Genomic DNA, 72,089 nt, shown 5'->3' with positions numbered 1-72,089 from the left:
GGGGTGCTGCTATCCTTTTTTGGTGTCTCTGCCTGAAGGGAGGAGACACTCTTTGGAATTTGGAAAGTATTAATTTGCTTGTGACTTGGCTCCTGGTCATTTTTAAGTCCTACGGCGCATTTATGGCTATAGGAGCGGTTACGACTCGATATGCATAATTAACTGATACTATCATATGGTTAGTTGAATTTTCTTTTGTTCTACATAGTTTTTGCCAGAGTGAAGCAATGGGGCCTATGGCATGGTCTGAATTCCACTCTCACAGGGAAACTAACCTCCCGAGGTGATCTAGTCTCCCTCAAATTGATCGTTATCAACTTTTTACCAAATACAGGGTACAAGGGTTTTACCAAATACAGGGTACAGGGTTGCTGTGCTACAATATCAAGCCTGGTGTCTGTTAGGTGTTAAAGCGAGTGATTTTTGCTTTGATGTGCGTTGGTTCTGAATGCAGAGGGGCTTGGGCCATAAAAAGGGTCAAAGGAACAGAGGGGGAGGAAGAGAGGGTCAGGGAGAGAGAGAGAAACAGGGAGACATGGGGGGAGTCTGTACAATGTTAAATCTCCGAATCACTGAAACATTTATTAGCCCACGCATTGAAATATAAAAAGTCTCCCCTGCAGTTGCCACCCGACAGGATGTTGGAAGCCGATGGTATAGGTTCTTCTTTGACAGAGATGAGAAGAATTACGAGCTTTAGGAGATTAAGTTTTTGGGCTGTCTGCATCTGCTGGGGCTGAAGAAGGCCATACTAAACAGGTGTTACCACAGGCTTCCGGTTTCCGGTTCGTACCTGTGCAAGCCTGCTGCCACTGTTGTGCTGATTATTCGTCACTGCTCTACGGTCTGTCTCTAACATTTACGTTGTGCTGCACTTCTAATCTTGTAATATTGTGTGCTTGTTTTAATCTCGCTCTGTGTCTGCTTCGTTAACGTTACCTATCAACACATTCTTTCTACTGTTTGGCTGCTAGCGTGTTAACACCAGCCTAGCATTCTTGCTAACCTTATTTACACAGCAATAGTGTGTTGATAGTTCACGTTTACGTTACCTCTCTTTATCTGCCACTATGTCTTGCTCTCTCTGCCTCGCTCTCGTAGAGAAGTTGTCTCTCCTAGAGAGACGTGTCCGTCAGCTAGAACAAGGCAGCGCTAGCCCTAGTTTTATTACTGTAGATTGTTGGAAAATTATTACTCTCCTTTAAGCTAACCATAGTAACCATGATAAACAATGTAACCACAATGTATTCATTATTATAGGGGTGAATCAATGTAATCATTTATATTAAAAGTTATAACTATACAATCTTTTGTATTACAAGAAATATCACGTTCTCTGTGTTCAAAAAGAAGAGGTCAGTGAGGCTCTTAAGGACTGCCTGTGAGATAAGGAAGGAGCCTCTGCCAGAGTGTTGTTGTCATCAACAACGCAGGCAGATGGCGAAATGTTCAAGGTCTCATGGTACGTCTTAGCAGGGCAGTAACTATTGGTGACAACTTATGTTAGGAGTAAAAGGAACTAGAAAATAATGATGATAAGAGGAGTCTTTGAAGACGGGCTGGCCGAGGTGCCCTACATACAAAGAGACTAAGGAATGTGTATTTTTTTTTAAGAAAAGGCCGGTGCTTTGTGAGATGGAGTCAGTCACTCCCCGGGACCTGACTCAGTTTGTTGTATGCCTTTTGAACTATACAATAAACTTACACTGCATCTGACTCATTGTTAGACTCCTGTTGTTTTGTCACAGAACAGGTATCGTGTGGCGTTGGGTCTCAGTCTCATTTGGCCCAGGCTGAGAATTTCACCCACAAGATACGACGGGCACCCCAGATAGCATTAGTTTAGCCTCTGAGCCGATTAGCGGCTCAGTCTCTCCCTTTAGTGCAGTTTCGCCGGCGGAAAAGGAGTTTGTTACGGTCGTGAGTGGCAGGAGGTCTCGCCGACGCCGACACCAGCCGTCATCCATACGGCCCGACTCACACAGACACTAGCTATGACAATATCGTTATTCATGTCGGCACCAACGATATTAGAATGAGGCAATCTGAAGTCACAAAAGTCAACATAGCTAGGACTTGTGACTTCGCCAGAAAGACGTGTCGGCATCGATTAATTGTCTCTGGCCCTCTACCAGCTAGGGGTAACGACGAAAGATATAGTAGATTATTGCAACTGAATCGCTGGCTTTCGCAGTTTTGTTTAGATCAGGGATTTGATTTTGTAGATAACTGGCCCTCTTTCTGGGGTCGACCTGACTTGCTAAAAGCGGACGGCCTGCACCCTAATGGGCATGGCGCTGCTGTTTTATCAGGTAACATAGATAGATGTCTGAGTCAGCTATGACATCTTCCACTAGAGCGGGCCAGGTCGCAGGTGATTACAGAACCTGCTAATGAAATCCCCTCAGAGGCTGCTGAGTTCCATGAACCGATGACTCCTCTCCTCCAACATAAGGCAAAGATTAATTTGACTAGTTATTCATTTAGTGGAGGGGCTTCAGCAGAGACTAGCTCCCTCTGTGAGCCTGGTCCTCATTCTGCCTTAGTTGCTCAACATAACTCGCTCTATGGTCATCCGTCTGTCAGCAGCAATTTGGCTTTCGCTATTAGCGTACTCTCACGCCCTCGCAGACCACTTCGGCCTAGATTTAGACAGCCTATTTCCCACAATAACTTAATTCCTATTCAACTGACCCCCTCTTCCGATTCGATCGTTGTAAGCCCAATAACCCTGAAGTTCGGTTTTATTAATATTAGATCACTCTCCCACAAGGCCTTGCTGGTCAGCGATCTTATCACTGATCTTAGCCTTGAAATGATGGGTTTGTGTGAAACTTGGTTGAAGCCAGATGTTTATTTTTCTTTAAATGAAGCCTCACCCCCCAATTATTCCTTTTCACATGCTGCTCGAGCAGCGAAGAAAGGGGGGGGTGTAGCCTTAATTTATAACACTGAATTCTCGCCTAGCATCTTTAATGCACCAAATTTTACCTCCTTTGAGCTGCTCTCTCTGAAACAATCCTGCTCTACCTCACCCTTCCTCATAGTAGTGATCTGTCGGCCCCCTGGGCCCTATAGTCAATTTCTCGATGATTTCACTGAATTGATCTCTAGCATTATAACTACGGTGGATAAAATCCTTATAATGGGGGATTTTAATATCCACATCAATGATAGCTCTGATTCTCTTAATAAAGCATTTACTTCTATTTTAGACACTTTTGGCTTCAACCAATACGTCTGCGAGCCCACTCATTCCAATTTCAACACCTTAGATCTTATTCTAGCTCGCGGCCTAACCGTCTCTCATGTGGTTGTTTCTCCCTATTCCACTGCCTTATCTGACCATTTTCTTGTCACCTTCCAGGTCACGCTCCCCTCTCCTCCTGTAGTCTCCACCGTGGTTCGTCGCTGCCGCCGCATTAATGCTTCCACCACTGCCGCACTTGCTAACTTACTTCCTGCTGCCCTCAGCTCTCTCGAAGATCAACAAGGGTCTTTGAACGATCTGACAGACAGTATAAACTGTACCCTCCGCAATGCTTTAGATACGGTAGCACCATTAACGCTAAAAAATGGGCGTAAACATATAACACCCTAGTTTAATAACGATACACGTGTATTGAAGCAAGCATGCAGAAGATTTGAACGGAACTGGCGCGCCACTAAGCTGGAGGTCTTCCGCCTCGCCTGGCATGATAGCTTAATAGCCTATAAATGCGCCCTCTCCACGGCCAAATCCGCCTATTACTCAAGAATAATTAATCTCAATAAAAACAACCCGAGATTTCTATTTGATACAGTATCAAAATTGATCCAGAATCACTCCCCTCAATCCAGTTCTATTACCGCATGCGACTTTGTCGACTTTTTCTCACAAAAAATAGACTTAATCCGTTGTGATATTAAAAACAGTCAACAAAATCAATGCGCCGGTATACTCCCCATCGCTGCCCCAGAGCCTAATCAGGTTGTGCACTCTTTAACCCAATTTGAGCCTATCTCCCTAGACGCGCTCTCCAAACTGGTGCACTCCGCTAAACCAGCCTCTTCCCTGCTTGATCCCCTACCTCCTAAACTTTACGTAGAACTTTTCTCGATCCTCGGCCCTACAATCCTCAACCTTTTAAATTTGTCAATTAATGTCAGGCGCTCTACCCTCTGCTTTCAAAACAGCCGTGATTAGCCCCCTACTTAAAAGACCTAACCTCGACCCAGAAAGCTTGAATAATTATAGACCAATCTCTAACCTCCCATTTCTTTCTAAAATACTCGAAAAAATTGTCGCTGCGCAACTCATCGCATATATGTCCTCCAACAGCCTCTTTGAAGTGTTTCAGTCAGGCTTTAGGCGTTTTCATTCCACTGAAACCGCATTAACTAAAGTGACTAATGATGTTTTACTAGCCATGGATGCTGGTGATACCTCAATACTTATTCTTCTCAATCTGAGTGCAGCATTCGACACAGTCGATCACACCATATTGTTAAAGCGCCTGGAAAATCAAATTGGCATCCGTGGCCTGGCGCTCTCCTGGTTAAAATCTTATCTCTCAGAGAGAAAGCAGTGTGTCCACTACAATAATGTGACATCTGAGTATCGAGAGCTTAACTGTGGTGTCCCTCAGGGGGCGGTCCTTGGCCCTCTCCTTTTCTCTATCTACATGCTCCCTCTTGGAGACATTATTCGTAGCTATCACATTAACTTCCACTGTTATGCTGATGATACTCAGGTCTACTTACCAATCAAGCACAGTGACCGCTCTGAATTGGCTAACCTTGAGGCATGTCTCTGTGCCATTAAAAATTGGATGTCCTCAAACTTCCTGATGCTTAACGCAGGTAAGACAGAAATGCTAGTCATCGGACCCCCTGTGCATAAGCATCTTTTTAACAATCTTAAATTAAAATTTGACAACTGCATTCTCTCGCAAAATTCTACTGCTAAAAACCTTGGTGTGATTTTTGACTCTAGTCTCTCGCTTGTCACTCATATCAAGAACACTACCAAAATGGCCTTTTATCATCTCCGCAATATCACCAAAATTAGGCCCCTACTATGTTTAGCTGATGCAGAAACCATTGTCCATGCATTTGTCACGTCTCGCCTCGACTACTGTAATGTTCTGTACTCTGGCTTGCCCGCCTCTAGCACCAGAAGTCTTCAGCTTGTCCAGAATGCTGCTGCCAGAATCCTGACCCGAACTAGGAAGTTCGATCACATCACTCCCGTCCTGGCTTCCCTTCACTGGCTCCCAGTTCACATGAGGGCTGATTTTAGTCCTCCTATTAACATTTAAAATTCTCCATGGGCTTGCACTGGCCTATCTTTCTGATTTAATTACACTCTACGCCCCCCCCCCCCGCACCCTGCGCTCTCAGGCTGCTAAATTATTAGTTGTTCCAAAAGTTAAAAAGAAGTCTGCTGGCCATCGCGCCTTTGCCTACCGCGCACCCTTTCTCTGGAACAGCCTACCTATAGATATTAAAGAGGCAAACTGTCTTGCTACCTTTAAAACCAAACTTAAGACTCATTTATTCTCCGTGTCGTATGATAGCATAGTCTCAAACTAATCTTCCGGTATTGCTCAGTCTCTGCTGTAGTCTCTCCTGGCATAGTTTAGCTTAGTAGCTGCCGGCTTAGATACCTCTCACCTTCTCTCTCTCCTCCCTCTCCTCTGCTCTTATCTTAACCTGACCAGTTTCTGTCATTAACCTGCTCTCTTCTCTTTGTGTGAGTGGTCGATGTCTGCGCCTCCTTCCTGGATGTGGCACCTTCCCCTGACCGGCTGAATGACTTTGTGCCCTGCTGTCCCTGGCCCTGCTCCCCCACGTGGCCCTGCTCCTCCTGCGCCCTCCTCAGCTACTACTCTTGCAACTTTCAATACAAAATTACCTATAAAATTATTTTCTTATTTCATCTGTTAAGTGCCGCTACTCCAATTGCTCTCCTTCCCTCCCTCATCTCCTGCATGGCTGTGGCTCATCTGTTTGAGCATGAGTGTCTGGTTTGAATGTGGCTACTTTCTCTTAGGTGTCCCCCACCCCCCCCACCCTCCATGCCATCCCTCTTCACCGTCATCCCGATGGCTGCTGCGGCTCGTGTCCTCCTGCGCTGCTACAGCTGTGCCGTCCACCCCAACTGAGCCCCATGCTGTCTTGTCATTCCTCATACTACCTACTAGTTGTGTTCTCATTTATTATCACTCTGTTGCTTTGTAAATTGCCCTCTGGGCTGGCACCTACTGCACGCCTGGCTGGCCTAGAAGGGGTCTCCTCTCTTTGTGGTCCTTCTCAAGATTTCTCCTATTTTTCCCTAACGTCTGGGTTTTTTGAGGAGTTTTTTTCTTGCCCGCTATGAGGATCAAGTCAGGGGGTGCCACCCTGCTCTGTTTTGTTGTAATCCTGTGGGCATGTAAAGCCCTTCGAGACTGTAAACAGTGATATTGGGCTCTAAATAAACTTAAACTTGAACTTGAACTTACTAAATGAGCCCGCAACTGAAGGAGTGAGAGAGGAGGACACCAAGAAAGATGAAGAAGCATATGGTGAATTGATTCATTTTTTGGGTGACAAAAGCCTGTCCCTAGTTTTGAGAGAAGCAACAGATAACAGAAGAGAAGCTGTTCAGATATTAAGGGACTATTATGCAGGTAACCCTGGGTGATTAGCCTGTACACAGAGCTAACGTCCTTGCAGAAAACTGCAAATGAAAATGTCACAGGCTTGTGAAGTTTGTTTAAAAGAGTGTGGTTGAACATGAAAGCAAGAAAGACCTAACGACATCAGTTGTTGATTTCCATGGGAAGAGATATGTGCCCCCCCATGTCAAGTGCAGATGTAACTGATCAGAGTCAAGGGAAGACAGAGGTGTCTCAGATAGGAACTTTAGATATCAGGAATACTACTCAGATAGAGAGAAAAGGCCAAGAGCTACCCCAAAAGAGATAGTCCCTCAGTACCTCTCTGATTACATATCTGATGTTGGATCTAATGACCCTCACTTCGGGAGCCCGGCAGCCGTTCCTCCCAACCACTCCTCTTCCGCCATTGCCCCACGGTGGTGGAACGACCTCCCTCATGTTAGGACTGCGGAATCTCTGGCCATCTTCTGCAGGAAACTGAAAACCCACCTCTTCAGAACCCACCTGTCCCCCACTGCCTAACCTTCCTTTCTTTACATAAAAAAAACACACCTTGTCTTGTATCTATGTTTGTCATTTACTGTCAAAGTATTCCAGGGGTGCAATACGAAGGGGTAAATTAACGCTCAGTCTTATTGTGATCTCTGCTTATAAGGTAACAGGATCTGACTGATGCACTTATTGTAAGTCGCTTTGGCTAAAAGCGTCTGCCAAAATACCAAATTGTAAACTGACCAGGTGTTGACAAACATTGACTGCAAATGTTGACTGCAAAATTTAAGAAGGATCTTGGAAAACTGAAACATTTCTTAGGCATTTATTTTGATCAGGATGAAAAGGTTGTGAAGATGAATCAGAGAAAGTACATCTCAAAGGTTCTGGAAAGATTTGGCATGTCAGACTGTAGTCCAAGGTCAGCCCCATGTGAACAGAACATGTGATGAGATACCTGAAAGGCACAATTGATCATGAGTTGTGTTATAGGAAAAGTGACACAAATCTAAAACTTGTGGCATAGAGTGATTCTGACTGGGCATCTGATTTTAGGGACAGATGAAGCACCACAGGATACTGTTTTAGCCTAACTGAAAACTTGTTTCTTAGAAATCAAAGAAACAGGTCACAGTTGCTTTAGCAACATGTGAGACTGAATACATGGCATTGGCTGCGACCAAGAAAGTCTGTATCTTGTAAGGTTACTGAATGGGATGGAGAGTGAGTGCCAGTATGCACCAGTGAAAATTTTTGAGATTTGCTATGTCCAAAGACCCGGTGTGTCGCCAGAGGTACAAACATTTTCATATTAGATATCATTTCATTCGCAATAACAACTGAATATTTTCCTACAGTGAATATGATTGCATATGTTATGACGAAACTAATGACAAAGTTCAAGATGGAGAGATTTATGTGTTTTATGTTTGGTGTTTAAGCTCCATCAAGACATGTGATTGTAAGTGCCATAAGTTGCTGGTTACAGTATAAGTTGTATGATAATAATAATAAGAATAATAATAATAATACAAGTTTATTTAGAGCCCAATATCACTATTCATAGTCTCAAAGGGCTTTACATGTCTATAACAGTCAAACAAAATTATATTATTGTCACAACCTGCACCGCCATTTTGGACTTTTGGTTTGCCATGTCTTTGTGCTCCTGTTCTTTGTCTCCGCCCCTCACCTGTTCCTGTTTTGTCTCATTATTACCTTGTTAATTTTATCCAATCCTGTGTTGCCCTGTTCAGTTCTCCTTCTATTTAAGTCCTAGTGTTTGCCTTGTACTTTGTCTATTGTTGTTTGTGTTTTAGTGCACACTGTCTTGCTGCACCTTTTTGTTAATGGCTTTTGTTATTAGTTTACACCTGTATTTGGATCTTCGTTTTAAGTAAAGTCTTCCGTTCTTTCACCCACATCATCGTGTCTTTGCACTTGGGTCCTGCACCACACCGCCAGCGTGACAATTATCCATAAGTTAGAGAAAATAGATGAGTCTTTAGTCTGGTTTTAAAAATATGGAGTTTGCCTCCCTAATTTCCATAGATAAACCACTCCAGAGGAAGGGAGAGCGGTAGGAAAAGGCTTGCTTGCCAGTGGACTTATTTTTAACTCTTGAAACGACTAATAGTCCAGAATCTTGAGAGTGCAGGGTGCAAAGGGGGTGTAATTAAGTCAGATAGGTAGGCCGGCGCAAACCCATGTAAAATTTTATTTGTTAATAAGAGGACCATAAAATCTTCCCTTGCATGAATTGGGAGCCAATGAAGGGAAGCCAGGACAAGTGTAATGTGGTCAAGCTTCCTTGTTCTGGTCAGAATTCTGGCAGCAGCATTCCAGACTAGCTGAAGACTATTGTTAATAGAGGCAGGCAGGCCAGAGTAAAGAACATTGCAGTAATCGAGGTGAGACATGACGAATGCGTGAACAATGATTTCTGCATCAGCCATACTTAGAAAGGGCCTAATTTTAGCAATGTTACGGAGGTGATAAAAGGCAGTTTAGGTTGTGTTTTTGATATGAGTGACTCACGAGAGACTAGAATCAAAAAAGGTTTTTATCTGTAGAGTTTTGAGAGATGACGCAGTTGTCAAAATTAGGGTAAGATCACTAAAAACATGCTCATGCATAGGGGGATGAATGACCGGCATTTCAGTCTTGCCTGTGTTAAGCATCAGGAAATTTGAAGACATCCAACCCTTAAGAGCACAAAGACACACCTCAAGGTTAGCCAAATCAGAGAGTTCATTGTGCTGGATGGGTAAGAAAATCTGAGTATCGTCAGCATGACAATGGAAGCAAATGTTATAAATACAAATAATGTCACCCAAAGGGAGCATGTAAATAGAGAATAGAAGAAGGCCAGGGACTGACCCCTGAGGAACACCATAGTTAAGCTCACGGTATTCAGGCTCACAGACTCTTATCCAACATCGCTGAAACCGGAGACTGCCACCGTAATTGATTGGACGCCTACAAGTGAACCTTTGAAGGGCCGCAACCATGTTTTAACGTTTGATTCGGAGTGAGTGTGTGCAGCATTGAGTAGCTGCATTGTTCCTGAGTTCCTTTCCCTCTTCTCTATTATCATATGTACTGGGGAGATGGCCAAGCTCTCCTCAGTTGCTGCAGTGATGAGAGGACGCTGGTGACATGAATTGGCTGATACACATTCCTCCATTTTGAGATTTCAGTAGGGATGGGACACTCGATACTGACGCTTCGACGCTGTGTCAAAGCGCTGATGTTTCGAAACATCGCTCTGAAGTGTGGTTGTCACGTGACAAGGGCTAAGAGAAGGTTCAGTGCATTTCACCCCATTTCAAAACTCTGTTTCGACAGGTGGCGTACCTGCCGCTCCTATGATTGACAGTATCAGGACCTTTTACCTTATTGATCTTCATTTCCCATAAGCATAATTAGCTACATTCTCTCAAATGTGGCCTCTGGAGAGCTGGAAACAAATGGGACCTAGACCTCATCTTTATATCTATCATTAATTTCCGCCTGTTCCCATTAATCAGCCTTGATTTACAATAAAATTAATGACCCACAGAATGATCAACACCAGTCAAGTAAACAAATGATTATCAGTGTCATTGGCCGTGGAGCTTAGCGAAGGAAATATTAAAATACCTGGACAAAGCAGATGCAGCCACACTTCGCTCCTGTCTGCTACTGTATGTATAATGTATTGAACCATTAAAGCAGGAGCAGAAGTGAAGGCTCAAGATACTTGTTGATTTTTAGAACATAACTCAGAATTACAAGAAATAAAGTGAAGGGGGAAAATTAGAATTGCAAGAAATAAAGTCAGAATTCTGAGAAATAAAGTTGCAAACTTTTCAGCATTAAAAATGAATTACATTAAAAATTCAGCAAACTTTTTTTAAAGTGGAGGAAACGAGCTTCCTCCACTTTAAAAAAAGGTTTGTGTGAAAGAGAGAGAAAGCAAAACTGCTATTGAGAGAGAAGAAAGTGCACCATATACGTGTCAGACAACATGTTTGCGTCTGACTTTGAAACAGTGGTTGCGTGTGCATCTGCGCATAGTACAGCCCACATGGCTAAAAAGCACATTACAGAGAAGCAGAGGAAGCTTTGAGGCTGCTTGCAAAAACTGCTCAGGTCAACAGACAAATGCAACCTTGTCAGGACTGTTTCAGAGAACAGAGAAGAGCAAGAAAGAATGAACTCGCACCTTACAATTTTGTCTTGCAGTTCTTATCAGGTCTGCAACACATGCAAAGGCAGATCGATTTTCTCTGCACTATTTCAAATAATAGCAGATTCCTTAAAGATCACTTTCCACTCTGGATATGTAACGGTGAAATTAATAGTGTAACCTGAATATCACATGTTGCTGACGTTGTGTTCTGTTGCAAAATCATCTGCATATTCACAAATACATAAAATGCTGAAACACTAGGAACACAGAGTGATATCAGAGGGGACCATCTACATGTTGTTTGTAAACTTAATTTTTGTTGGAAGTGTCTCGTAAATGTTATTCAGGGGCTGTGTCAGGGACAGCTTTCATGTGAGTATGAAGCTTAGAATGGCTGAAGGATTTTCAAATCATTTTGTACATGAACAATAAGCCAGTGTAGTTTTATCAGCATACAGTGGATACGTTGGTGCAGAGATCTTGCTTGTTAATATCCCAGATGAGATCCTGTTCTCCCATGCCCCAGAAGCTTCTGGTGGTGGACTTCTCGCTGTTCATCTTGACTTCCCTACTGTCGTTTCCAGTGGGAGTTCAAAGGTGGCATGGAGCTGGGAGATGAACTTGTAAGAGGCCTTATGGGAAGTGTATTGTGAGTAAACCATTATGCCTCCCTCTCTCTGCCACCAGTCAGCACCCCATATCAGTGCCTCTCCCTTTAAGAGGTTCATAAACACTGAACATGAACACAACATGTCAGCTTTCTGACTTGACTGACAGGTGCAGAGTCCATCTCTCCCTTTTATTTCCAGAATTCCACTATCCATTGGCTATTGGTAGCTGTCAATCATCATTAGCAGTTAAAACAAGTAAACCTTTGAGTCTGTCCTCAATGTGGACACAAATCTAATGACTGGGGTTTTCTGTTTATTATAACTGATAATCAGAGAACTGACTGATTAAGTAATACAAGGAAAAGCAGGTGGCAGAATAAGAGCTGAAATGCTTAAGTGGGAAATTTGAGGACATCAACAGAATTAAGGAGCTCATAGATTGCAAAGATCTTAAGGAACTGGGGGAAAAGGATGTGAATGGAAGTCAAGCCTCACTTTACAGACAGTGGGATAGAGAATGCAATGTAAAAGCTGTTATGACAATCAGGTGTGGTCTGTCATTCCATTTGCTGGATGACAAATGGATAAGAAATGTCCTGCATGCTTCCTACAGAGGTAAAACTCATTCAGAGGTCTTGTTTTAAAGAATGTATCTTTTTACATTTCCAAAAGGTATAACACAGTATTACTGCTACTGCTGCTACTACCAATAAACAACTATTTTTATAACAACAACAACAAAAACAACAATAATAATACTAATACTAATACTACTACTAATAATAATTATTATTATTATTATTATCATTATTAGTATTATTAGTAGTAGTAGTAGTATTTCATTTTTTAATGCATCCATAATTGAGGATCAATCAAAAATGGCAAAATTGCTAACTCAGATCCTGTTACAACTTGTGGAGAAAGTGGCAGAGAATCTGTAAGATGTAGTTAAATTTGTGGAGAGATCCATGTAAATGATTAATGTTAACAAATGTAAAGACTCTGAGGAGTCTAAAAGTGGCCTTGAGGCCAAAACTCTAACTGTTGGCCCACTACCACTTGAACATTTTAACAGGTATCAGGTTATTGAGTCACCAGTTCAAGGATGAGAAGTAATAATGATTAACACTCTGTTACATGAATAACTCTGTGACATAGACTCAAGTACTATTATGAAACTGTGTTAACTTAGCTACAGGCCTGAGTTATGTATTGCTATCAATCAAGTCTGTTCTTGATGGAATGGAGAGTTGCTGATGTCTCAGGGACCTCTCAGAGCAAAGCGACTCACTGCTTCTCCCCCTTTTCGGTTTCTGCTGCATTAATTAGGGTCGCCAAAAAACAAGCACTGCTCTTAAATATTAAAACCAAAATCATTTGAAAACATTTTAAAGAACTTCATCAGAGGTGCGCTTATTCACACAGTTATTTGTCTGTGCTGTATATTTGTGGACATCATCACTCTTCAAAATGAAAACTCCTGCCCTGTGTCTCTAAGAGAGTCATCATAACTACCCATCATCCAGTGCACACTCTGGTTGCCCTGCTCCTCACCAGAGAGAAGAGAAAACAACTAATATTTTGTGACTGACACTGCAAGTACTCTTCACCCCTCACATCCTGATCCTCACCAGGACAGGAACACCTTATGCTTTGATGGGCCTACCACTTCAAACCAAGTTGAGATCACAACAAGGTTTCATAAACAGAATACAAAGACGTGTGTGTGCATATGTACGTGTTCGTGCGTGTGTGTATTTATGTGAGACGGGGTTTGTGTGAAAGAGAGAGAAAGCAAAACTGCTATTGAGAGAGAAGAAAGTGCACCATATACGTGTCAGCCAACATGTTTGCGTCTGACTTTGAAACAGTGGTTGCGTGTGCATCTGCGCATAGTACAGCCCACATGGCTAAAAAGCACATTACAGAGAAGCAGAGGAAGCTTTGAGGCTGCTTGCAAAAACTGCTCAGGTCAACAGACAAATGCAACCTTGTCAGGACTGTTTCAGAGAACAGAGAAGAGCAAGAAAGAATGAACTCGCACCTTACAATTTTGTCTTGCAGTTCTTATCAGGTCTGCAACACATGCAAAGGCAGATCGATTTTCTCTGCACTATTTCAAATAATAGCAGATTCCTTAAAGATCACTTTCCACTCTGGATATGTAACGGTGAAATTAATAGTGTAACCTGAATATCACATGTTGCTGACGTTGTGTTCTGTTGCAAAATCATCTGCATATTCACAAATACATAAAATGCTGAAACACTAGGAACACAGAGTGATATCAGAGGGGACCATCTACATGTTGTTTGTAAACTTAATTTTTGTTGGAAGTGTCTCGTAAATGTTATTCAGGGGCTGTGTCAGGGACAGCTTTCATGTGAGTATGAAGCTTAGAATGGCTGAAGGATTTTCAAATCATTTTGTACATGAACAATAAGCCAGTGTAGTTTTATCAGCATACAGTGGATACGTTGGTGCAGAGATCTTGCTTGTTAATATCCCAGATGAGATCCTGTTCTCCCATGCCCCAGAAGCTTCTGGTGGTGGACTTCTCGCTGTTCATCTTGACTTCCCTACTGTCGTTTCCAGTGGGAGTTCAAAGGTGGCATGGAGCTGGGAGATGAACTTGTAAGAGGCCTTATGGGAAGTGTATTGTGAGTAAACCATTATGCCTCCCTCTCTCTGCCACCAGTCAGCACCCCATATCAGTGCCTCTCCCTTTAAGAGGTTCATAAACACTGAACATGAACACAACATGTCAGCTTTCTGACTTGACTGACAGGTGCAGAGTCCATCTCTCCCTTTTATTTCCAGAATTCCACTATCCATTGGCTATTGGTAGCTGTCAATCATCATTAGCAGTTAAAACAAGTAAACCTTTGAGTCTGTCCTCAATGTGGACACAAATCTAATGACTGGGGTTTTCTGTTTATTATAACTGATAATCAGAGAACTGACTGATTAAGTAATACAAGGAAAAGCAGGTGGCAGAATAAGAGCTGAAATGCTTAAGTGGGAAATTTGAGGACATCAACAGAATTAAGGAGCTCATAGATTGCAAAGATCTTAAGGAACTGGGGGAAAAGGATGTGAATGGAAGTCAAGCCTCACTTTACAGACAGTGGGATAGAGAATGCAATGTAAAAGCTGTTATGACAATCAGGTGTGGTCTGTCATTCCATTTGCTGGATGACAAATGGATAAGAAATGTCCTGCATGCTTCCTACAGAGGTAAAACTCATTCAGAGGTCTTGTTTTAAAGAATGTATCTTTTTACATTTCCAAAAGGTATAACACAGTATTACTGCTACTGCTGCTACTACCAATAAACAACTATTTTTATAACAACAACAACAAAAACAACAATAATAATACTAATACTAATACTACTACTAATAATAATTATTATTATTATTATTATCATTATTAGTATTATTAGTAGTAGTAGTAGTATTTCATTTTTTAATGCATCCATAATTGAGGATCAATCAAAAATGGCAAAATTGCTAACTCAGATCCTGTTACAACTTGTGGAGAAAGTGGCAGAGAATCTGTAAGATGTAGTTAAATTTGTGGAGAGATCCATGTAAATGATTAATGTTAACAAATGTAAAGACTCTGAGGAGTCTAAAAGTGGCCTTGAGGCCAAAACTCTAACTGTTGGCCCACTACCACTTGAACATTTTAACAGGTATCAGGTTATTGAGTCACCAGTTCAAGGATGAGAAGTAATAATGATTAACACTCTGTTACATGAATAACTCTGTGACATAGACTCAAGTACTATTATGAAACTGTGTTAACTTAGCTACAGGCCTGAGTTATGTATTGCTATCAATCAAGTCTGTTCTTGATGGAATGGAGAGTTGCTGATGTCTCAGGGACCTCTCAGAGCAAAGCGACTCACTGCTTCTCCCCCTTTTCGGTTTCTGCTGCATTAATTAGGGTCGCCAAAAAACAAGCACTGCTCTTAAATATTAAAACCAAAATCATTTGAAAACATTTTAAAGAACTTCATCAGAGGTGCGCTTATTCACACAGTTATTTGTCTGTGCTGTATATTTGTGGACATCATCACTCTTCAAAATGAAAACTCCTGCCCTGTGTCTCTAAGAGAGTCATCATAACTACCCATCATCCAGTGCACACTCTGGTTGCCCTGCTCCTCACCAGAGAGAAGAGAAAACAACTAATATTTTGTGACTGACACTGCAAGTACTCTTCACCCCTCACATCCTGATCCTCACCAGGACAGGAACACCTTATGCTTTGATGGGCCTACCACTTCAAACCAAGTTGAGATCACAACAAGGTTTCATAAACAGAATACAAAGACGTGTGTGTGCATATGTACGTGTTCGTGCGTGTGTGTATTTATGTGAGACGGGGTTTGTGTGAAAGAGAGAAAGCAAAACTGCTATTGAGAGAGAAGAAAGTGCACCATATACGTGTCAGCCAACATGTTTGCGTCTGACTTTGAAACAGTGGTTGCGTGTGCATCTGCGCATAGTACAGCCCACATGGCTAAAAAGCACATTACAGAGAAGCAGAGGAAGCTTTGAGGCTGCTTGCAAAAACTGCTCAGGTCAACAGACAAATGCAACCTTGTCAGGACTGTTTCAGAGAACAGAGAAGAGCAAGAAAGAATGAACTCGCACCTTACAATTTTGTCTTGCAGTTCTTATCAGGTCTGCAACACATGCAAAGGCAGATCGATTTTCTCTGCACTATTTCAAATAATAGCAGATTCCTTAAAGATCACTTTCCACTCTGGATATGTAACGGTGAAATTAATAGTGTAACCTGAATATCACATGTTGCTGACGTTGTGTTCTGTTGCAAAATCATCTGCATATTCACAAATACATAAAATGCTGAAACACTAGGAACACAGAGTGATATCAGAGGGGACCATCTACATGTTGTTTGTAAACTTAATTTTTGTTGGAAGTGTCTCGTAAGTGTTATTCAGGGGCTGTGTCAGGGACAGCTTTCATGTGAGTATGAAGCTTAGAATGGCTGAAGGATTTTCAAATCATTTTGTACATGAACAATAAGCCAGTGTAGTTTTATCAGCATACAGTGGATACGTTGGTGCAGAGATCTTGCTTGTTAATATCCCAGATGAGATCCTGTTCTCCCATGCCCCAGAAGCTTCTGGTGGTGGACTTCTCGCTGTTCATCTTGACTTCCCTACTGTCGTTTCCAGTGGGAGTTCAAAGGTGGCATGGAGCTGGGAGATGAACTTGTAAGAGGCCTTATGGGAAGTGTATTGTGAGTAAACCATTATGCCTCCCTCTCTCTGCCACCAGTCAGCACCCCATATCAGTGCCTCTCCCTTTAAGAGGTTCATAAACACTGAACATGAACACAACATGTCAGCTTTCTGACTTGACTGACAGGTGCAGAGTCCATCTCTCCCTTTTATTTCCAGAATTCCACTATCCATTGGCTATTGGTAGCTGTCAATCATCATTAGCAGTTAAAACAAGTAAACCTTTGAGTCTGTCCTCAATGTGGACACAAATCTAATGACTGGGGTTTTCTGTTTATTATAACTGATAATCAGAGAACTGACTGATTAAGTAATACAAGGAAAAGCAGGTGGCAGAATAAGAGCTGAAATGCTTAAGTGGGAAATTTGAGGACATCAACAGAATTAAGGAGCTCATAGATTGCAAAGATCTTAAGGAACTGGGGGAAAAGGATGTGAATGGAAGTCAAGCCTCACTTTACAGACAGTGGGATAGAGAATGCAATGTAAAAGCTGTTATGACAATCAGGTGTGGTCTGTCATTCCATTTGCTGGATGACAAATGGATAAGAAATGTCCTGCATGCTTCCTACAGAGGTAAAACTCATTCAGAGGTCTTGTTTTAAAGAATGTATCTTTTTACATTTCCAAAAGGTATAACACAGTATTACTGCTACTGCTGCTACTACCAATAAACAACTATTTTTATAACAACAACAACAAAAACAACAATAATAATACTAATACTAATACTACTACTAATAATTATTATTATTATTATTATTATTATTATTATCATTATTAGTATTATTAGTAGTAGTAGTAGTATTTCATTTTTTAATGCATCCATAATTGAGGATCAATCAAAAATGGCAAAATTGCTAACTCAGATCCTGTTACAACTTGTGGAGAAAGTGACAGAGAATCTGTAAGATGTAGTTAAATTTGTGGAGAGATCCATGTAAATGATTAATGTTAACAAATGTAAAGACTCTGAGGAGTCTAAAAGTGGCCTTGAGGCCAAAACTCTAACTGTTGGCCCACTACCACTTGAACATTTTAACAGGTATCAGGTTATTGAGTCACCAGTTCAAGGATGAGAAGTAATAATGATTAACACTCTGTTACATGAATAACTCTGTGACATAGACTCAAGTACTATTATGAAACTGTGTTAACTTAGCTACAGGCCTGAGTTATGTATTGCTATCAATCAAGTCTGTTCTTGATGGAATGGAGAGTTGCTGATGATTTATGTGGGAAGTGTCTCATAAATGTTGCTCAGGGGCTGTGAATGGCTGAAGGATTTTCAAATCGTTTTGTCCATGAACAATAAGCCAGTGTGTTTTTATCAGCATACAGTGGATAATTTCAATTTATTGTCATTTACCAGACAATAATGTGGACATCACTATCAGTAATGAAATTCTTGGGCTCACGGCCAGCTCAACTTGCATAGTAGAAAGGTAGAGTAGATAATCAATAGAAAGGAATAGATAAGATGTTGTGTCTCTGGAAGGACTAACTAGTAGTGATTAAGGTACCCTGTAGTTGCCGGTGATACAGAATTCCATTCCTTGACTCCATCTTCTTCCACTCACATCAAACCAGTGGAAATTCAGGAAGTTCTGTCCTCACCGAAAGTTTGCCCTGACTCCAACTGGAGGAAAGTGACTTCATGAATGGCCAGAACAGATCTCTGTTTATACTTTAAATCCTTCCCAGAGAGGGTTGGAATTACTGATATCGCTTTAAGGAACTTGTGCTGCTCAAAACTATCTGGGATCTCTTCAGCATGCATAGCAAGAGATTCAAGAAGTGGCAATGGAAAACTATTAATGTAATGGTATGTCACCTGGTGGGTCAGATATTTTTCGCAGATGGCCTGGACGACATCCAAAGCAACTACTGTCGGGGTCTCAGTGTCATGTAAGTGATGGACAGTGAACTGACGAATTTCGCTCCTGCTCTTTCTGGGATATGGGATCATCTGTCAGCCCACCATGAGGAGATCTGGTAAGACCATCCACATCCATGTTTTGTTTTCCTGCTCTGTACTGCCGCTGAAAAGAAAATATTGAAAGGGCAGACAACCACCTGTAACTAGTTGCATCTAACTTAGCTGAAGTTAGTATGTAAGTTAAGAGGTTGCTATCAGTAACAACTGTGAAGTGGCTCCCATATAAATAATCACTAAATTTTTCTGTGATAGCTCACTTAAGCGCTAAGAACTCCAGCTTATGAGCTGGATAGTGAGTTTCACTGCATGTAAGGCCTCAAAGGCAATAACTCTCATATGCCCTTCCTGCTCATAGTATAATGCAGCCCCCAGACCCAGGGTGCTTGCATCCGTGTGTAATACATACCCCAACTTAGGGTCTGCAAAACCAAGAATTGGGGCCATGGTGAGTTTTTCAATAATAGGGTCAAATGCCTTCTGACAGCAGGCAGACCAGTGATTTCCAAAGGGCTCTTTAGGGTTATGATAGCTACTCCTTTCTTTGAGTGTGCAATTCTTGTGGAGGGGTGGTTACCTAGCAGTCAGACTGTTCAAGGGCTTCACAATTTTGGCATAATCCTGGATAAACCTCCAGTAGTCCCCAGAGAAACCCAAAAATCTCTGAGATTTCTTGGACGTTGCCAGATTTTAAAGGCTTCTATTTTCTCAGGGTCTGTCTCAGCATCATGTTGGGGAACAAGTGAGAGCTTTAACCCTTTCAGACAGCTCAGCACACACAATAACCTGCACTTCCGGTGTATCTGAGAATACTGTAAGGTCATCAAGAAAGACAATGACTTCCTCTAGGTTGATGTCACTCATACACCTCTTCATCAATCGTTGAATGGTACTGGGAGCATTAGTGATACCCTGCAGCATCCTATTGAACTCCCAGAAACCTAAGGGAAATTCAGAAGTTTTCTTATGTATATCGGACACCTCTACTTCAGTCTGGTAATAAAAAGACTTGAGGTTGAGCACCGTAAACCACTTGGAACCTGTGAGTGCTGAGAAGGTTTCTTCTAGGTTAGGTACAGCGTGCACATGCTTTATTGTTTGCAGGTTTAGTTTAGTTTAGTTTTCCATTTTTCTTTCTCACAATAACAATAGAAGTATGACTCTGACTCTTTAATCACACGCATCAAGCAGCTCATGCAGATACCACTGGACAGCATCGAGGTCTTGCAGGTGTTCTGAACAGGCTCTATGCTTGAAGGGGGTTTTGTATGAAGTAAATATGCTACAAAATGCAATAGCTTGAAGATTTGATTTTGAGAACTTGTAGAATATGATGTTAGAACGTGTAGAACAAAAATCTGAAATTCACTTGTAGAAAAAAATTCAGCTGTATGTTGAAAGTTTCACTCATAGAAAATATTCACACACCCATGTTCTGAATGTGAAGTCACTGAAAAAATACTACACAAATGTGTAGACTGATATGTGCATAAATACAATGACAATTGGTGGTTGCATTGTTGATGTTGGCGACTTGATTTTGGTCTTGCGCTTGAGAATTAAACACAGTATTTTCGATCGTTCAGAACCTTGGAATAGATATGTCTGTCAGTACAATACTTACCGTCTCTACAATGTTATCAACTGTACAAAGAAACCTGTAGTAAGTTAAGTTGCATGTTATACAGAGATATTCATTGAGGTAGCACTAATGTTGTTAGTTTATCTGAGCTAGTTTATCTGTTCAGTTTATTTATTGCTACATTTACCATGTTGTCTGAGGGACTCCCAGGTCTGGGCCAGATATGACCGAGTCCCTCTCCACACTGAATGCTGTACTTCTTATGCTAAGTTTAAAATGAATTCCAAATTTTCAAAGAACAAAGTCTTCAGGAGTCCAATGCAGTGTAAGTTTATTGCATTCAGCAGTGAACAAAATACAACAAACTGAGTCAGGTCCCAGGGAATGACTGAATATAATACAGAAAATCATGCACTTATATCTAAAATTTTACCTGCATGCTAAACCTATGTATCCAATAAGCGCATAACACGGTTGTATGGTAACACCCCTTACATCATCTGTGTTTTGCATGATCCAACCCATTCGCTTCCAGAAATTTCCCCAGATTTTCCCAGAATTCATTATTCCATACAGCATTATTTCCGAAGTGTCCTTGTTTGGTTAAATAAAAAAATTAATATTCAACCGTGTCCTCATCCTCCCTTGGATACTCAACCATGTACCCAATCTCACCTCAGATACTTTACCCTTAATGCAGGTGTTAACTATCAAGCGTTGGGCTAGTCCATGCAAGGTGGACTACATCCCGACCATTACTTATGCTTCCTTGTCACTATAACCTAGATTTTACCCTTTTTATGTTGCCTTCATGTTTTGCTGACCTTGCATTTTCCCTTTTTGATATACCGAGGCCCTCTTCCATTGACTTCAACTTACAGAGGCCTTCCATTTCTCCAACGATGTCATGAACTGAAAAGTGGTGTATCTGGAAATATCCGGACAAAGTAAACTTCCACCAAACCTGCTGTTTTCCAGAGGTATTTGGATATCTACAGAACCTGCAAACGACCGCAAATGTCCGAATACAGCTGTTACATGGAGGTTTTCAGGAATCCGCCAGACCAAAGTCGTTAACTGATGGCTTGGCCTTTCAAATGCTAATAACAGTCAGTGGTCCAGGTGGAACTGGGTACAGAAGTCTGCCCCCCTTCCCCGCTGTAACTTTCTATCGGATAGCGTAATATTAAGCCTATAATTTAATAACCACTCAAATCTGTAAGGTGTTGCATGGTGTATAATACAGCAGTGGTGGGCCCATATAGCCTTTGATGTCATTGCACTGTCATACAACTGAATTAAGATGGACTCTTCAAATGGAGTATGCAGAAACATTGACAACAGTAAAAAAAAAAAGAAGTCTAAGAGGCTCATTATTTACATATTTGATGGTTATGCAACTGTCCTCTACTTAGGATCAAAGTATAGGATGACCAGATGCAAACAGACCAAATGTGGGATGAGTAGTAAGTTTGTGTGAGACAATGGGGCTGTACTTCAAAGCAAGGTAACTTGCTTATCCTAATAACTTCTGGTTAAGTTAACTCAAAGTAGTAAAACTCCCTATAGAAGAGCTCTATGGCTTTGTTTTGCCAGGAGAATGAGGCCATAGGGCTTTTCAGTTAGGTTTACTACATACTCTGACTTAACCAGAAGTTATCTTTACCTCGCTTCATAGTACAGGCCCAATGTCGGACATGTTACCAACGATTGAATGATATACAACATTTGTGTTCTGGCTCGTTGTCACACATGGAGTGTTGCAGGACCCAAGCACAAGACACAATGATGATGGTGACAAAAAGGAGGACTTTACTTACGAAAAGAAGATAAATAAACAGGTGCAAACAGGAACAATACCAGTAACAAAAGGGTGCAGCCTGACAGTGTGTCCAAAACAAAAACAACAATAGACAAAGGACAAGACAAACACAAGGGCTTAAATACAGAGGGAGAACTAAACAGGGCAAAACAGGAATGGTTCAAATTAACGAGGTTAATAAATGGGACAAACAGGGACAGGTGAGGGGCGAAGACAGACACAGAACAGGAGCACAAAGACATATCAAAACAAGAGTCCAAAATGAGGTGCAGGCTGTGACACTCGTAAACACCTATGCTTTGTCCCCTAGTCGATTCCACAGCACACCAGTTAGGCCATGAAAGATACAGGCTACAGCTTTTGCTATATGAAAGATATGATGAGCACAGTGCTGTTTGTCATCCCAGAGGCATATTAATTTTGCAGCATGACTTTATTGATAGACATCCAACGTGAATTGGCCATTACAGGCCCATCAAAGGCAACTGTTCTTGAGCAAAGCAGCAGGCATCATGCAGCTCAAGCCTTTAAAGTTATAATCCTGACCAAATCCAACTAAAACATAAATAAGGCACGAAATAAAGTATTATATAAAATAAAACAATTTCAATGCAAATCTTTATATTTAACCAAAATCTCTACTGGATGAGTAGCATGGTGAGAAGGGATAAAAGATCTTTCTTTTCTTTGTGAATATGATGTCAGTTGATAGCTTTTACCTTCATGTTTGCAAAGTTTTTCTAAGTTTGTTTTAGCAGAGGAGTTTGTCGGCCCCACAGCTGCACAGTTTGATTGACGGCCGCCACAGCCTCTTCATGACCACCCTCAATGCTCTCCTCTCAGCCATTGGAGGAAAGCCAAGCTTTTAGAAAAACTTGGCTATGTTGCATTTTTGCTGCTTTTGATGTAGTGCTATTAAATAGAGTAAAAACTATGCTGGAACGACATAAGCGGCTCATGTGCTGGGCAGGTAAAACAACGCAACCATATGTCCTTATTTCTGACAATTAAAGACAAAACGATCATCGAAAATGCGGTACATTATCTCAATATGTGGGATGTGGGACAAAGGGTCAAAATGCTGTGTAGTACAAAGTACGATAAAAGTTTACAGGGCACAGGAGTTTGTTGTTGTTGTTGTTGTTGTTGTTGTTCCTTGCTTGTTTGTTTGGAATGTTTCTCCTCAGTACCATGATGCGCCCCGTTTTCTAACCACCCACTCAGAATCTAAGGTTGAGTCCTGTCCAGTCAGTTTTCTTTGCGTGCAAGGCGTAGAGTGACAGTAACCAATAGCATTGTGAGCAACTGCAGCGCGAAATTTGCTTTGGGGAGGGGGTTACCAGTATGTAGGAGAAGCAAGTCACAGAAGGATTACAGAAGTTGTACTCTGTTGATACTGCACATTTAAAAGATGACTTACAAAAAACACTTGAGTTTTCTAACGGACAGCGGTGTGGGGAGGCTACTCGTGCGCTGGGAATATCCAATTATTCCAACGCCACGTCAAACACCTTGTGTCCGTGTTAAATGCATTTTTTAAGAAAATGTCTGAACAGCAGTAAACGTTCATGGAGAATGTTATTCGGCGGTTGGACAGGATGGAGTCCCATCGAAGAGGCGCAAGAGGAGTCTGCCCAAAAAGTTTCAAGTTTCAAGTTTCAAGTTTAAGTTTATTTAGAGCCCAATATCACTGTTTACAGTCTCAAAGGGCTTTACATGCCCACAGGATTACAACAAAACAGAGCAGGGTGGCACCCCCTGACTTGATCCTCATAGCGGGCAAGAAAAAACTCCTCAAAAAACCCAGACGTTAGGGAAAAATAGGAGAAATCTTGAGAAGGACCACAAAGAGAGGAGACCCCTTCTAGGCCAGCCAGGCGTGCAGTAGGTGCCAGCCCAGAGGGCAATTTACAAAACAACAGAGTGATAATAAATGAGAACACAACTGGTAGGTAGTATGAGGAATGACACAGCAGCATGGGGCTCAGTTGGGGTGGACGGCACAGCTGTAGCAGCGCAGGAGGACACGAAGCCGCAGCAGCCATCGGGATGACGGTGAAGAGGGATGGCATGGAGGGTGGGGGGGGGGGGGGGGGGGGGGGGGGGGGGGGGGAGACACCTAAGAGAAAGTAGCCACATTCACACCAGACACTCATGCTCAAAACAGATGAGCCACAGCCATGCAGGAGATGAGGGAGGGAAGGAGAGCAATTGGAGTAGCGGCACTTAACAGATGAAATAAGAAAAGTAATTTTATAGATAATTTTGTATTGAAAGTTGCAAGAGTAGTAGCTGAGGAGGGCGCAGGAGGAGCAGGGCCACGTGGGGGAGCAGGGCCAGGGACAGCAGGGCACAGTCATTCAGCCGGTCAGGGGAAGGTGCCACATCCAGGAAGCAGGCGCAGACATCGACCACTCACACAAAGAGAAGAGAGCAGGTTAATGACAGCAACTGATCAGGTTAAGATAAGAGCAGAGGAGAGGAGAGGGAGGAGAGAGAGAAGATGAGAGGTATCTAAGCCGGCAGCTACTAAGCTAAACTATGCCAGGAGAGACTACAGCAGAGACTGAGCTATACCGGAAGATTAGTTTGAGACTATGCTATCATACGACACGGAGAATAAATGAGTCTTAAGTTTGGTTTTAAAGAAGACGAGTGGGAAATAACTCTGTTTCGGTAAGTTTATTTCTGTAGCCTTCTGGCTTTCGTCTTTGACTGCCGCGCATTCTGATACGTTCACATTTCTTTATCTGCTTTATCTCTTAATGTGGTTGAATTTAACTCTTGTACTAATTTTGCTTCTACAGGAAGCTGTGCGGAGAGTGCATAATGCTGAAAACAGCACGTACAGATATGATCCACAGACAAGATAAGACAACGTGTTTTGTTGGTAGGCTACATCATCGCGATTGTTTCATAACAGTTCAAGGAATTCTAAATTAACTTTTAATCCTTGCTTCTCCACTTTTTTTCTCTCTCTAACATCCTGTAAGACCTATTGAGACTACTAGAAAGAGTTACAGGATGAACCAAGATGGGAATCTAGAGAACAAATAGCTCTTTTCCACTGGGACTGTGCTGGTGCCCTTGCCAGTGCGGAAGCAGTGCTGCCTTGGTACCTTTTGAGATCCAGCCCACATTTCCACAGGTTTGAGAACCGAACGCTACTTAGCGAAAGTTTGGGTAATAATAATGTGTGACAGAACGCACCTGCTTGCTTTTTACATTTACCCTATGCTTCCACACAGCGGAACACCCTAAAACTTTTCACTCTGGGGGCGAAATTCATGAAAATAGTAAGCCTGTCACCGAGCTCAAAAGTTTAAATGAATGTTCAAATGATGGTCTGCAGTGGTCTGTTTGCACCAGCCAGAGCCGAGAGAGAGAGAGAGTTTTTTCTACCACTCTGGGTCCGACTACGTTCATTTAACATGTAAACAACAGCCTGTGTTGATGTAGACACAAATTGTTGCCCATACATCTTTTAATCATATTCATATTTTCATGCTAGATATAGCCTTTAGCCTACCGCTATCTTGGTCAAACTTTTTTTTGGTACTCCCGCCTCTCTGGAGAACATCACGTACAAAACACATCAAATGCTGAACGGATTGATCCTTGCGTGGTTTTTTATTTGCATAGCCAGAGCTACTGTTGGAAGTGAGGAAGAGGCTGCCATATGGGAGACCATAACAGTAGATATGATTTCTGAAGAGGAGGACGCCATATTGGATGGGATATGAGGCAGGCTCAGTGGACAGTTCTAAACAGCAACTAAAAACATACCTTTTTAGTCTAGCGTACTATTAGCAATTTTCTCTTTTGTTTTTCTCTTTTTTTTTGTTTTAATGGTTTTTATTCATTTTATCCATTCCTCATTTTTTAGATTCTTTTTTAAATTTCACTTAATCTATTCTTTTAATTATTTTACTCTAAACCGTTTTATTTATTAATTTTGACAATCTCTCCTGTTTTATGTCCCTTGAAATATGTGGTTTATCCTTGCTTTTTTTATTGTGTGGTCTATTTACTACCATTTTATTTATTTTATTTATTTTATTACTTTTTATTATTATCATTATTATTTTTATTTTCTTTCTACTGATATGTAAAAGCACTTTGAGCTACATTTTTTATATGAAAAGTGCTATACAAATAAAGTACTATTATTATTAGTAGTAGTAGTAGTATTACAGAATAGACTGGAGAAAGACCAAAAATATGTTGTGAATCACCATGCACGAGCTGGTGCGGATAGATTCACAATGGAGACCACAGAAGCCAGGTTGTTCTTGGGAATGCTCAACATTTAGTGTCTCATTTGTGTTCCCAAAAAGCATTTATGCTCTAATGTATTCTATTCTGTGATATGTTGTACTATATATATATATATATATATATATATATATAATACATTGTCAATTTATATGCCTAATAATTTATATCATACTGTATTTTCTTTATTTTTAATAAAAGTATTTGTGTAATTCATTTTTGTTTGTGAAACTATCTATATAATCTTCCTAAGAACACAAACAACAACACCAATACTAAATAATAATAATATAAAAATAATAATCATAATATTCACAATAATCATAATAATAATCATAATATACACCACATGAAATCATGTCTGAGGACACATTTTGGACCAGTGGGGGTGGGTTTTAGAGTAGGGGCAAGACACTGGGCTACCAATCCAAGGTAAGACTTTTAACCAATTGCAGGATACCTAGTGGCCCAAGGTGTGAAGTGTTCCCAAGCAAATGTTCCCTTGCAAGCACCCCCAAGGGATTATTCCCCATGGCAACTAAAGGCTCTAGTTAGACCCCCAAACCTGGTACATATCCAGGAGGATTCCAGTCCTTGTAACAGGACTGAAAACTCCCGAACCTTTGCATTTGACCCATCCAAGGTGGTGATGATGAACATGCAAGCACACACACACACACACACACACACACACATACACAGTGAGCAGTCACAGTGCAGCACCTGGGGAGTGGTAGGGGGTTAGGTGCCTTGCTCAAGGGCACCTCAGCTGTGCATATTGCGGGAAAGCGTTGTTAATTCACAACTCCGTCCGCCCACCTGCCTGCCAAACCAGCAACCTTTTAGTGCCAACCTTGCCTCTCTAACCTTTAGGCCACGGCTTGTTGAATTAGTAATGTAATAAATTATCAGATCATTAGCTAACACAATAGTTTGGCGTTTGAAGTCTTTTGAAAGGCACATTCATTATAGCTCTCCAAGTTATGTGCCTCTTCAACTGATAAGTTCTGCAGTAGCAGACAGTGAGTTTGAAACACTGAAACTAGAATATACAGAAGTCTCCATAAACTAAACTCCTTCCACCCCAAAATACCATTTCCTTTTTGGGAGGAGAGAAGAGTTTAGTGCCACTATAATAAACCTTCTGTCTTACAAACAGAGGAGAAGAAATCGTTTTCAGCAGAGCACCTCACATCAACTGCCAAACGGTAGGCTATAATAATAAGTTATCTTTCTGGTAGTAATGGAATTTATATGAGCAGGAACTCATTAGTGGGCATCAAGTGTATTTTGATGTGTCTTCAGACATATGACAAATTATTTTCCATGTGCAAAAAGGTGTACCACTAAAAAGGTTTGTTTTAGGATTTGTTAGAGGAAACACAATTTTCTTGAAATATCAGAATTATTATTAAAACTTATATAAATAAACTGATTATAATTATTTTATCTGAAAAAATGTGCAGCAGAGACATTGTGAATTTTAATACTTGTAATTCAGGCTTGCTGTATTTTTTTGCTAACGGGTGTATGTGAAGCTGTAATATTTTCGTCCAAATTCAAACAAACTGTTTAAAAATGACCAGTGAATAAAAAAATATCCTGTCATTAAATACAGCATGGGATAAAAACCTCTCACACCACCACATGTGATGACTTCAACATTCACAAAAAGGGGAGAATTTTCTGAATGCAACATTGGTGCATTTTGATTGTAACAAGAATGTTTGTTTGAAGCCATAATATGTCTTGTTGTTCAGATCAGATAACATGTGTTTGGGAAACTGTGTCACACCAGTTTCTCATTGCCTTATTCAGTCTGCTTCTTTCTTTACTAGATGGTAATTTTAAGATTCTTGTTCTCCAGGGTGCAGGTTTTGCTTTGAAAGTTTTAAAAGTCTATACCCACATGATTTGTTTGTTTCTGATATCAGTTCAGGAATTTCAGTTGTGAACAAAAGTATGTGACTTCAGCACAGCTATTTTCCTCACAGACATGAATACAAATAAAGGGATTATTTTTTTTAATTAATAGTGTTAACAATGTTCTTTTGCAGCTAACAGATTGAACCCAAATGCAGAAAACAGATTCTAAACGTTTTGACAGGGTTTTACTGAGACAATGGGGAAAGTGACAGGCAGATGAGAACACATGGAAATTGCAGCAGAAGAGATGATTTATGACAGGTGTTATGCCCAGCCTAGGGGTTACCGAGCATAACAAAAGTGACCCCACCTTTCCCTATTCCCAGTGATGACCCGTGCCAGCAAATACAATCCAAAAAGTGATTTATGTACAAAAGCGGTAGTAAGAAGCTTCGGGGGTGAGCGTGGCTAAACAATCTATAATTTTCAAACTAAATAAACTACTTCCCAAAAATAAAAGAAAATACAGAAATCTTCCCTAACTCCCTAACGAAAAACAGGAGAAAAGAAGAACGAACAAAAATGGCTTCACACCCCCTACAACTACCCGAATTGTTCATACAAAAATTATTCACAATATTTACAACGCACATCTACCAAAACCTAACACCACGAAAATCACAAACACACAAATAAAGATTTACAAACTACCACGAATATCTCTTAACAATACACACAACGAGTTATCGAACCACACACAAAAAGACACGGTCAAATTGGCCAGGACAAACGGGGGGGCAACCAGCATTTGGATGTCGCATCTTTTTAAAACCGCCGCCGTCAAGCTGTGGGCCCCGATTGCCACCTGCAAAGCAACACATTAAAGAGACAGAGAGACGTACGGGGAAACACACCAGACAGGGGGGGAAACAGCACCACACACAGGGGAGAAAAACAACAGCACACAAAATAATGCTCATTTATGACTCAGGGTCATAACACAGGTGACTGGGTCAGGACGCGTAGCGGATGAGTAGCCGGGAATGACAGACGAGAGGCAGGCAAGAGCTGAACATGCGGCACAGGGAGATAACCTGTTTACCAAAAGAAGAATATTAACACAATCGACAAATCAGACTTATTCTAATACATAAACAAACGATAACTCTACCAAGCGAACTGAGGCAACCAACTGACGGTGAGTGGTGGGAGAACCCGGGGGCTGATTCTGTTCTGTCCTTTGTGGTAAGCAATGCCATAGAAGTTTGTGTTTGACGGATAGAGCTTTACATTTCGATTTGAAATATACTACAGCTGTTTACATAATAATGTTAGCAATGAGAAGACCACCCCTTTCTCTTAGGTTTCAGTCCCCTGATGCTTAAATGTAATGTTCAGTCAAATACAGTGATCACCTGCAGTATTGCAAACAGACTCAGTCATTAAATGAGAGGGAATACATGCATGTTATATTGTGCTGTTACTTAGATAGATGAGAATCAAGTTTTGGTGCAAAAATTCCAACAAACCATTTTCACTTTTTTTTTCTTCAAAAATTAAAGGTCACTTCTGTCACATCTCAACTTGTTTTACCACAAGAACTGCAAAGCAATGGCTTCTGAACTTGTGAAGAAGACTCAGAGTATCACCTCAGCAGAGAGCATGAGAGAATCCACCCAGCTCATAATGAAACCTTATGCCAACTGGGAGGAGTACCTGACACCAGCACCACTCTCCATAGCCATACTGGGGGAACTGACTTTCATTTCCTCAAAAACCGATTTCTCCATCAACAAAAACCCACCCAAAGATGGCTACAAGTACATCAGATACCCAGAGTCATTCCGTGCCTGCCTCATGCAAGTGTGTAACTCTGGCTGGTGGGCTTTTAATGAAGCCCATAAGAGTATGGATCAGATCCGCCTTCACACTTCCACTGTACCAGACTATATGAAGACTGCAGTGAAGATCCTGTTTCAGGGAAGTGATGAGGTCATCCAGGCCCACCTGCCTAACCAGCTGGAGAACATTCGGGCTATTGCAGATGACTGTGTGGACCTGGCGAATGCAGCAGAACAAAAGTTTGCTGACGTCATCAATGTGGTTCAAGAGCTGGTGGAGGCGTGTGTGAATGCAGAACATTGTTACGGACTGGAGCTGGAGGAAATAAAAAAGAGACTGGAAGAGGCCAAAATGAGGGAGCAAACATCACGAGAAGCCAATGAAAGATCTGCGAAGGCAATGGAGACAATGGAGAAGGAATTGGAAGAGGCTCAAGAGAACTACAAGAAAGCAATAACTTCACTTCCTAGTGGATGGGACATGATTGGCATGGATTTAGTTGGAGGATTAACAGAAAGCATCACAGGGCTAGTAAATGGAATAACATCCATTGTTACATGCTCTTTTACACAAATGTGTGAGGCATCAACAAAAATTAAGTTTTCATATCATTGTATAAGAAGTAAGGATGATGCAGCAGATGAAATTACTAAAATAAACATCTACAGCAGGTCTGGAGAAATTCTTAAGATATCAGAATTTATTGGACAATACATTCAAGAGAAAACTATTGATTGGAAGAAACTGTATGATCAGAAGAAAAAATACACAAACACAGACTTCGCAGCAAACCAGTTTAAAAGGATTAAAAACAGCTTGGATCAGTTCCCGGACTGTAAACCAAAACGAAAAGCTATTCTCTTATGTGAAACTGGAATCAACATCTGTCAGCGGCTCGCACTGTGTGCACCTGAAGGCAGCTGTAGCAAGGAGAAAGAACAGAAGATCATCTCTAATTGGCAGGAGCTCATTAAATCAGCTCGTGCTTTTGACAGCAAAAGCAAGAGTGTCACAAAGTCTCCGTCCATGACACCAAAACCACCAATGATGTACCAACAGGAGAATAAGAGTGAAGGGTCTAGTAAAATGTCTGCAGGACAAAGGGCGACAGAGAATGCTCACTTCCGTATTGAGCAGACCAGAGCACAACTGGACAAGACAAAAGAGACGTATGAGAAGTGTGTGGAGAACATGGAGAAGAACCAGAAGGAGCTGACTGACATTTTGGTCACCATGAGAAACTGTGAACTCAAGGAAATCGACTTCAATACCACCATAAAAATGCTGATCAAAGGTATGGATGCCATGGGTAGAGTGAAGGAACAGTGGGAGAAGATGGTACGTTTCTTTCAGATGGTGTCCAACATTGTGAAGGTCAATATGAGCAAAACTCTCCACAATTTTGTCACAACAGCCAAGCAGACACAGAAACTCTCTTACAATGCCAAACTCTTCTCAAAAGACCTGCTCTACAACCAGGCCTTCCAGGCATCCAACATAGCCAGTCTTGTCCATATGATCTCAGAGACCTACACTGAGGTGTCCAACAAATACCTGATGGACAGAGTCAGTAGTCTGGGCAAACTCATGGCCATGGATAAGAGTAAGCCAGAGTTTGAACTCGAGCGTCTACAGCTACAGAGTGGCTGTGATGATGCTCAGAAAGGTATTCTACACCTGGTCATCAAGAACAAAAAAGCCTTTGAGAGAAGCGCTGATGCAAGACTGGAGAAGATTGAAGGAGAATTGTTGGCCATTCTACCACCTGCAGCACCTGAAGAAACCAAGGCCATTAAAGAAGCTGTTCAAACAGGATTCAGCGAGGAAGAGGAAGCGAACTATTACTGAGGTAAAATTTAATTGTGGCCTCACACATTTTTATTCATTGACTTTACTTTTTCACTGAGTGGTCTTCCAATTAATTGTTTAGTTCTTAATCTAACTCTTTTACTGCCTTACACAAACACACACACACAATAAATATATATATATTAGGAGTGGCTCGATACCGCTTTTTCATGTCCGATACCGATACTGATAGCTGCAGCCTTGAGTATCTGCTGATACCGATACCAATCTGATCGTTTTCCCTCTCTTAAAGAACTAAGCTGTTATTAATACAGTTGTCTGGATGCCCTTTGCTTAACCTAGCAATCTAAGACACATCATGCTCAAACTATGAAACAAATATTCTACTCCCCTAAAGGAAGAAATACATAGCCCACAACATGATTCAGTTATGCAATACTGCGGCTTTTTATTTAAACGTTTTCTCACATAATGAATTCAGCAACTTCCAGGACATTCTAAAACGCTTAATGTGAAAATGCTTAACGTGGCTTAATGTTCCAATCACCAGTTTCTCTTAGACGCCTCTTGTCACAGGGAACAGTACATTTTGTGTGTTATTTCTAGGTGGTGGTGCGTAAAGTCAGCTGATCATTTTAGTCATTGCAAACTACCACAAATGTCTTGCTGATTCAAGCTGAATCAGTAAATGTGAAATTTTGGCTCGGAATGAACACTTTGCAACACATACTATGTGGGTTGAGAGGACATGAGATATTTGGTGATTGCTGTTCACTGTTTTGGGACATTAAGCCACAATTATGCTTCTTCCTTGTAATGGAGAGGAAAACGCTTCACGTGAGATAACGACCATACTTCTAGGATTTCAGTCGTGGTTTTTATTGACAGGAGGAAGTGTTTATGACAAGACATTTCCGAGAGACATTTGGTGATCATTGGACACTACTCCAAGCCCTGTTAAGCCTTTTTACATTAAGCGTTTTAAAATGTTGTGTCTCTTTTTACGGCATGTCGCTCGCAGTTTAGATAAGCGTTTACGTGATAGCTTAGGCTAACGGATTGTATCGGATTATAGTCTACATTTTTCCGATATCCGATCCAGTGATTTTGGCCAGTATCAGACCAATATATATATATGTATATGTGTGTGTGTGTGTGTGTGTGTGTGTGTGTGTGTATACATACATACATACATACACACACACTCTCTTTGTCTTATAATGTCAAAACTGACTACTGCAACTATCACTTGGCAAGTCTACTGGTATGTGCTACCAAAGCCCTCCAGATTATTCAAAATATTGCTACATGACTGGTCTTTAATCAAAGCAGTCACCTGTCACACCCTCCTCACCTCCCTCCACTAACTCCCTGTTTCTGCCCACACCGAGTTTAATTCCCCTTATGCTGCTTTCAGATCAACCAGTGGAACCGTGTCTCCATACATCAGGTCACCCATTAGGACCCGTATTGTATCCTGCCCCACTATCACCATCACACATCAGAAAGTCACAAACTGGACGCTTTGTCCATTTCCACCCAGTCTGCCGACTGTAATTTTCAAGAGGCGCCTAAATGCTCACCTTTCTGATGAAACCCTCATCTCCACAGCCACAAACCAGCCCACCCCTCTCTATGTGTCCCCTACCTACCGTCCTCATGGCCCAAACGTCCCAAATGTATTACTCATATTTCTATGACGTATATTTCACTGCGATTCCTCGTAAATACTGTAGATCTGTGCTGACACTTCTACTGTCCTGTTTGTACTTACTTTTCTTATGTCTTATACTTGTATTACTTTTATTCATATTCTTTAATTCAATGCTTTTTAAAGAGCTGAACTTTTTTTTTTTTCTATGTGGTGGTGTTTTTTATAAGGAAAATTTGGAGTCCGTTGTAATGAGAGTTTCTCATTCCAAGAGATAACATACTTCAAATGCCGATGAATCATGTTCCTTTTATTTCAGGCGCATGGGAGAAGCACACCTCAGAGGTGAAGCGCAGTTCACACTGAGGTTAAGGAATGCAGAGTGTCATGTGTTAAGACAGAAGTCTAAGGACATGTGGGGGAGTTTCAAGATGACCTTTCACCCTTCAGAGAGCTCCTCGAGTGGTACGGACAGTCAGTTCACCTTTCCCAGAGTGGTACAGACTAAACACTCAGGCCTCGTCTTCTACCTGACACATGCTCTCCGTTCTCCTGCACAGAAACCTTCCCGTGGCATATAGTAATTGCTCTAACATACAGATATGTTCTTATAGCATATAGTAAATAAGCAAGCACTGATCCCCATCATATTAATACTTCATCATAATGACAGTCATGAGGCCCTTTTTCTCTTAAAGCTACCACGCAAAGCGATGTATCTTTCCCACATTTTAAAGAGACAAACATGTTTTTCCTGTTGCCCTTAAAGTGCGATACAGGTGAAAACACTGAAGCCTGACATACTGCATGTTCTGCCAAAAAAAAAAAAAAACAATGGCAGGAAAATGCCTCGGTGAATTCAGGGAGGAAACCTTTCCACTTGAACTACTTTTAGTGCTGTTCTGATATCCAGCACTGCGTTGTTGTTGTTGTTGTTGCTCTTGTTGTTGTTTTCATTTAAAATCACTGACGTACTTATGTCATGAGTCGGTTCATCAGCGAGACTTCGTTCCTTGGTGGGACCTTCTGCTGTAGTTTAAGTTTGAACGTGACTCTCTTGGAGGTCTGAGTACACCACGTAACGAAGCAAGTACCAAAAAAAGAACGTTAAACAAACAAACAAACAAACAAACAAAAACCTTCTGCTTTTCTTTTCTTTTTCTTTTGTTGTTGGTTCATCCAAATGTTCCCTTTCAAATGATTAATGTTGGTTTTTATTGTGTTGAAATTCTTGTAAAAATGTATCAGATCTTGATGCTTTATCATGTATAATACACACTGTTCTCAGTCAAGTGTTTTGTTTGATGTAAATCAATAAATTAACACAGAGAAAGAAAGAAAGAAAGAAAGAAAGAAAGAAAGAAAGAAAGAAAGAAAGAAAGAAAGAAAGAAAGAAAGAAAGAAAGAAAGACCAGTGGGTGAGGTTTGGGCCAAAAGCTGTTGGTGAATGTCATGTTGGTTTTTCAGGCTGTTGTCATCATAACTGTTACAGATGTTGCCATATATCAAATTATTAGACCATGTATCACTGCACATTCAGAATGTAATCAGTCTGACTTTGATCACTTTCATTAATAAACATATCCTCAATAAAATGATATATCCTCTGAAAATCCTTACCTGCTTCGCTCTTTCTGCAACAATGACTTTTTGGATCCCGCTCCCAGTTACCCATATTAAACACATGTTTCCACAAGTGTCAAAAAGAAAATTAGATGCTACAAAGTACAGGGGAACTCTGCTGAATGAATGAATGAATGAATGTTTGAATGTATGAATGTATAATTGAATGAATGAATGAATGAATGAACGAATGAATGCATGAATGAATGAATGTATAATTGAATGAATGAATGAATGAATGAACGAATGAATGCATGAATGAATGAATGTATAATTGAATGAATGAATGAATGAAAGTAAAGTCTCAAGGGGGCATGACATATGCCGTGGCAATTTTAATTTGTGGTCAGTAAACCAGGAAGATCTTGGCTTTGTCGCCATCTGCTGGCCACTTATTCACCATGTGGTAACAAACCCCTCCACGCGTTACAATGAACATTCAACCTTGTAACCTAAGCCATCAGAAGGACTTTAAGCAGGCCCTGTTTTGTTTGGACTGAATATATTCAACATGACAGGAGAATAAAAGACAGTGTATCAGTGAGGATGGAAATGTGGTCTTGCACTTGTCTCTGAGGCGTGGAGTGGGTACACAGCCCGGCTTCCTGGACATAAACATAACTGACAACACAAAAACACCACCATTTGTCTGGTCCTGTGTCACTTCCTCTCCATCACGGAGAGGGGCCTCAAAGGGCACAGTGTAGAAGCAGTTATTTACACAGATGTACGTCACTCTGGGCGACGCAGTGGGTAGCGCTGTCACCACACAACAAGAGGGCCTCAGGTTCAAATGCTCTAGCATTCTTGCATTATTCAGCAGTAGCCTAAACGGCAAAAACATATGATGAATATTTGTTATTGGGTTCTTATAGTTCCTGTCAACTGACAAAAAGAACATACATCGGCCATCGGCATAAATTCAGAATCGCGAACGCCATCTTGAACATGTGACTAGCACGTGTTTAAGACGACTGAGGGGCAGGACGCGGCGGGCGGCATCGAAGCGAAGCGTTGCGGCCTCCGGTGGTAATGTTTCAATCCTCTACAATGCGATTCTCGCACCTATAAAATGATAAGCGCTTTGTTCCGTTCACGCGCCACGGGGGGTAGTACTCACTGAGCGTCGTGTAGTGCTCTGGGCAAACAACTCATGATGACTCTGTGTATATGTGTCCACACTGCCTCTACCGTATTAGTATTATAAGTATTATAAGAAACGACCAAATAAAAAAAAACACACGTGCACTCACTCTCAGATAGACTAGGATGTGGTCTCCTCTCAAACTGCTCTATTTACTTGGAATATCCAGAACGAATCTCAGGGTTTTATGATGTCAGAGGTCACCTCTGGAGGAAATTTGGGAACTCTTACCTTACTTGCGGAGAGCAATCTAGCTCAAAAATGTAACTTGTTCTGTTTTTGTGTCCTTTAAAGCTAAAAAACACCTATAGGTTCTGTTGAGAGAAAATTGGAACTTTTTTTTAATTCATGTATAGTGAACTTTTCATTTAAAACTCAAGTATCTTTTCATTCTTTTCATGGTCTTTCATTAACTGACTTTTCATTTCAAATTATTTCTCTCACCAAAATCTTACTAAACTCGAGTCTATGAATTATTCGCAAGCGGCATAGTTCTTCGACTGTAACTGTCATGAACTATATTGAGAAACACACAAAGGATCCCATTCTACGCCCCCTTACTGCAACATCCAAACTGTCGTGGGCAGGTATTCTGCTCAGCCCAATGTGAACGTTTTCACACCGTCTGACGAATCCGCTGATTTATACTCCGCCCCTCTAAAGTTTTCATTGGTGAACAGTTCGGAAGCCCATCCTCGTTCGATTGCTCTATCCTATAACGACTGCCTATGTCATATGAAGCTTTCATGTCCCCGCCTCTACAGACCACTCTCAAGGGCTTATGGTACTTAGAGTGAAAAGCGTGGCTTGACAGCATTTTATTTCGACCACTGTAGAACTACAATTTCCATGGCGCACTTCATAATGTGGGCAGTACCGCTGTTTTGTCAACTGCAGGTAAATTAACACCACCGTACTGTGCAATGACAGTGGCAGTACTACCTATAACGGCAAGGACAAGCAAATAATGGTAAGTCATAACGCCATGAATTGTCATATCTCACAAATGTCATTCATCTTTGAGAAATTTAAGCCTTTTACCTTGCGTATAAATTCCATAGAGACTCACACATGGGGCTTGCTAGCAAGAAAGCTAACGTTAACTGCCGGGTTTGTACTTCATCTGAGTATGCGAAGCACCCTGTCGAATCGAGCTACTTTTGCTACCGACCCGAAAAGTATATGTTTTGTTTTATTTAGCATAGCACACAATCGTTATATTTGCTCTATGATAACAGTTGTTCGTGCTCGCTTCTACAACACGTCTTACGGGGATTCTTTAGAACTCTTGTAACGTTGCCAATAAGTCATCTTAAATGTCATTAACTTAGCATTCACTTGTCATTACACCTTTCAGTAGACCTTCGGTTCACGTCAGCCTGCCAACCACAGACTTAGTAGTGCTTATTGATTCCAGTTTTGCAAATGAACTTTAAAGTGATCATTGCTAATGATCATTTTTCAGTCGACTGAATCACCGTATTGATAGGATACGTTGCTTTAAGTGAAACCCTGAAAGAGCTCAGATTCATCCTAAACTGCCTTACCTACTTATTCTAAAATTGTTAGTCTTTGATACCACTGATCAGAGGTGTCATCTCTAGGCTGAATGACAAGTGTCTGGAAATGATTACTTAGGTTGTTATTTTTTTCATTCTTTTTAAAACTCTTTCTCTCTTCTCTCTCTCGTAGGGTGACAGCAGGAGTAGTAATGGTCTCCACCAGAAGGGGGCGCAGTCAGATGTGCAGCTCTTTGACAGGTACTTCGATGAGCTGGTGTCTGAGTTAACAGAGCGGGACTTCACCGACCCAGTCCTCAGTGATGCCCTCAACAGACTCAGAGAGGTAGGGGAACGGTTACGAGATTCGGGTGGACAGGGAGAGTGGAAGACAGAGACAGAGAGAGAGAGAAACAGAGAGAGGGGGAAAGTGTGGCAGGATGAAATGAGAGAGGGGAAAGAAAGAGACGGAAATGGAGAGAAGTGGAGGATATGGTTGCCATGACAGCAAGCAGGGTAAACCAAAGAGTGTGAAGAAAGAGGTTGGGAGAAAAAGTGGTGACGCTCCATCGAACAAAATGTGGTCGTATCCAGTGTAAATGCTTGTGTTTACATGTTTGTGTATTTATGTAACCTGTGTGTATACATGTTTATGTGTTTATGTAACCTGCGTGTTTATGTGTTTGTGTATTTATGTATCCTGTGTGTTTACGTGTTTGTGTATTTATGTATCCCATGTGTTTACGTGTTTGTGTATTTATGTATCCCGTGTGTTTACATGTTTGTGTATTTATGTGTCCTGTGTGTTTACGTGTTTGTGTATTTATGTATCCTGTGTGTTTACGTGTTTGTGTATTTATGTATCCTGTGTGTTTACGTGTTTGTGTATTTATGTATCCCGTGTGTTTACGTGTTTGTGTATTTATGTATCCCGTGTGTTTACGTGTTTGTGTATTTATGTATCCCGTGTGTTTACGTGTTTGTGTATTTATGTATCCTGTGTGTTTACGTGTTTGTGTATTTATGTATCCCGTGTGTTTACGTGTTTGTGTATTTATGTATCCCGTGTGTTTACGTGTTTGTGTATTTATGTATCCTGTGTGTTTACGTGTTTGTGTATTTATGTATCCCATGTGTTTACATGAGGCCCTGTACAGACTGTGGCAACACATTTCCATGAAAAAAAGGACAAAAAAGAATCTATCTATCTTAAACCAATGTATGTTATGGCAGATTAAAAAAGGGTGCATGGATGGATGGATGGATGGATGGATGGAACAGTTAATGATACATAAAGGAGTCTCCTAAGTTTCACTGAAAAGAGAGAGAAAGATAGAGGGAGGGAGAAAGGAAGGGAGAGAGAGATTGTGAGGGAAAGTGTTGAATCCGTTCGGGTGGAAAAAAGAAGGAGGGGGAGAGAGAAAAAGAGAGAGAGGGAAGTAGCGTATGTTGAAGCAAAGCTGACATATAAGAACAGAAGGGTTTTGTATGTTTGTGACTGTTTCCCTCTTGAATGACAGGTCTGTGTCTCTCTCCGGTTGCTAGGTGCTACGCTACAATGCTCTAGGTGGGAAGAGAAACCGTGGTCTTTCTGTGATTGGCTCCTTGAGGGAGCTTGTCCCGCCTTCCAAGCTGTCAGGCGATGAAGTAGAGCGCGCCCTGCTGGTTGGATGGTGCATTGAACTGGTGAGTGAGTACGGGATCCTTTAACAGAGGAGTCGTAGTAATGAATGGCTTTAATTAGCTGGGATAGTAATAGCTATTTCAATGTGTGATCTCCATAGCAGTTAACACTAAGCTAGAGTGTGACACTCTCTCTCTCTCTCTCTCTCTTGCTCTCTGTCGCTCTCGTAGCTTCAAGCATTTTTCTTGGTTGCTGATGATATTATGGATGCGTCGTTGACTCGTAGGGGACAACCTTGCTGGTACAAACGGGTGAGATAAACAGGATTTCTGCTCTGTTGTAAAATGCCTAATCTGTGGTAATCTGATTAATCCAGTTTTGTGTCGTTAATTTCACTCAGGAGGGAATAGGTCTGGATGCCATTAACGACGCTTTCCTTCTGGAGGGAGCGATCTACCGTCTCCTGCGCAGACACTGCCGAGAGCAGACGTACTACGTTCATCTACTGGAGCTCTTTACTGAGGTGAATCACACGCACACACACACACACCACACGCACGCATGCACACGCACCACACGCACACGCGCGCGCACACGCACACACACACACATTATCACTGCAGAGAGCAGACGTACTACGTTCATCTACTGGAGCTCTTTACTGAGGTGAAACACACGCGCACACACGCATACACACACACACCACACGCACGCATGCACACGCACCACACGCACACGCGCGCACACACGTTATCACTGCAGAGAGCAGACGTACTACGTTCATCTACTGGAGCTCTTTACTGAAGTGAAACACACGCACACACGCACACACACACACACACACACACACACGCGCGCACGCACGCACTATGCAGACACTGCCGAGAGCAGACATACTACATTCATCTACTGGAGCTCTTTACTGAGGTGAAACTCTCACACACGCACACACGCACACACACACGCACACACACATACACATTATGCATACACTGCAGGGAGCAGTAATCATCTACTGGAGCTCTTTACTGAGGTGAAACACACGCACACACACACACACACATATGCACACACACACAGATAAATATCAGCACTGCAGGAGTGCATACAGATGCACATGCACAGGTATAAAGCAGATACGTTAATAGAAGAGTGATGAATTTATGTCATTGCCCGTTGGAGAAGGTTACAGTGTTAATTGTGTTCTGATTGGTTAGTGTGCTGTATTTCTCCATAGACATCTTTCCAAACCGAACTGGGCCAGACCTTGGACCTGATAACCGCCCCACCCCACAAAGTCGACCTCAATCGTTTCACCATGGAGAGGTGAGAGAGAGAGAGAGAGAGAGAGAGAGAGATGTTGAAAGGACAGGACTGATAATTATCCTAAAGCATAATGTTTCTACCAAGAGGTTGTCAATTACAACACAGTACTCACTCACTCATTATCTAAGCCACTTATCCTAATCACAGTTTCAGGGGGGTGCTGAAGCCTATCCCAGCGGTCATAGGGCGAAAGGCAGGGAAACACCCTGGACAGGTCACCAGTCCATAGCAGGGCTCAGTTATAACAGATATTCACAGTGAAAGAGAAAGAAGGAGAGTGAGAGATGAGAAGTGTGAGGGGTGATGGAAGTGAAGGAGAGTGAGAGATGAGAAGTGTGAGGGGTGATGGAAGTGAAGGAGAGTGAGAGATGAGAAGTGTGAGGGGTGATGGAAGTGAAGGAGAGTGAGAGATGAGAAGTATGAGGAGTGATGGAAGTGAAGGAGAGTGAGAGATGAGAAGTGTGAGGAGTGATGGAAGTGAAGGAAAGTGAGAAATGAGAAGTGTGAGGAGTGATGGAAGTGAAGGAAAGTGAGAGATGAGAAGTGTGAGGAGTGATGGAAGTGAATGAGAGTGAGAGATTAGAAGTGTGAGGAGTGATGGAAGGAAGGAGAGTGAGAGATGAGAAGTGAGAGGGGTGATGGAAGTGAAGGAGAGTGAGAGATGAGAAGTGTGAGGAGTGATGGAAGTGAAGGAGAGTGAGAGTTGAGAAGTGTGAGGAGTGATGGAAGTGAAGGAGAGTGAGAGATGAGAAGTGTGAGGGGTGATGGAAGTGAAGGAGAGTGAGAGATGAGAAGTGTGAGGGGTGATGGAAGTGAAGGAGAGTGAGAGATGAGAAGTGTGAGGGGTGATGGAAGTGAAGGAGAGTGAGAGATGAGAAGTGTGAGGGGTGATGGAAGTGAAGGAGAGTGAGAGATGAGAAGTGTGAGGGGTGATGGAAGTGAAGGAGAGTGAGAGATGAGAAGTGTGAGGGGTGATGGAAGGAAGGAGAGTGAGAGATGAGAAGTGTGAGGAGTGATGGAAGTGAAGGAGAGTGAGAGATGAGAAGTGTGAGTGATGGAAGTGAAGGAGAGTGAGAGATGAGAAGTGTGAGGAGTGATGGAAGGAAGGAGAGTGAGAGATGAGAGGTGAGGGGGGTGATGGAAGTGAAGGAGAGTGAGAGATGAGAAGTGTGAGGAGTGATGGAAGTGAAGGAAAGTGAGAGATGAGAAGTGTGAGGAGTGATGGAAGTGAAGGAGAGTGAGAGATGAGAAGTGTGAGGAGTGATGGAAGGAAGGAGAGTGAGAGATAAGAAGTGTGAGGGGTGATGGAAGGGAAGGAGAGTGAGAGATGAGAAGTGTGAGGGGTGATGGAAGGGAAGTGATGGGGGCGGGGTTCAGAAAAGCACGTGCACGTGCGTGTGTGCACGTACGTGCTTGCCTGTGTTCTGCATATCAGTGTACGCTCCTGTCATCTGAGAATAATGGGAAGGACCAGAGCTGATCCTGAATCAGTTGGACGGTTGAGAAACTCACAGTGAGTGCTGTGTGGCTGTGATTTCAGAAGTAAAGGACAGGTTTAGTACTGATCCTGAATCAGTCTGACAGTTGAGAAACTCACAGTGAGTGCTGTGTGACTGTGATTTCAGAAGTAAAGGACAGGTTTAGTACTGATCCTGAATCAGTTGGACAGTTGAGAAACTCACACTGCTTTGTTGCTGTGATTTTCTGTGTCAGGTATAAGGCCATCGTGAAATACAAGACTGCCTTCTACTCATTCTATCTGCCTGTCGCTGCAGCCATGTACATGGTAAGTTTGTACAAAGTGTTCAGTTGTATGTAGTGGTGTGTGTGTGTCTGTGTCTGTATCTGTATCTATGTTTGTTTATTTGCATGTCTGTTGTTGTCTGTCTGCGTATATGTGTTTGTATGTTGATTTTGTGTATTTTTGCAACTGACTTTGTGTGTGTGTGTGTGTGTGTCTCTACAGGCAGGAATTGAGAATGAAACAGAGCACAACAACGCTAAAACAATCTTACTGGAGATGGGAGAGTTTTTCCAAATTCAGGTACCGAATCTTCATTATTTACAGAACACTCAGTTCACGCCTGTCTGAACACTCTGACATTTTTCTCTTCCCCCAAGGACGTCCTACACGTAACCATCGCTGTATACAAAACAACACATGTTCAAATCTTAAACCTTTCATTTGATGTCACTGCGGTAGCGTTCTGTATGTCAGTTACACACACACACACACACACACACTCTGAAAGGACCATTTATATGGCTTCTGTTCAAGTCCTGTTCGAGGGTAGTTTTCCAACAGCATTATCAAAATTATGATTGTGGACTGACAAATGTTTGTGGTTTCCAGGACGATTATTTGGATTGCTATGGTGACCCCGCGGTCACAGGAAAGATCGGCACTGATATTCAGGACAACAAATGCAGCTGGTTGGTGGTGACGGCTCTCGGGGTTATGACCCCTGAACAGAGGGCGGAGCTAGAGGTGAGAGATGGAAGAGGGCCAATCACAATTTAGATTAAGTCATGACCTCACGTGTCTATAAAAACAAACAAACAAACAAAAAAAGACTACATTTCTGACAGAGAGAGAAAGAACATTTTCTCAGAAAGGAAGAAAAGAAATTAATCTTTTGTATGAAGCTTACAGATGACATTCAAAACAATTTCGTTTTGGTTTGGGTTTTTTGTTTGTTTTTTTGTTCTTTTTGAGAAAAATCTTAACTACTATAAGGGAGTATGAACTTGAGTATAATTCCTCAGAAGAATTACACTCCCTCACACGCTCTCTCTCCCTCCCTCTCTCAGTCCTGTTATGGGCGTAGCGACGCGGAGAGCGTGGAGCGGGTCAAGGCGCTGTACGACGCGCTGGACATGCCCATGCGTTACCACCAGCACGAGGAAGAGAGTTACGCGCGCCTGCAGAAGCTAATCCAGCGCCACGCGCAAAACCTTCCCCACGCCGTTTTCCTCAACTTCGCCAAGAAGATCTACAAGAGAAACAAGTGAGGGAGAGAAGTCAACCTCGCGGCACGCGGAGACCTCACACGTCACACATGAGGCCCGAAAATTTCAGTGAAGGACAGATGCTAGTTTAAAATAATGGCAGCACACACACACACACACAAACATAAATAAATAAATATATAAGTATGTATGATATTGATTAAAGAAAGCAATGTACATACTGTTAAAACAATTTACCGCTGTAGATAAAACATATCAAAAACTGTACATTTTTGTATGCCCTCAACACAGTAGATCGATGCAAAACGAATGCAGATGAGGAATGAATACTTGTGTGACACGCGTTTGAGCGTGCGTACACCCGGAACTGTCTGAGAGTTTCAGACGGAGTGTCAGTCAGAAATGAAAAATCACCGGAGAGAGAAAACAAGAGGGAAGAATAATAATGTCTGTTGATATTTTTGTTAGCGTTACCCCTGCGAGCTCTTAAGTAGAGATTTGTGAATATATTTTTAAGTTTGAAAAAAAAAAAGAACTCATTTCTTTTGCAAGAGGATCCGTCAGTGTCGAAATATGTACCTTTATCCTTCGGCGTCGACGAAACGGGCCAGAGTGCGCGACGCTATGATTCGACCGCTGACCGCGAAGAGCAGCTCGTGCTTCGTTACTCCACACACTGAGAAAACGCCAGAAATACGAACTGTTGGGCGAAAACTCCACGTGAGAATTAAAACAGTCCTTTAAAGGGCAGCCGACAGCTGGCCATAAAAACAGACACAGTTATGTGTGTGTGTTTTTTTTAATGATGTAATTGCAGGCACATAATGGATGGTACTGTGTATGGATGCAGGCAAACGCCTTAATCATGTCTGTGGATTTGATTGGTCAATTTCGTCTAAGCAGCCTGTTTTCCTGCTCATGTATGGTTGTCTGTAAGTGCCTCAGTCTACGCTGCTGTAAAGTCCAACTACTGTTCCGCTGACTGGGATACTGTGTTTCCATTAAAGAAATGGGATGAATGAAATAGTTTTGTGTGTGTCCGTGTACTTGTGTGCAGATGTTTCATGATTTGCAATGTCCTAAAACGTGGGACTGGAATCCACCCATGATTAATCATCTTTAAGTTAAGCTCTCTGTCCGTTTGTCATTTCTTGCTTGATATCTCATGCTTTCCTCTTTCGCCTAAATTACTCTCTTACTAACATATACTCTGACACAACAACACATTACTTTTGTTCTGTGGAATGTCACACACACCTCTCTCTCTCTCTCTCTCTCTCTCTCTCTCTCTCTCTCTCTCTCTCTCTCTCTCTCTCTCTCTCTCTGAGTATCAGTATTTGTATACAGCTATGTTATGTGCGATACTGCACGCCAAGTCAACACATGACGTGATTTGGGTACATTTGTCCTTTTAATTCCCTTTAATGAATCATTTCGTGCGGGGGGGAAAAGGAGCGAATATGGGGAGGAGGTGTGATGAGTCGACAAAACCGGACGAGTTAACGGGAAGAAGAGGTGATGGGGATGCTGCTGCTGAGGGGTGTGGTATGTAGGAGAGCGTAGGGAGGGGTGAGTGACGGAGAGCGATAAGGAGGGAGGCGCAGGAAGCCAGCATTTTCGCCGTGTCCCTAACAGGAGGCTCGCGGGGTCACAGGCGTTTTGCATCTGCCGTTTGGAAGGAACGTAAGGACAGTTCTTCGCCGTCATGCCATAACGGTAAGTTGTTTTTCGTCTATTTGCTTGGTTTTTGTCTGTTCGTATTTACCCTAATGTTGGTTTCTCTATATATCCGGGACATTGAATTTCTCAGCTACGAAAAATAGCCTATAGCCTTCTTTTTTTCGTTTTTCTTTTAGATTGATGATACATTTTTCATTTAAGGTCTGCTCGTTCAGCAAAAATGCAATCATATTATTCAAATATTTTGTTTACGATTCCATGGAGCCTAATATCGGCATGAGAAAAAAATTGAAATAGCGGCATCTTTATAGTCGGAGTCATGACAGCATCTTTATGGAGCTGAGGAGGAGACGATGGGTTTGTGTTTCAAGGCCTCGCTCCGCGCACCTCCTCCGCTCCTCCTTCATTAGCCAGCTCACATCGTTAAGTCTACTTGCAAATGTCGAGAATCTCGCTATTCAAAGACGGCGATATCACGTGCGTTTAGGTTATTTATCGGCTCGATCGGCGTGTAAATTCATTGGGGTTTTTTTTTTGGTTGTTTGTTATTATTTTATTTTTTTTACGATAAACACTCTCGGCCCTGCGTTTTATTTTTCTCTCCTGCTCATCCAAGGACATCGGGCGGGTGCGCGCAGCGCATACCCTGAGGTATATGTGCATAAAACCGAGAAGCACAGCGTAGACAGTGCGATGATTTTTCTGCTTCATAAAATTCTGTTCCCGCGGATGTGAGGCTTTGCGACAAATCAGAGAGCGAGGAGATATATTGATGTGAAGTCTGCTGTAATTTTATAGCAGAAAAACCGAATGTTTACAAACCCTCATACTCTCATTCTAGCAGTACAGCCAATTTATTCTTCTGCTGGAAAAATAAAGGGGAGGAATAAGAGATAAAAAGAAAAAAGAGAAGGATATCTTTTCCAACAGCCTTCATGTTTGTTACTTGATGGTGTTAAATAGCTGGGGTGGCCGAGATTCGGGGATATGACTAATTTTTCATTAGAACCCAGCTGTTCAGAGGTTCTCTCTCTCTCTCTCTCTCTCTCTCTCAGATATTGAATTGAACCACCTGTGCTGTTTCTGGTGTGTGTGTGTGTGTGTGTGTGTGTGTGTGTATGTGTGTGTGTTTGTGTGTGAAAGAGAAAGGGAGCAAACTGAATATATTTTGCTCTTTCATACACTGGAGACTGGAGAATGCAATTTATGTGCAGTTTATGTGTGTGTGTGTGTGTGTGTGTGCTTATGTTCATACATACATACACACACACACACACACACACGCACATAGAAACGCCCAGGAGCCACTGTAAACTACTTAATTTCTAAGGGCTGATTATGTGCTTGCTTAAAAGCAAAGTCTGAAAACCACAGCATAATATGTGCCAGCTGACAGGCTCTGATGTTCCTAAATGATCTCCACATCTCTCTCTCGACATTACAGGACCTGTGCACAACCAAGATGTGAAGAGCGCTGAGGTGTGTGCATCTAGATCTTCCTCACCCATACACACAAAAACAGTAGGATTGCAATATCAGGTCACTACCCTTAAAAAAAAAAAAAAAAAAGACAATGCACTCCTCCGCCCGTCCGTCCATACCCCCACGGCCGCGCCGCTTTGATAGTAACAGGCGTGCGGAGTCAAAACTACCAAGCAACGGGGCGAGGAGGGAAGACAAAATCACAAACAGCACAGTAAACACCGCTTCGTCCTCCCCTCGGAGAGTCACGCGAGGACCTCCCGAGTCTTCCAGGTTAAAATTCGGAGGCCCGAGCGGTCGTCCCCCTCCGACTCAGCCCAAACTGGTCCGGCAACAAAGGAACAACGCCGCTCACCCGGGCCCGGTGAAAGCGAAACCGAAAAGCAGACAATTGGCGTCGAATTTGGCTCCTGCCGCTGTCGACCCAAACTGTAACGAGCCGAGCTTGCCTTGCCTGTGTTGTGATGGGCACTCGCCCCAGGACGGCAACAGCCTTTTCAACCACAACCACAACAACAACAACACTGTAACCATCAGGCAGCAACTGCGACTACAGCCGCCGCCCCCGCCGCGCAAAGACACGGAGCCCGAGCAGAAACCAGAGGAAGCCCAGGAAGACGCACGCGGCTCGGAGAAGGAAGAATTCGAAGCCCGTCCCGCTGACAGCCCAGAGGTGGAGAGAGACGAGGAAAACGGCAACGTGGACGACAAAAGCAGAGGGGCCGGGGAGGAGGTGATTGAGGAGAACGGGAAGAAGGGCGATTTGGACAAGGCTTTACCTGTGAACGTTGACGAAAACGGCAACGGTAAAGAGGATAGTGATAACAACAACAGCATTGAAAATGGCATTGGAGAAGAGCAGGAGGAAGAGGAGGAGGATGATGACGATGACGACGACGATGAAGACGACGATACGCTTGTTCCCTCCTGCTGCGATTGCCAGGGCTCTATGCTGGATTTCTCCCTCACCTCCTCTACCTCCTCTTCATCCACATCCATAAGTAGCTGCTCGGATCTGGAATGCGACTGCACGGACATATTGTCCTCTCAAGATCAAGAGGTTCCTGAGCAGTATCCATCATCCCGTTCCCCTGCTTCTAGTTGCCCTGCCTCTCAGCCTAACCTTATACCACTGGATCTTGATGCTTCATCTAGGCCTCCTCTGCCCCCTTGCTCACCAGATGAAGGCTACCCTTCCGCCCCATCTTCTCCATCTTCTGACTTCCTGGACAGAAAAAGGTCAGAGGATGAAACGACAACCAAGGTGGACCTTTTGAACTTTCTAGATTCCATGGATGAATTGGGAAAAGTAGATCACCTCTATCGAATGGTTCAGGTGGCACGCTGGGAGCTGGAAGGTGACCTGGCATTTAGAGATCGACTGGATCACCTGACGAAGCTTGAGAAGGTTCACAAGCAGGTGAAATTAGCTCATCTAGCAAGGCTTCAAGAGTCAGGGTTGGATTTGGATGAAGAGGATCTCTCAGATATGTTGGATGAAATGGGAAACATCGACATTCCCTGGAAGTTGTACAAAGCTGAGCAATTGTCTGAATCCCAGGAATTCTCAGATGCTGGAGTGGATCTAACTGCCCCGTCTGACATAGATGATCTCCTTGCCCCAGATTCTCTTGCTCCATCACCTTTGGAGCCTCCTCCGTGTCCCCCAAAACCCCCAACCAGACACGTCAGTGCTGAGACTGATACACACACGTATATGAACATCACTGGAAACACACCCTCTGTGTCCTCTGCCTCCTCTCCTACTCCCTCCTTCAGCCTCTCAACCTGTCCGCCTGTGACATCACCACCTTCTTCATCACATCATTTGGAAAAGACTGTCTCAGATCCTCCTACATTTCCTCCTCCTCCTCCTCCTCCAACACAGCCCCTCCCCTATTTCACTCTCTACACAGCCAGTTCCTCTGTTGCCTCACCCACCCCACCCATCCCTCCCCCCAGGAGGCGACGCAAAGCTCACCTGGAGGCGCAGAGGTGTGCAGAACTCAACAGAGAAAAATCTCCCGTGTCTCTTCCTCCTCCAACCTCCAAACCTCCTCCCCTTCCACCTCCTCCTGCATCAACTTCGTCTTCGCCCCCTGCCATCCCTCCACCTCCCTCATTGCCACCTCCTCCATCTTTTCACGCTCTGGACGTGGAGATCCGAAAGCTACTGGTTCTGGCTGGTTTGACACAGGCGGAGCTGCTGAAGCTTAGCCCCGAGCTGGGCGTATGTGTGGACGGAGTTGTGGATGATGGCATGGTCGAGATACCTGAAGTCACTCAGATGGATGATGTCCAAAAAAACAAGGCTGGCAGCAACCAGAAAGACAATATAAGAAAGGAGGTTGAAGTGGTAGGGAGGGAGGAATGGAGAACAGGAGATAAGGTTTTAGGGAAGAAGGGAATTGTAGAAGTGAAAGAATTAGAGATTCAAAGTGATGAAGAAACGTCCATACATGAACAAAAAGGGACCAACAGGGATACTTTCAGGACGACCTCTTTCACAGAGATGGCAAGGAGACGCAAACGTAATGGTGTAAGCACTGATACAGGCTGTAGCTGCGGCTATGGATCTAACGTTAGCTTGACTGCAGACTCATATTACAGCACTAATGTTGGTGGCGGTGGTGGCGACACCTCTAATGCTAGCTTTGAAAGTTTTAATTACGCCCCTGTGATCTCTGATACACCCCCTCCACCACCTCCAAGACCTTTACCACCACCTCCCAAGATATTAACCGAACCACCAGAGCTCCCACCTTTGAAGCCATGTACTTTACCTGCCAACGCTTCACGGCCAGACAGATTTGACTGGCTGATAGCCTTCACCCCAGATTCAGAAAGTCCACCCCTGGAGAGTAAGAAATCATCCAATAATGGCACGCCACAGAGGTCAACATTGGGCTCAAGGGTCACAACCTTTAAGGAGCTACGTTACAGGAGCAAGCAGAGTTCACCACCTGTTCCGGTACAACCTGAACCAGATCCAACTGTCGTAACCCCGGATCCAGATTTCCTGTACAACCTTAAGTGGAGGAGAGAGAAGACTGATGGGGATGGTTCCCAATGGGAATACATCTCCCAAGCTGAAGCCACTTTCCTCCAACCACCACCTACTCCTGCATCATTGGCCCTTTTTAGGGAAATGCGACATCTAAACTTAGAAGGGGACAGGCCTCCTGAACTTAACCTCTTGCAGCGGATTGGCTCTTCAGCCAGTGAGGGTACCCTTTGGACGGCGGTGGGTAAAAAAGAGAAAGACGCTCAGGACAGGAAGGAGGAAGATGGGGATGAAATGGAGGTGGAAGTGAGAGGAAGAGCTGACGGAGGAAGAACCCTGGAGTCTCGAACAGCAGGTGAGTAGACAGGTGTCGGAGCGTAGGAGTAGATTTCTTCAAACCAAAGTCGTAACAAACCCTTAACGTGCTGCCTTCTCAGTTCTGATGCTCTTTTAAATGGGTTACCCCTCCCGTAATGTGTAAACTGCATAGACAGCTGAAGCTGAGTCATAAACATGGGATGGGTAGGGGGAAAACGAGACAATCATCGACACACAGGGACGCAATCTGATAGTGGAAAATGAGAGGGGATAAGGCACTGGGATGGATGGACAGATGCACTTATTTGCAGGCCGATAGATGAGGCAAACCAGTGTTGGGGGGGGGCGGTTCTGGAGGCTCTGTAGAAGTCTCTGTGGTGTTCACTTCTTCCCTCATGATGTCATTCTATGCTTATTAAATTATTCATCTGCTCTGCAGGCTTAGAGGCTAATGGAGTCTCTCCCTCCCTCTCTCTCTCTCCCTCTCTCTCTCTCTCTCTCTCTCTCTCTCTCGCTCTCTCTCAATTTCTCTCTCTCCATCGGTCTCTAACCCCATCTGTTCCTCTCTTGTTTCTCTACTTAACCACCTCTCTCTCCTTTAACTGTCCTACGTCTCTTCTCGTCTCCGCTCTAATATAATTACATTACTTCCAGATTAATGGCTGTCCTGTGAATAAACGAAAACTGACAGGTCATGACATTCAGTCTGATAAAGTTATACCTCCCTGATTAGGGTTAGTTCAGAATAATAATCAGATCATTAACAAATGCATTCATCCTCAGAGTTTTAGATCTCAGTGGTCTTCATGTTATTGCGTCTGCTCCTGTATTTCTTCTTCTTCCTCTTCCTCTCTCTCTCTCTCTCTCTCTCTCTTTCTCTCTCTCCCTCTCTCTCTCCCATCCTCTCCACTCTCCCATTCTCCTTTCTGTTTCTATTTTTATCTACTCTATCTCTCTCTCTCTCTCTCTCTCTCTCTCCCTCTCCCTCTCTTGTTCTCTCGTCCTCTGCTAATTATCTCTCTACCCTCCTCCAGCGTTTTGCTCTGCTGGATTCATTCTGTCTGTCGGCCTGTCTGTCTGCCTGTCTTCATTTTTCATCCAGTCTTACTGTTCACTCCTATCTTTATCTTTCTCCATGTCCCCTCCAGACGGCTCTCTGAACGCTCCAATCAGATTTGGTCTTTTTGAATGTGTAGGAGTGCTACTGTGGCTGTAAATCAAGCTGTAGTTTAATGTTGGTGGGGGTTTTTTTCTCTGAACAATGGACCCATCTCATCTCATTGTAGGAGTGTCCTGCACATTAGCGAATCAGTCATAGCCAATTCTGTTGCTTATGTCTTTTATTTTTAGTTTTATTTTGTTGACTAGTGTTTTTTTGTTGTTGTTGTTGTTATTTTTTTTACTTAACTTTTTTTGTACTTATCAGCGCCTCATGGAGTTCTAAGTGGAGTGCGTTATTCCGTGAAAATTCACAAGTTCAGGGTGGTGTAAACACGTGTATATGTGAGAAGTGTTAGAGTCTAGGGGATTTTTTTGTTTGTTTGTTTGTTTGTTTGTTTGTTTGTTTGTTTGTTTTTGTTTTGTTTTGTTTCTTCAGTAGCGTTCTGATTGTTCACATTCCTGTGAATGTTTAAGTCAGTGACCAGATGTTTGGGTCTGTACCTTTAAGAATCAGAGGAGGAGGGTTCATACAATTTTACACCAATCACAGAGCAGAAAAAAACCCTCACAGTTGTAGGAAAACAGGAACAGGAAAGTGAAAGAGGATCTTCAGAGAAACAGATCGGGTAAAGTCAAGGTACATGAGCCTCACAAAATTTCATTTGTTTTCAACCTGATTTATGATTCGGAATAGACACAATGTCAGATTATCATACTGTAGTGTTGTTTTCTCTCAGAAAACAAGGGCAAAAGACCTCTTCTCAGTACTGTCTCTCTCTCTCTCTCTCTGTCTGACTCAGCAGCTTCAACCTTGTGCTTAGTTGGTGAGATCAAGAGTTATTGTATATTGAGCCATTCTGCCGCAGAGAATAAGCTAAAAGTGCCGCACTGGGGTCAGCTAAGCCTGCCAGCAATTTAGTTGTCATCAGGGTTATCAAGGTCAGGGAAATCTGATCCCAGAACAGCACTCAAGGGACATTTGAGTGAGGAGAAAGCTCTTAATGTCACAAACGCTCTCTGTGGAGAGAACGTGGAGCTTTTCCCTGCAGGTATAAAAGCTACTGGTCAAAGTCTTATTTTAACAGAGCGTGAGACAGACAGAAAGACAGAAAGGGAGAGAGAGAGAGAGAGAGAGAGAGAGAGGGAGAGAGAGAGAGAGAGGTGAAAATTGAACACATGAAGCTTCTAAACAAAACCAGGGTGCTGTGTTTTTGTTTTAGGATAGGATTTGTGTTGTTCTGTTATGTGTTGAAAAGATTTCATTTGAGAGTAACACTTATAAGGAACTATGTAAATGTGTGCTGTTTCTTGAAAACTGTACAAAGAGTCAAGGAAGGAAAATGTGGTACACACTGTGACTTTCTCTGTTCCACTGAATGTTTTATAGATTTACATATTTGCTGTGTTGTTGTTGTTTGTTTTTCTTTTGATGACGAAAAGGTTATGAAACGTTCTCCACTTTATGTGAAACGTGCATGTTTATGAGGGAGTAATTTCATTTTTTTTGTTTTGTTTTGTTTTGTTTTTCCTCAAATTTACCTTCATATGTACATAAATGCATTTTCTCTCTTTCAAAAAGTGACACTAACATTCTCTCCATTTCTCTCTCTCTCTCTCTCTCTTTCTCCTCCTCCCCCTGTTTCTTTGCCACGTCCTGTGTTTTTTTTTTTTTTTTTTTTCATTTTTCATTTCATTTTTCTTCTTTTCCTCATTCTTCACTACTGCCTCCATCCCTCTCTCCTTTTCTCTTTTCCTCTTATGCTTCCGTTCAACCATAACCTCGCGCCCCCACCCCCCTTTTTTTTTAAACTTCCGTACTGAAATATAGTGTCTTCACCTCCCTTATCTCTGGCCCTCCCCTACTCTCTGCCCTCCCCTTACTTCCTGCACTCCTCCCCCCCAGCCCAGTTTTCTCCTCCTGGACGGTCATGTTTTTACAGCGGTCAGTTTGAGAGGTCTCCTCTCTGTCAGGGTCCCCACGACACGCGTCGCCACGGTGATCCCGCCGCCACAGCCGTTAGCAAAACCTGTGCGGATTCCCTCTACTCTGAATCGGGCGCTGTCGTGGGCGCCCTCTGTCGCCACGGAAACGTCTGCGTCGATTCCCTGTACCGCGACGGTGAAGGTTCCGACCGCGTTCTCGATTCCCTCTACCGTTGCGGCGGCAAAGGATACGGCTTCAAAGCCGCCGTCGCCGACGACTATTGCCGTGGTGACGGCTACGGCCCCAATTTTGACTCCCTTTACGATGACGTCGTCGATTCAAACAGTAACGTCGATTCGCTTTACGGTTTTGACAAACAGAGGAAGACGAGCCTTCATCTCGATTTGAACAGACAAGCTAGCGTTCGCACACAGGATGTCGGTGATGTGACCCCATATAAAAACATCGACGTTTTAAACTACATCAACGCACGAAACCTAAACGGCAGCAATTACGCAAACAGAAACAACGTTAGCATCGAAGACTCGTTGATCACAGCAAATCTGACCAAACCAAGGGCCCCTGATCCCGTATGCGACTCCGCACTCGATCAAAACAGCAATAAGAAAACAACGCAAGACCCCAGACTAGACTTTCCACCTTCTCTCCCTGCTTATTATCTTCACCATCCCAAAAACTGCCCCCTGCACAAAGGTGCCCCCCCTCGCCTCTCCCCCGTGGGGGCTATTTCGCCTCCGATCAGGTCAGGCGTTCCCGCCCCAGGGGCAGACGTGTCCCGTCTCTGTTCGCCTCTGTTCCCTCGTAGCCATACCCTCCCTGCGCTTGCTGCCCCTCTCTATTACCCCTACCTTTACAACCCCCCTGCTCCTGCCCCCCCCAAACTGCCCCCGACCCCCCCGCAGCTTCACCCTCAGCAGAGTCCACCACTGATCACTCTGAGTAAGGGCTCTCAATGTTTCTTCTGTCTCTCTCTCTTTCTCTTTGTCTGTCTCTTTCTTTCTCTCTCTCTCTCTCTCTCTCTCTGTCTCTCGCTCTCTCCCTCTCTTTCTCTGTCTTTCTCTCTCTCTCTCTCTCTCTCTCTCTCTCTCTCCCTCTCTTTGCTAATCTCTCTTCTGCTTCTATGTCTATGATTCTGTCATGTTATCTCGTTCATCACTCTTTTCACTGTTTCTCACTCAACTTGTCTTTCACTCACTCACTCTCTCTCCTCTCTCCTCTCTCTTTTTTATCTCTCTCTCTCTCTCTCCCTCTCTTTCTCTGTCTCTCTCTCTCTCTCTCTTTTGCTCTCTTTGCTAATCTCTTTTCTCTTTCTATGTCTATGATTCTGTCATTTTATCTCGTTCATCACTCTTTTCACTGTTTCTCACTGAACTTGTCTTTCACTCACTCTTTCTCACTCACTCTCTCTCCTCTCTCTTCATTATCTCTCTCTCTCTCTCTCTCTCTCTCTCTCTCTCTCTTGCCTGTGTGTGGTGTGTCTTACTGTGATTTGTGCTTCTGTTTTAATTTGCTTCTGCTGGTTGGGTTGTTTGGTTTGGTTTGGTTTGGTTTGGTTTGGTTTGTTTGTGGGAGTCTCTCTGTCTCAGTGTGAGGCCTCTGTTGCTTTTGTTGCATGAAGCAAACGGCATGAATCGTTTTTTTCTTTTGTTCTTTTTTTCCCGTTTGAAACCATTTTGAGTCCTTTTTGTGTCAGCCTATAATAATTAGAACGATTTCTGATTATTATTATTTTTGTTGTTATTGTTATTATGATTATTATTGCAGTTTTAATCGTTGTGCCTAAACTGCATCGCGCTAAAGTTGCTCGCGTGCCTAAAATCCTAAATGTTCGTAATGTGGTGAAATCATGTTATGTGTGATATGACACATAAGTGACACATCAACTATGACCACTAGTTCAACACCTGTGAAGTTGAATTATAGCGTTTTGACCCTAAGAATGTTGACGTTTCCTCTTGCATGTCTCTTCAGTTCTTAATCTGCTTTTGTCCCCGGTGTCATAGAGAGTTTGGCCTGTGTTTGTTTGTTTGTTTGTTTGTTTGTTTGTTTGTTTGTTTACCCCCCCCCCCCCCCCCCCCCGCACCCCTCTTTTCCTGTTGTATTGTTTCTTGTGCATGATTTCAGTATGTTGAACTTGTGTGGAGTTTCTCATAATCTCAAACACATGGTTTGTAAATGTTTTATAAAAGGACAGAACAGTGATCTGAACTGAACCTGGTGTATTTCACCGTTACTAAAATGACTGATTTGTAAATGTTTTATAAAAGGACAGAACAGTGATCTGAACTGAACCCGGTGTATTTCACCGTTACTAAAATGACTGATTTGTAAATGTTTTATAAAAGGACAGAACAGTGATCTGAATTGAACCTGGTGTATTTCACCGTTACTAAAATGACTGATTTGTAAATGTTTTATAAAAGGACAGAACAGTGATCTGAACTGAACCTGGTGTATTTCACCGTTACTAAAATGACTGATTTGTAAATGTTTTATAAAAGGACAGAACAGTGATCTGAACTGAACCTGGTGTATTTCACCGTTACTAAAATGACTGATTTGTAAATGTTTTATAAAAGGACAGAACAGTGATCTGAACTGAACCTGGTGTATTTCACCGTTACTAAAATGACTGATTTGTAAATGTTTTATAAAAGGACAGAACAGTGATCTGAACTGAACCTGGTGTATTTCACCGTTACTAAAATGACTGATTTGTAAATGTTTTATAAAAGGACAGAACAGTGATCTGAACTGAACCTGGTGTATTTCACCGTTACTAAAATGACTGATTTGTAAATGTTTTATAAAAGGACAGAACAGTGAGCTGAATTGAACCTGGTGTATTTCACCGTTACTAAAATGACTGATTTGTAAATGTTTTATAAAAGGACAGAACAGTGATCTGAACTGAACCTGGTGTATTTCACCGTTACTAAAATGACTGATTTGTAAATGTTTTATAAAAGGACAGAACAGTGATCTGAACTGAACCTGGTGTATTTCACCGTTACTAAAATGACTGATTTGTAAATGTTTTATAAAAGGACAGAACAGTGAGCTGAATTGAACCTGGTGTATTTCACCGTTACTAAAATGACTGATTTGTAAATGTTTTATAAAAGGACAGAACAGTGATCTGAATTGAACCTGGTGTATTTCACCGTTACTAAAATGACTGATTTGTAAATGTTTTATAAAAGGACAGAACAGTGATCTGAATTGAACCTGGTGTATTTCACCGTTACTAAAATGACTGATCTGACCACATTTACGGCCCCTGGTCCGAATACCGCATCTACTCTAGTCATCATATGATTTACTGACAAAAATGGTGTTTGTTATAGTGTTCTCACAATTTCATCAGCGTATTACAATAATACATAATTACAAAAATATCCTTAGTTGTATAGAGAACTATAAATTTGGTTTTAACAGTTAGTTCTGAAATGAAGGTATAAATATATACTTGCATAACTGGTTGTGTCGTACAATTCAAAATTATTTCTTAAAATGATTTCTTAGAGAACTATGTTGTTTGATCATGTGGACTGATTCTGTAATAGAGATGTTTATTGGATGAAGGTCTGTGACTTCACTATTGTGTGTTTCTCTGTGTCAGCTGTTCGGAGTCTGTCATTCGCTGGTTCAGTCCAGAAAGGCGGAGCTTGGATGGGCGATGATGAGAGGACCCCACACGATGGGCTGTCCTCTGCCTGCCTGCAGGAAAAGAGAGGTATGAAACAAACAACCTGCAAATGCAGTGAAAAAATTGTGCGTGTGTGTGTGTGCGCAAGTGCATGTGTGCATGTGCGTGTGCGTGTGCGTGTGCGTGTGCGTGTGCGTGTGTGTGTGTGTGTGATTCTGTGAATGATGTAGAGGAAGAAACACATTTAGGCTTTACAAAAACAATTTCAGTCAGTGGTTGTAGTCACATAGACTTATGGCCTTGCTACAGTCATATCATTCTGTGTGTGTGTGTGTGTGTGCTTTTTCCCACAGCTCTGGTCAGTTCAGTTAGTGTAGCAGTGGAGGCCATCTTATCTCAGTTCAGCTCTTCAAGGACTGTCGTTCAAAAGGTTAGTCTCTCTCTCTCCCTCTCCCTCTCCCTCTCTCTCTCCTGCTCTCTGTCTATCTCTCTCTCGCTCTCTGTCTCTCTCTCTCTCTCGCTCTCTCTCTCTCTCTATCTCTCTATCTCTCTCTCTCTCCTGCTCTCTGTCTATCTCCCTCTCTCTCTCTCTCTCCTGCTCTCTGTCTATCTCTCTCTCTCTCTCTCTCCTGCTCTCTGTCTATCTCTCTCTCTCTCTCTCTCTCTCTCCTGCTCTCTGTCTATCTCTCTCTCTCTCTCTCTCTCTCTCTCTCTCTCTCTCTCTCTCCTGCTCTCTCTCTGTCCTACATCATTACACAGAAAAACGCTGATAATCACAAAAGAGAGTCTGTTGTAGAAGATTCCAGAAGCTGCTTTTCAAAGTGCTTCTGAAGGAAAGAAATGTGTGTCGAAGAATCATTCCTTCTCCGCTCTCTCTTTCTCTCTCTTTCTCTCTCTGTCTCTCTCTTTCTCTCTCTCTCTCTCTCTCATTTTCTCTGTCTGTGCCTTCTCCTCTGTTTTCCTACTTTTGCCTCTTTCTCCATCTCTCTTTCTTTCACCAGACTCTGTCTGTAGACGAGGTAATTAAGAGCTGACATGCACTCTGTCTTAATCTCCGTAGATAAAAACATGTAATGTAACCTCACTCTTCATCTAACCCCCTCTGTTTCACCCTCTCTTTTCCTGTTTTCACATCTCACCTCTCTTTCTCTCTTTCTTTCTTTCTGTTTCTCTCTTTTTTATGTCTTCCTTTTATCTGTTCCTATCTACTTTGCTACGTATTTCTCTCTTTCCTAAATCTCTCTTTCCTCAATCTTTCCCCCTCTTGTTTCTCTGAGGTCTTTTTTTGTTGAACTTTATTTTCTCTCACCTTCCCCTTATTATCTTTCCTCTCTTTTCAATCTGTCCCATTCTTCTTCCTTACACTCTTTCAAATCAACGTCACACCCTCCCCCCGTTTTTGTCCTCTCTCCTTCTGTTCTCCGTTCTGCCTCTGCTCTGAATCCCTCTTTCCACCCTCCACCGCTTTGTCTCTCTCTCTCTTTCTCTCTCCCTCTCTCTCTCTCTCTCTCTCTCTCTCTCTCTCTCTCTCTCCCTCTCTCTCTCCCCATCAGGCTCTCTCTGGAGACAGTAATGTGAACCCGTCCCTGGGTCGACTGGTCGTGCAGTGCCTGTGTCCAGCTCTGCGAAGCCTCCTCTGTGATGGACTTAAGCCCCATCAGAGTGACCTCATTGCGGGCAGGAGGCCAAATTCACCCTGGGGATTAGTTCAGGCCTCCACAAAACCAGGTATGAGCATGATTCTAATCACAGAGACAAGCCTTGGTAAAACACACTCTTTCTCTCTCCCTCTCTCTTTCTCTCTCTTTCTCTCTCTCTCTCTCTCTCTCTCTGAAATCCCTGCAGTGGTGAGTCACTCATCTTTGTCATCCCCCTCGTTCTGTTGAGCATCTCTCTGTTTCTTCCACTCCTCTGTTCTCTCCTTCTCTCCTCCTCCATTGTATCTCTCTGTTTCTTCCACTCCTCTGTTCTCTCCTTCTCTCCTCCTCCATTTTATCTCTCTGTTTCTTTCACTCCTCTGTTCTCTCCTTCTCACCACCTCCATTTTATCTCTCTGTTTCTTTCACTCCTCTGTTCTCTCCTTCTCTCCTCCTCCATTTTATCTCTCTGTTTCTTTCCCTCCTCTGTTCTCTCCTTCTCTCCTCCTCCATTTTATCTCTCTGTTTCTTTCCCTCCTCTGTTCTCTCCTTCTCACCACCTCCATTTTATCTCTGTTTCTTTCCCTCCTCTGTTCTCTCCTTCTCACCACCTCCATTTTATCTCTCTGTTTCTTTCCCTCCTCTGTTCTCTCCTTCTCACCACCTCCATTTTATCTCTCTGTGATTGGCAGGGTATCCGTCCATTCTCACAGCACTCACCAAGCTATCTCTATAAAAATGAGTCGTCTACGCAACATTATGGATATTCACAAAAGTGACGTTGTTCTGGATTAGGAAATGTTAATAATCTATGTCAAATCATGTCAGTTCAGTCTTTCCTTGTCTAAACAGTCAGTCTGAGATTAAAATAGCACAGGATCCAAAGTGTAGTGGAGAGCAGGGAGACGTTAGAGCCATCATTCAGACAAAATAAAGTCCTTTCTCTCACGTCTCTGTCTTCATCCTCACCTCTCCCATTCACCCCTCATTCACTCCCATTCACCCCTCATTCTCTCCCATTCACCCCTCATTCACTCCCATTCACCCCTCATTCTCTCCCATTCACCCCTCATTCACTCCCATTCACCCCTCATTCTTTCCCATTCACTCCTCATTCACTCCTCATTCACTGAGAGTATGATTCTGGCTGAGTGGAGCCATCATTCAGACAAAATAAAGTCCTTTCTCTCACGTCTCTGTCTTCATCCTCACCTCTCCCATTCACCCCTCATTAACTCCCATTCACTCCCATTAATTCTCATTCACCCCTCATTCACTCTCATTCACTGAGAGTATGATTCTGGCTGAGTGGAGCCATCATTCAGACAAAATAAAGTCCTTTCTCTCACGTCTCTGTCTTCATCCTCAACTCTCCCATTCACTCCCATTCACCCCTCATTCACTCTCATTCACCCCTCATTCACTCCTCATTCACTCCCATTCACCCCTCATTAACTCCCATTCACCCCTCATTCTCTCCCATTCACCCCTCATTAACTCCCATTCACCCCTCATTCTCTCCCATTCACTCCTCATTCACTGAGAGTATGATTCTGGCTGAGTGGAGCCATCATTCAGACAAAATAAAGTCCTTTCTTTGACGTCTCTGTTTTCATCCTTACCTCTCCCATTCACCCCTCATTCACTGGGATTCACTCCCATTCACTCGCATTCACCCCCATTCACTCTCATTCACTCCCATTCTCTCCCATTCACCCCTCATTCACTGGGATTCACTCGCATTCACTTGCATTCACCCCTCATTCACTCGCATTCGCTAGCATTCTCTCTCATTCAGTCTCATTCAGTCTCATTCACCCTCATTCACTCTCATTCACTCTCATTAACTTGGCTTCTTTAGTATGGTTCTGGCTGAGTGGATGTAGCTTCATCAATGCTTATTGATGCTTTGATCAAAGCATCCGTAAAATCAATCTGAAGCTTAAAATTACTGAATGGGCAATCTAGTGGCGAAACAAGCAAAAACATGCTTGCATTGTAACAGTTAAACTCACTCACACTCTCTCTCTCTCTCTCTCTCTCTCTCTCTCCCTCTCTCTCCCTCCCTCTCTCTCTCTCTCTCTCCCTCCCTCTCTCTCTCTCTCTCTCTCTCTCTCTGTCTGTCTGTCTCTCTCTCTCTGTCTCTCTCTCTCAGGCGCTGGGATCCAGGCTCTACACAGCCTGCAGGTTCGCGTGGCCCAGCTGCCCCAGCTCAGGCAGAGTGGACACAGGTTTAACTCTTTCCTCCTCGGCCTCCTCAAGTGAGTTCCAGTCTCCAGCCTCAGTGCTCCTCTGCACACTTAAAGAGATTATAGTCTCCCCAAGGCTCCGTGATCTGAGCTCGCTAATCCGGCTCAGCGGCACAAACCCCTGTGACAATACTGTCGATGCTTTAAAGCTGTCTGCTTTCAGAACAACAGTAGATGACATTTAATTAATTACTTTTTTATTCTTATCTGAGTGGATGATTCAATTTGAACATTTAAATATTATCTCCTCTTGTCTGCACTTTCTCTCTCTCTCTCTCTCTCTCTCTCTCTCTACCTGTCTTTTTTTTTTCTTTGTTTCTCCCTCTCTCTCTGTCTCTTGATCTTTTTCTCCTCTGCAGTATAAAACTGCTGGATTACTGGATTTCACATTTGCAGTCCTGCAGTGGTAAGATGTTTGCACACAGTGAACACTCTTGGTCGTCATACAGATTATCACCTGTAGATGGCAGTGTTTTACCCTGTAAACGCCAAGCTTTATATAGACTCAGTGAATGTAAACCCTGTAAACTCTAAACTTTATAAAGTCTCAGAGAATGAAAACCCTGTAAACTCTAAACTTTATAAAGTCTCAGAAAATGTAAACCCTGTAAACTCTAAACTTTATATAGTCTCAGTGAATGTAAACCCTGTAAACTCTAAACTTTATATAGTCTCAGAGAATGAAAAGAGATCAATGAGAGAACATGAAATTTACAGTGACACAGTTAAGTCTGTGTCGCTTCACTGAAACCTGTTTTTTTGGGGGGGGGGGTTTGAGGGAAGCAATCAACAATGAGTTCTTCAAAATGGTTTCAGATTTAAAGTGTAACAAAGAGAGTAAATTAAATTCCTAAAACTTCCTTCGTTATTAAATGAAAACTGGGACAGAGTTGTTGATAGTGTTTGCTCTGTTACACAGTATCAGTATCCTGATCATGTTACATAATTATCTGTTATTGATTTCTGTCTACTCACATACTGTCTGTGCACACTTTGATGTATAAGTGTTCTCTGTAACCTTACTGTAGCCACTAATAACTGACATTTGAGGGGGAAAAAAATCTATGAACTAGCTACAGTGAAGGCATTGCAGGGGTTTTCAGAGAAATCTACTGGTGTATGAACAAATGTTGTTTCTTCCTCCCTCCCTGCCTCCCTCTCTCTCTCTCTCTCTCTCTCTCTCTCTCCCCCTCTCTCTCTCTCTGTCTCTGTCTCCCTCTCTCTCTCTCTCTCTCTCTCCATTTCTCAGATGTGTTGGAGACGTACTATCGTCCCTCTTCCTTCATGCGTCTGTCGCTCGGTTCCTGTCAGCCTCTCTTTGAGGAGCTTCTCCTACTGCTGCAGCCGCTCTCCCTCCTGACCTTTAACCTCGACCTCCTGTTTCAGCACCACCACTTTGACCCCGCCTCCCCGCTCCTTTCTCCACCCAATCACAGCCCAGACACACCCCGCCCACCAGGCCAGAGCTCAGGCTTCCGACTGTCACCCAAGGGGCCATCTCAGGACCGCCCTGAGAGCGCGTCAGAGTTCGACATCAGGGGCATGGATTTACAAGCGGCCAATCACAGCACTGAAAGCTCAGAGAGAGCCAATCCTACAGCCAGTCCAAGTTCAGGGGCGGTGGCATCGTGTAAGGGAGAGATGAGCCCTCAGCTGCAGTGGGTGCGAGAGAAAGAGATTGCGCCCCCTGTGGTTGAGAGCGTGAACAGTTTTTCTCAGCAGGCGGGCCAGGCTCTTCAGCAGGGCTGGGGGGTGGTGTTGAGTTGGGGAGAGCGTCTGGGGCAGAACTGGGGCGGTTTGGTCTCCTCTGGGTTAACAGGCACTGATGCTCCTACCTCAGCAGACCATGTGAAGACAGACCTGTCTCCAGATATGTGTCCAAAGCCAGGCTGGGGAAGCGCAGGGCCCAGAGACGAGTGCTCTCTGTCGGAGAGTGGAGGGGCTGGATCCTGGAGGTTCAGTCGGCTGTTTGGAGCATCTAGAAACCCCAACAATCAAACAACACCAACCCCAGCAAGCAGGTAAACACACACACACACAGAGAGAGAGAGAGAGAGAGAGAGAGAATACTGGTCCTTAGTAAGAGGAGACAACGATCTCTATTACAGACATTATTGTCTCTCCTGGGTACATATCTGTCTGGTTGGATGCAATACATTCGACACATTCTTGTCTCTCTCTCTCTCTCTCTCTCTCTCTCTCTCCCTCTCTTTCAGGCGTCCATCTCACTGGCTGTCCCCTGGAGTATCAGTTCTGACCCGTATGGCTAATGCCGGCCCAACCCTGCTGGCCGACAGGATAGAAGCGGAGAGAAACGGAGAGAAAGAGAAAAAGGAGGAGAAGAAAGAAACTGGAGAAAACCCGAGAGGCCTCAGGTGAGATGCTCTGAATCACAGGACTCTTCTCTTCCCGCCCCTCAGCTTCCCTTTCACCTCATTGGCTGTTTCTCATGTCAAACAAAGTTTTCCTCTGAAATGATGTGAGGAGAGAGTAATGCGTAATAATTGTGTTTAATATTTATCATAATAATTACAGTGATTATGTTTGGTATTGATCATAATAATTACAGTGATTATGTTTAGTATTTATCATAATAATTACAGTTCTTATGTTTATCATTTATCATAATAATTACAGAGATTATGTTTATGATTATAGTATAGCAGCGGAAATGGGATTGATTGCTTTGTCTGTCTGTCAGGGCGGTGAGAACTCTATGTGACCATACGGGCACAGGGGAGGAGCTGAGCTTCAAGAAGGGGGAGGAGCTTGTTGTCCTAGGTGGTGTGGACCAAGACTGGATTCGCTGTCGTCAAGGAGACAAGGAGGGACTTGTTCCCATTGGCTACGCTTCCCTCATTATTTGACTTTCCCATCTGTGATTGGATGATGGTGTGAGTGGAGGCAGGGGGCTGCAGAGATCAACATGTGACTGAATGAGAAATTGATAACACGTATTGATGTAGTAACTAGTATCTGTTTAAATGTTGACCTTCCACCTTTGTTGCCTGGTTTGTGATGTCCCAGATGTTTTCTGCTACTCTCAGCATTCAGTTTAAAAACAATAAGTTACTTTAAACTTACTGTACAAATTATACATATATACATATAACTATATATACATATATATATATATATATATAACATACATTTTGACTGAGATAGATAGACAGACAGATTGATAAACAAGACAAAATCATTAGATAGCAAATCGCATTCATGTTTTGGACCTTAAAAAAACAAAACAAAATATAAAAAAACAGATTGTGTCATTATCAGGTTATTGTATATTAACCGACCATAATTATAAAGATATCAAACCTCTTTCTCACTGAAGTCCCAAATCAGTTGAAGATTTGAGCGAGCACGAGAGGCAGCTATGTATCTGTGTTTGCGTCATCAGTAGAGCACAACCGCCCCCTGCGTAGCTGCCGTCTGTGGACCAGGCTGCAGTATTAGCAGTATAGCGATATATCATAAGCACGAATGGATGAGTTCTGTTCATTATCGCCTATACGTTAAATATCTATTCTATAACAGGAATGCTCAAAATGAATGAAATCGAATTTGTATCCTTCTAAGTACTTAAGAGAAATGAAGACTTTAAAATAGCAACTGCCTTTTAAAGAGGAGAAAGTTATGATTTACCCGTCTGCTATTGCTCTGTATCCCTTTCAAATAACATGTTATCGATTTTCCTTACAAAGAAAAGGATTAGATCTTTTACAAAGAAAAACATATATATATATATATATATATATACATGGACTATTGTATAGCAGAGATTAAAACGCTTAAAAAGCTTCGAAACTGAACAGAGGTGTTACGTAATTGGATCTAAGTAATCCCTAGTATGTTTTTTTATAAAGTTCAGACCAAATTTAACTCCCAAACATTACGTATGGCCAGTCTATCGTAGCGTTTATTGATTGACAGCGGTGAGGAGCTGTCACCTTTGTGTAACATTGTAGAACTATTATTATTCTTATGGTTTCTCTAAGTGCTAGTAGGCTAGTAGCTGTAGTATATATTGGTCTGGTTGTTAGTTTATCATCCTATTTATGTTGGAGAGCGCGTCGACAGTTCGCGTGTTGATTTCCTAACGTCGTTGGCTTGATATTGAAGACTATGCATATACCGTACTGTATGACTCACAACGCTTGTTGTCGCTGAGGTGAACAGTTGATATAATTGGGATTTCTCTGTGTGTGTTTTTTTTTTGTTTGTTTTTTTGAATGATGAATGATCTGGATCGGGATTTTGTCCGGATTTTTTATTTTAAGATCTCATCTACTTTCAAATGTCTACTGCGTATGTACCAGCACTTTCTCTGACTCACAGATGTGTCTTTATGGAAACAGCTGTTCACTTGTCCAAAGGCGTGATTTTGAGCCCATTTCATATTAAGTCTGCCCAAATAACTGTCTAGGGTATTTACCTCAAAAATGAATTAGAAATTATCTTTACTTTGCGGTCTCATGTAACACAACAAATTCCTAAATACGGGCGACAAAAGAGAGGAACGTAATAATATGCAAGATCAACCTGTGTCAGTGAAGTACCCTACTTGAGTGACTGGGTTTTGTCGTCATTTTCGTCAGTGCTTCCTTCACGTGTGCCCGTCTTCTCTTAATTAACAAAACGGCGGTTTTAACGAAGACTCTGTGAGGCATTAGTGTTATGTTTGCCATTGCTTCAACAGTCAGCAGAGTTCAGAACTTTAGTCATTCAGCAGAAAAAGACACAGGGGTTAAATGACGCGTGCTGGAATACTGGCACAGAAACCAGTCTATCACATATTACAAATGCTTTGACCCAGGTTTAGTGCTGGGAAGTATACTCGCGTGTATCGATGCTGTTTTTTTTTCTTTGTAGTATTTGAACGCTCCGATACGCACGGTCATCGTGCCTCATGGCCATCACTCCGTAGACACAAACAGTGTGAGCAGCCGCTTCGCTGCCAATCACGTATGCCTTGAAGCATGCGCAGATTTTTGAGCGTCAGAAACATTTCTGCTTTATCTTGATGAGCGATAACATTTGAAGTCTGTCCATCGTCACGGACAGGAACGGAAGAGTTACTGTCTGTGGTCGTGGGTTAGTGCGTTTCAGTGTTTCAGAGACTTTTCCGACACGTTCAGAGATGTGTCACACGGCGTGTGGTGTGTGCTAAAAGCCACAGTGAAGCGTCGGCGCTAACACAGGTGTGACGTCATCATGTCGTCCAGCAGAGAAAACCCTCAGCATCCGCAGCGTTGAGCGTCGCCCCGCGTGACTGTGCGTTTGTGGTTTTTATTTTACTTTTTTTGTCTTTCCTTCTCTGTCCATCTCTTAAAACAGGAGCCAGACATTCCAGTTTTTTTCAGGGAAAGATTCAGACAAGAAAGAAAAAAGCGAATATCAGTGCTGAGTCATTCCAATCGATGTAAACTATTTTTACTGGTCAGCTCACTGGAAATGGAGCCGTTTCACGTTACATCATTTTGATACATGTAGCTTTTCCCCATACTCCTGTGAATTTAAAAGTTTGAGTCTAAGACAGCCCTCGTGTACAGGGAATAAAAGTGTTTAAAAAGTGACACAGCTACCTGTAGGCTATTATCTAATTAAATTATGATCTAAAATGAAGCTTTTTGAACAGGGGGAAAAAGGTTGAGGAGTAGTGAGATATAAAATATTCACTGACATCTCTTGTGTTCCTAAACTAACAGATAAGGTTAGACTTAGGTTTAGGTAAAACGTAAGGTTGGAGCAACTTGAGGTTGAGAAGTTTATAGATGTATGAAAAATAGCACGACCACTGGATCAGTCTTTTTTTTATGAACACTTATAGGAACAATATTGGAACTAGATTATTTTAGGAATTGTAGGCAGTCTCAATTTAGGCTGTGCTAGCGTGACCTCACTGGGGAAATTTGCAATGGCCTTTTAAAGGTCGAAACATGTCAATCAGGAATTAATGTTCACACTCATTTATTTCTCTTTTTTTCTTGGGGTTTTTTTTTTTTTTTTGGTTCCTTTGGGCATATTCTTACGCTTGTGAGTTGTAATCTTAAATGCATTTGTTTGACAAAGTGTTAATTGCACAACTAATTGTGATCCATGGTGAATGATGTGTTATTTATCGATTTTATGTTTTTTTTATGAAACTAATTTAACTGCTCCAGATTTGTCTCTCCCCCTGTCTATTTCTCTCTCTCTCTCTCTATCTATCTGCTCTGTGTGTGTGTGTGTGTGTGTGTGTTTGTGTAGCGGTGCGTTGTGTAGCATTGTGTGGTATAGTATGCATCTTGTAGCACACTGAATGCATAGTAATTACCATGTCCTTGGCAGTGTCACTCAGCGTCCAATAGCTTCTTGCATGTGGCTGATTGTAAATATATCCAATAAAATATCGATCTATTCCAATCCCCGTGTCTGATTCAAGTCTCTCTCATGCTTCAAAATCTCTGACCTCTGTCCAGACAGTTTCAGAGGTTTACACTACTGTTGATTTACTAAGGAGAGTAGTTTCTTCAATCATTCTTTTTTTTTTTAATGTAGACTTTAAACAGGGTGGACAATATGGTAGGATTGCTTTATTCATCTCTCAAAGGATAAATGTGCTTGTTTGACACATAAGGGTAGTGTGAAGTCCACATCTCGCACCTCCATTGCTGTTCCTAGCTAAAGGATATTAAAATACCTTCTAGTTGTTCAAATATCCCTAAATGATGTTTAGTCATGGTTTGTTTAAGTAACAGAAATGTAGCTCTGATGAAGAATTGACAGGTAAGGTAATTTTGAGGTGAAGCCTAATGTAAATTTGTACTCTTGATTGAAGACTTTCAGTCTTAAAACAATAACACAGCTGATTGCAGAGAAAGTCGTTCACTAATTCAAATGAAGTGTCCTGAATTTCACATGTGGCTGGATGCATATGTGAATGTATTCCTTAATAAACCAAGATGATAATATGTAATCAACACAGGCAAGGCTCACAAACCAATATGCAGGATACAGAGTACAGAAGAGGAATAAATTGGATTTGACTTAATAAGGGGATCAGCTTGTCTAATAGCAGAATACATGCTCAGTATCTCACACCAAACTGTCTGTAGACTTCCCAGCACTATAATACAGACATGACTATATGCACATGACAGAGGGAAAGGGGGATTGATGGAAATGAGGTGATCAACAGAAAGTACACATTGACTGGACAGGTAATGGAATTAACTGCTCATCTGTCAGCTGCCGATGCTGAATGTTGTTATGAAGCCCGGGGGAGGGGGGTGGAGGTGGGGTGTAGGTGGGGGGAGGGGGGCAGAGGTGTGACTCTCAGTTGACAGCTTCTATCAGTTATATCTTTTTTTTTTAAGTTTGGAAGTTTTATGATTCATATTTCTGCCTATAAATAAAGAAACAGAAGAGCCCTGGGGGATGAGGGAATCTGTGTTGGGTTTGATTGCATTAATATCAGTATTGTCATATCATTTGACCTGTAATAACACAGTCTTATTGGATCTCTGTTCTCTCCATTCACATACAGACCCGGACTCAGAGAGATCAAGTGAATATGTTTTAGATCTGTAGGCCTCACTGGACTGACTGCACATCAGCTATAGAGAGAAGGGTCCCTAGACAACTATATAACCACTCAAAGTCTTGTTGTTAAACTCCAATTGACTTCTCCTGTCTTCTAACCCCCCCCCCCCTCTTTTCTCTCTCTCTCTCTCTCTGTCTCTCTCTCTCTCTCTCTCTCTCTCTCTCTCTCTCTCTCTTCTCTCTCTCTCTCTCTTCTCTCTCTCTCTCTCTTTTCTACAATTTACAATTTAGCATTTAGCAGACGCTTTTAACCAAAGCGACTTACAATCAGTGCATCAGTCGGATTCCTAATAACTCATAAGCAGACATCGCTAAAAAGACTGAACGTCAATTTACTCCTTCGTATTGCGCCCCTGCAAACATAGATACAAGACAAGGTTTCTTTTTGTTTTTTTTTAAAGAAAGGGGGGTTAGGCATTGGGGGACAGGTGGGTTCTGAAGAGGTGGGTTTTCAGTTTCTTGCGGAAGATGGTGAGGGATTCCGCAGTCCTAACTGTATGAGGGAGGTCGTTCCACCACCGAGGGGCAATGGCGGAGAAGAGGCGTGGTCGGGAGGAGCGGCTGCCGGGTTCCCGAAGTCAGGGGTTCGTCAGTTGACCAGAGGTCGTAGAGCGGAGGGTTCTATTAGGGGTATATGGAGTTATTAGGGACTGAAGGTATGATGGGGAGGAGCCTCTCGTGGCCTGGTAGGTCAGCACCAGTGTCTTTTCTCTCTCTCGCTCTCTCTCTCTCTCTCTCTCTCTCTCTCTCTCTCTCTCTCTCTCTCTCTGTCTCTCTCTCTCTCTCTCTCTCTCTCTCTCTCTCCCTCTCTCTCATATCTGGATTGAATTGAAATCTCCATACTGTATTACAAATCAGCATAGTTTGGACTCTGGTTGATTTCTACAAACTACTTATGACTCAAACTAATAGGTCAGGATGTTATTAAATCTGCAATATAAATGACATATTATTGTCGAATAAAATTTCATATTTTAGGTGGTCTTGCTGTTCACTTTTCACCTTAAGAGGAGCAAGATGGTCAAAACATTGAACACTGAATCATACAGCAATGTATAATTTATTGAAATGATAAAATTAATTACAGACAAAGACACAGAAAATTAACTCAACCAACAACATTAAAATGTGGTCAAAACTGTGTTGTCAACTTTTTTTTCACACATTTTTAACGTTTGCTGAGTAATGTTGTCAAAGAGAATCACATTTGAGAAGCAGTGAACAGAAAACAAATCTGAAGAAGTATTTCAATCCTGCCCCCTTCATCTTATTTCTCCTCATTACCCAAATGCTCATTTTTGTCTGACCTCATATGAAATTCAACAAACACTTTTTTTTTCTTTGGTTATAATCGTACTTTGGTCCATAAATAAAGAGTTCATCCGTCAATGCCTCCCCAAAACCCCCACACCATTCCCCCAGTACCTCCAAGAGTCCACTAAGTCTATTCCATCACAAAAAAAGATGGTTAATTGTCTCCTCTGCCTGACAGAAAGGACAACCCTTCCCTACAGTGGAATCAGTGTGTGTCACATGTCTGTTAGTGGCCACAGCCCCATGCACAATCCACCATTGAAGATCCGCCGTACGCTTCTCAATGGGGGGCTTGTACAGGGACCTCCAGCGCCCTCGTGGGGAAGACCCTGGTTCCACCAAACCTGAGCACTTGGATTCCTTCAGTCCACTTAGTGAGTTAAAATGTGTGACTTTGACACAAGTTTGGTACAAAGTCTTTTTGGACGTTCCCTCAAAATCCATTTGCTGTGGGACTGTAAAAGAGAGTAGTGTTCCCTCCCCCTCCTGATGAGAGAGAGAGAGAGATTGTGTGTGTAAGAGAGACAGTGTGTGTGTGTGTGTGTGAGAGAGAGAGAGAGAGAGAGAGAGAGAGAGGAAGAGAGTCAGAGTGCTTTTGTGTGCGAGAAAGAGAGAGGAAGTGTGTGTGTGTGTGTGTCTGTGTGTGCGTGAGAGTGTGTGTGTGTGTGTGACAGAGAGAGAGAGAATATGTGTGTGTGAGAGAGAGGGATAGAAAGAGAGAGAGAGTGTCTGTGTGTGTGTATGTGAGAGAGAAAAAGAGAGAGACAGAGAAAGAGGGAGAGAGTGTGAGAAAGAGTGTGTGTGAGAGAGAGAAAAAGAGAGAGAGAGAAAGAGAGAGTGTGTTTGTGTGTATGTGTGTGTGAGATAGAGAGAGAGAAAGATAGAGTGTGTGTGTGTGTGTGTGTGAAAGAGAGAGTGAAAGAGTATGTGTGTGTGTGTGTCTGTGAGAGAAAAAGAGAGCGAGAGAGAGAGAGAGAGAGAGACAGAGAAAGCGTGACTGTGTGTGTGTGTGTGTGTGTGAGAGAGAGAGAAAGAGAGAGAGAGAGTGTGTCTGTGTGTATGTGTGAGATAGAGGGAGAGAAAAGAGTGTGTGTGTGTGTGAGAGAGAGATAGTGTGTGTGTGTGTGTGTTCAGCATCAGAAACACTTTCAATGTTTTTATATGTAATGATATTTTATTTGTCTTTCTCTCTGACATGTAACAAAACAAAACAAATAAACAAGAATTTAAAAGTAAATGGACAAGAATTTCTGGAAAAAAAATCTCTACAAAACTTTGTAAATGAATGAATAATTGTTTATTATTACAGTCACAGATTTCTGATACACGAATAAAAGTCTGACTGTACTTCATACACACACATTTGTGTTTGTGTGTGTTGAAGTGGAAGTGTAAATAAATGGAAATGATACCGTATAAAAGGGCCATCAGTTGGGAACCTCTGCCTCAGAAGACAGTGCCTAAATGGTTATCTAAGGAAAGTAGAACACAGACTCACATACACTTTGTAAAGGGCGGGCCAAGAGAAGGGCACAGAGACAGGAGTGGCAGTGCAGAAATTTGCAGTTTATTGCTTGATGCATCCGTTCATCGTGGTGAGAGAAAAGAAATTAAACTTTGCAAATCGAAAGTGAAACCAAAATAAAGTCAAAACAAAATGATTCTTATACAACTAAAAAACAGTCTGCTCTGGCCTCCAGTGACGGAAGTCTACAAACAGCAGAAATTGGTTTAGCCTCAACGGAAAAAAAATGAATAAGCCATGCTCGGGTACATCAGGACAAATGACAGAACCAAAAGACAGGAACAAAAGACAGCCTTAACACAGGGAGCTCCCACACATATATAGTTTGGTGACCCGCACCAAACAACAGACAGAGGGGGTGACAAACAACAGAGCATGGCTAATAAATAAATATTTAAGGTTATAATTAAACTAATACATTCAAATGAAATTTACATAACCAGACATCGGTTATTTAACCAATAATCTTATTAAAGAAAACAAAACAAACACATTCAGAACATTCAGGATACACGGGTTGATGTCTGGTCCCCTCAGATAATTAATGATGGCATGATCCTTCTCGCCTCTGGGAACCCAATAAAGAGCTCATGTTTCTGCACGTACCCCTTTCCACGACGGACCAATCTGGAGAGATGACTAGGCAGGTAACAATGATTAATGGTGAATAACGGAATCTTTCAGCAACCAAGTTTGTGCACTTAACCTGGAAACTGAAAGCAAATAAAAGGTTGTAGAGGACAAATGATAGTTTGTGTTATCTATTGCAGATTTGTGTGTATGTGATAACTGGGGTGGAAACTAAACTGTTGCAGTGGCCTATATGTGCGGCCATCATACACAGCCGTCACACACTTCCATAATTTCA

The 72,089-nt window shown here is 42.5% G+C and overlaps 3 protein-coding genes across 3 annotated transcripts; all 3 read left to right on the top strand.

Moving 5' to 3' along the window:
* Positions 1–29,793: 29,793 nt before the first annotated feature.
* Positions 29,794–31,872, top strand: LOC115821860 (uncharacterized). Its single transcript, XM_030785645.1, has one exon. The coding sequence runs from the start codon at positions 29,794–29,796 to the stop codon at positions 31,870–31,872; it is 2,079 nt and encodes a 692-aa protein (XP_030641505.1).
* A 5,265-nt stretch (positions 31,873–37,137) lies between these two features.
* On the top strand, positions 37,138–44,694 carry fdps (farnesyl diphosphate synthase (farnesyl pyrophosphate synthetase, dimethylallyltranstransferase, geranyltranstransferase)). Its single transcript, XM_030783941.1, has 10 exons — positions 37,138–37,221; positions 37,944–38,096; positions 39,296–39,436; positions 39,605–39,685; positions 39,775–39,897; positions 40,612–40,700; positions 42,414–42,486; positions 42,667–42,744; positions 43,054–43,188; positions 43,512–44,694. Exons 1-10 carry the CDS (start codon positions 37,219–37,221, stop codon positions 43,710–43,712), a joined length of 1,077 nt encoding a protein of 358 aa, XP_030639801.1. The 5' UTR covers positions 37,138–37,218; the 3' UTR covers positions 43,713–44,694.
* Positions 44,695–51,929: 7,235 nt separating this feature from the next.
* rusc1 (RUN and SH3 domain containing 1) lies at positions 51,930–63,815 on the top strand. The gene is made up of 10 exons (XM_030784612.1): positions 51,930–51,952; positions 56,883–56,996; positions 57,263–57,339; positions 57,911–57,928; positions 58,463–58,637; positions 60,702–60,807; positions 61,155–61,201; positions 62,045–62,816; positions 63,012–63,170; positions 63,497–63,815. The coding sequence occupies exons 2-10, from the start codon at positions 56,933–56,935 to the stop codon at positions 63,660–63,662; spliced, it is 1,584 nt and encodes a 527-aa protein (XP_030640472.1). The 5' UTR covers positions 51,930–51,952; positions 56,883–56,932; the 3' UTR covers positions 63,663–63,815.
* The last annotated feature ends 8,274 nt before the right edge of the window (positions 63,816–72,089 follow it).

This window comes from Chanos chanos, chromosome 9 (assembly GCF_902362185.1).
Source record: "Chanos chanos chromosome 9, fChaCha1.1, whole genome shotgun sequence".
Lineage (NCBI taxonomy): Eukaryota > Metazoa > Chordata > Actinopteri > Gonorynchiformes > Chanidae > Chanos > Chanos chanos.
The sequence above is the reverse complement of the archived record's forward strand: the minus strand, read 5'-3'. Positions and strand labels throughout refer to the sequence as shown.

Bases quoted from the DNA above. Each gene is read 5' to 3' on its own strand.
- LOC115821860 (XM_030785645.1), top strand. From the start codon at position 29,794: ATGGCTTCTGAACTTGTGAAGAAGACTCAGAGTATCACCTCAGCAGAG.
- fdps (XM_030783941.1), top strand. The intron at 38,097-39,295 runs GTAGGGGAACGG...TCCGGTTGCTAG, and splicing joins CCCTCAACAGACTCAGAGAG to GTGCTACGCTACAATGCTCT. The intron at 42,487-42,666 runs GTAAGTTTGTAC...GTGTCTCTACAG, and splicing joins TCGCTGCAGCCATGTACATG to GCAGGAATTGAGAATGAAAC.
- rusc1 (XM_030784612.1), top strand. From the start codon at position 56,933: ATGGGCGATGATGAGAGGACCCCACACGATGGGCTGTCCTCTGCCTGC. The intron at 56,997-57,262 runs GTATGAAACAAA...TTTTTCCCACAG, and splicing joins CTGCCTGCAGGAAAAGAGAG to CTCTGGTCAGTTCAGTTAGT. The intron at 58,638-60,701 runs GTATGAGCATGA...TCTCTCTCTCAG, and splicing joins TCAGGCCTCCACAAAACCAG to GCGCTGGGATCCAGGCTCTA.